This window comes from Miscanthus floridulus, chromosome 10, assembly GCF_019320115.1.
Source record: "Miscanthus floridulus cultivar M001 chromosome 10, ASM1932011v1, whole genome shotgun sequence".
Taxonomy (NCBI): domain Eukaryota; kingdom Viridiplantae; phylum Streptophyta; class Magnoliopsida; order Poales; family Poaceae; genus Miscanthus; species Miscanthus floridulus.
This window is the reverse complement of record NC_089589.1, coordinates 12617568-12683183: the sequence shown is the minus strand read 5'-3', so window position 1 is coordinate 12683183 and position 65616 is coordinate 12617568. Positions and strand designations below refer to the sequence as shown.

The following is a 65616-nucleotide window of genomic DNA, read 5'->3' as shown; positions in this document are numbered from 1 at the left end:
GTCGGCACCGCCGGTGAGGTCGCGGGCCGTGGCGGCGGCGGCTGCTGCCTTGCGGTGACCTTCCCACTCCCGGCAGTGGTGGATCCGGCCGCCTCTATGGACTGCGGCGGAAGGCACGCCCTAGCGTCGTCTCCCGCAAGCCGGGAGGCCACGGCAGCGACGGCGCCAGTCCCTGGCGGCTTAGGAGGGGGAGCGCACGGGGGAAGGAGGGGTGGAGGCGGTCGTCGTGGCTGGGTCGGCGGCCCGCGCCGGCGCGTCACCGGTGAGGACGGGGAGGAGTTGCATGCCTAGGAGATGGTGGCTCGCGGGGGGGGGGGGGGGGGGGAGGGAAGAGGAGGGGATGGAGGATGGGAGGGGAGGCGGGGGAGGGGGAGGGGGAGGCGGCGCCGCCAGGAGCTTTAGGGTTTGCAGGGTGTGGGGAGTATTTTATTTAGTTTCCTTCTAGCTTAGCCCAGGAGTTTTAAAAGTCTCAAAAAAGTATGGATAAAGTACTAGGATTGTTCCACATCTTTAGCGTGCATCATTGCAGTTGGTTTACTCTGAATGGCACCAATTTCAGATGGCAATAAGGGTTATGGCTTTATCGAATACTACAACCAGGCATGCGTAGAGTATGCTGAACAGAAGATGTCTACGTTTCAATAAGTTTTTCTACTTTTTGAACCTTTTTGGCTGTGAATACCTTCCTCCTGTATCTCCATTTGTTGAATCAAATCAATTGGGTCGGTAACAAGAACATTTGCGATGGCAAAAAAAAATCCATAAATCTATGTGCATGCAAATAACGATTGGATATAATTTGTCACTACTACAAAAAGTGTTTATAGCAATAGAATAAATTTTTTATAGGGACGGCTGGTAATATAGCCGTCCCTACAACCCACCACAGCAAGCCTAGCCATAATTTAGGCACAACCAATCAATGCATCGGCATAAATTTTTGTTCGTGTCAGAGCTAAGCATCTTTGAGTGTTTGTGTTATCCGCACATGCCCGCATGTGGCCTCCGGTGACGAAGGGTCTGTTTGGCCAAATGGGGCCGACTCGAGGCCCGCACATGCCCGCATGTGGCCCGCATATGCCCGCCCGTGCCCGCAAGCCTAACCATAATTTAGGCACAACCAATCAATGCTTCTTGACAGCGCTGCAGCTGCTGAAAAGCACTGTATTAACCATAATTTAGCTACAGTGTTTTTTATCTCAACTTGGCGGCATCAACAGCCCAAATGGCTGGCTTCAAGTTCAGCTGAACAGGCCCTGTAGTATTGAGTGGTCCGACCGAGACTCGAGAGACATTGACTTGATAAATAATACGGCAGTCAAGGAACGCTCGCCTTTTCAAATTAAGAAAGCACAAGCAACGAAGACATCAGGTAAAAGACGCACTAACGCTGCTATACAAATTGAACAAAGTACCAACTAGTCCATTTTATTCATAAATTGAAGACTACATATACGGCCGAAGACTCAACAACTCCAGCAAATTCTGAGTTGGATTGACGTAATTTATTTGTCCCTGAAGTCTAAAACATGGGAGTTCTATTATTGACCCACCAAACGCTGAGTCGGATTGATGAGCTAAGTGTTTAGCTATAAGTTAAGTAGCAAGAGCCAAGTTATTCAATAGCTGTTTCTTATTTTTCTACAAAAATGTTTTTTAATTATTATATATACTACTTTTAATCCATGCATCTGTATTCTCTTTCCTATTTCTTCTCACGTTCATTTGCTATCTAGCTCACCACTTCATAGGCTCCCGTACCCAATTAGCTTGTTGCTTGCAAGAGAGCCAATCTATCATCTCTCTTCTCTTCACCACTACAGAATATACAATCACTCCTGGCTCAACAATGCTGGTTGTTTTGGAACCGGTCGTCATAATATATCACTGCCAGTTCGTGGCTTCAACTGGCAATGATAATATATCACTCTCAGATATTGCCACCAATCAGCAATGGTAGTGTCACTACCTGTTCGTAACTGGCAGTATTGTTCCTCCTAGACCCAAATTTTGTTTGAATATAGTTAAGTCTAGCAGCTTTGGCATCTGCTCCCCCTCTATCACCCTTAGCCTGTTCGCTTGATCGTTTCTGTGGCTTATAAGTCGGCTGATGTTGTTTTGTTGTGAGATAAAACTATTGTATCATGGCTGATAAGCATGGCTGATACGATCAAACGAACAGGGTGTTATCTTCTCTCTATCCCCTCTCTCTCTCCCTCTCACTTTCCCTCCCGGTCTCCATGTCGTCCCTAGATGCAGTGCCGTCTCATCCTTCCCTCCTCTCTCTCCTCTTCCCCTTCCTAACTCCGGTGTGGGGGTCTACTAGCATGGGGCCTCCTCGGTAGGCACACAGGGGGTACGTGGGTGGCCTCCCCGGCAAGCTCATGGGGGGATCGGACGGCCCTCTCGGCAGGCACACGGGGACGTGGCCGGCGTAGCATCAGAGCTCCTCGGTTGGTGGCTTGGCCGGCGCACAGGAGGCATAGACCCGAGGCCTCCTTAGTAGGCGCAACGAGGGGCACTGGCCCAGGGCCTCCTTGGCAGGACCGCAGGGGGGCGTCAGCAGCCTCTGCGGGGGGGGGGGGGGGGGGGCTTCCCTGTAGGTTCATGGGGATGACATGGAGACCAGGAGGGAAAGTGAGAGGGAGAGAGATGGGATAGAGAGAAGATAACACCCTGTTCGTTTGATCGTATCAGCCATGATACAGTGTTTTTCTCTCATAACAAAACAGCATCAGCCGACTTATAAGCCACAGAAACGATCAAGCGAACAGGCTAAGGGTGACAGAGGGGTAGCGGATGCCAAAGCTGCTAGACTTAACTATATTGAAACAAAATTTGGGTCTAGGAGCAAGAATGCTGCCGGTTACAAACATGTAGTGATACTACCATTGCTGATTGGTGGCAATATCCGGGAGTGATATATTATCATTGCCGGTTGAAGCCACGAACTGGCAGTGATATATTATGATGGCCGGTTCCAAAACAACCAGCAGTGTTGAACCAGGAGTGATTGTATATTCTGTAGTGGTGAAGAGAGAAGAGAGATGAGAGATTGGCTCTCTTGCAAGCAACAAGCTAATTGGGTACGGGAGCCTATGAAGTGGTGAGCTAGATAGCAAATGAACGTGAGAAGAAATAGGAAAGAGAATACAGATGCATGGTGTCGGTGCAAAAAGTGACCAACTAGTAAATATTTATAGTTTTGCTGTACGTTGTGATCGGAGGTGGCCTAGCACTCAATGACACAGGATTTATACTGGTTCAGGCAACGTGCCCTACATCCAGTCGGGGTCGGTCGGTGACTTTATTCCTGAGCCCAGGTGCTCGAAGTCTATAGTGGGGTTACAAACGAGAAGGAGAAAGGAGGGGGTGCACAAGAGGTTCGGTTGGCTCCGACCGGAAGGGTTGCGGTCGGAACTTGGTGGTCCTACGGTTGTGAGGTATTGATGTCGATCTAGTGAGTCTAAGCTTGAAGAAGTTGACCTCTTTTGTAGGAGGGAGCGCATCCCCTTTTATAGATGAAGGGGATGGCTTTACAGGTGGGAGGGAGAGAGTACGGATGTTTCTAAGCCTTGTTGCCTACGCTGATGAAGACCGGATAATGGTAGGTGCCCCCCAACACTGTCGATGTCGCTATAGAATATCAGATGCGCATGGGAGGTCGAGCTATCTTCTTCAGGAAGGATGGACGCCAGTACCTATAAATACTTCTTGATGCCTAGTGGCATATGAGGAGTCATGCTATGTTCACCCGGTTTGGCAAATCTTGGAGCCCATACTGCGATCGATGTCTAGAGACACACGGGGGGGGGGCTTACCGTATGGGAGTTTTTAGCGGCCCCTACAATACTTTGTGTCAGGGTGGCTGCAGAGCACTGTTTTGTGCAAGGTATGGTCCCTGGTACAGTGGTTTTGACTTGTGAGCCATGCCTTGCCTTTCTCTGCACGTCTTCTAGTTCCTTCCGAACGGGGTGCCCCCGGTCGGATGGCTCCAGTCGGCTCTTAGTGCGCCGGTCGGAGAAGAGCGGTGAGTAGGGTTCCCATGAGCCCCGGTCGCGGGGTCGGAGTCGCGGGGTCAGAGTAGGAAGGTGCATTTTGGGCCAGGCCTTCTGATTAGAGGGACCACTTAGAGGCGGCTGGTGCCTGAAGCGAGTGCTCCGGTCGGAGAGGTGGGCTGAAGAAGCTAACGAACGGGCACTTGTTCTTTTGGGTAGACCTTCCGGTCGGCGACCGGACTGCCTTTCCGGCCCGTTGTGTTTTAGACTCTTGGGCCGGCCCATGAACTATATGTTGTTTTCCTGGGCCAAGCCCGGGCATGGAGGCCGGTCCTTGAGGGACCCCGGGTTTATGAACCCGACAGGAGCCCTCAAGCCCCCAGGCAATTTGAGTCGAATCATCCAGGGGATTTTTTTGTCTTGCTAGCGGGTGCGCGTGAGCGCACCCGCGGGTGTAGCCCCCAAGCCCCTGGGTGGTTCGGGCGGAACTGGCTGGGGGTTTTGTGTTGTGTCGGTGGGTGCGCGCGAGCGCACCCATGGGTGTGCGTGTTTTTAGTTTCGAGACGGAATTTTGTTTAACCATGGCATCGTTGTGCAGCCGAGGTGTTTTTAAGCGCGAGGATTGGATTGAGACAGAACTTACTGATCCCGGCGTTGGTGCGCGCCGGGGATCGGGCGAGGAAGTTTAGTTTGAGACAAACCCTGGCATCGGTGCATGCCATGAACGGAGCTAGCTTAGTTTGGATGCAACAGAGTTTGATCTTTGGCGTCGATGCGCGCCGTGGGATTGGGCAAGGTGGAGTCGCAAGTAGACCCAGGCGTCGGTGCACGCCGTGGATCGAAAGTTAGTTGTAGTTAGTGAAGCCGTTACGCGAGTTCGGAGTCGCGGTCCCAAGAGTCGTAGCCGGATGTTGCCAATCCTGTCGACGCGAGTTTGGAGTCACGGTCCCAAGAGCCGTAGCTGAATGTCGCCTATCCTATCGACATGAGTTCGAAGTCGCGGTCCCAAGGGCCATAGCCGGATGTCGCCGATCCTATCGACGCGAGTTTGGAGTCGCGGTCCCTTGGCATTTGAGCCCCTGAGCCTTGTCGGGCCATCGTGGGGGTTGGTGTGAGTCATTTTGCGCTACCCCATCTGGTTCCTCACAATCGGAGGGGCTGAGTTTCGTCGCCTGTCCCGATCGCTCGGGCTCGAAGACTAGCTCGGTGAGCTCGCTAACGGGTGTGATCGAGCGGAATCTGGGTCCGTCATTCGTGACGGGGTCGGCATAGCCCTCTTGTGGCATTCCACTACTCCTTTACCTGTAGCCCGGCAGATGCCTAGGTCATTCTGGAGACCGACCCGGGTGGCCAAATGGCCTCCCCTCGATGGAGATTCTGTGGGCTTGGCGAGAGGTTCAGGATCGAACGAGAAGGTTGAGATGACCCGGTTTGCTAGACCAGGCGAAGGCCACACGGTGCTCATCTATAGTTTTCTCCCCTGGCTTTGTTTGGTTGCTCATGTAGAATGAGGCAAGCCACCGCTTCGTGGTGCAACACGGAGCATTTTGGTGCATTTCGCTGCACGTGCGATGCTTAGTTCCTGAGCCCCCGGGCGGTTCATGCCCTAACCGTCCGGGGGGTTCAGACATATGAGATGAATGCACGGATGGATGTATGAATGATTTGTAATGAAATAGAGGGGGTTTTGGTAATGTTTACCTTGATGACTGGAGTGACGGGGCTTGGAGGGCTTCAGTCAGAAATGTCCGACGGGGACCCATGCTCGTCGTTCGAGATGGAGTTGGCATGGCCTGCATGAGGTGTCCCTTTGCTCCTTACCAATCGCCTGGTGTCCCTCTTGGGTGATTCGATCGACTCAGGGAGGTCTGGTGGTCTCTTCTGGCAGAGATTCCTCGCTCTCTCTTCCTTCTTCTTTCTCACCGAGAGTGCCTATATGCTGCGGCGGTTCCTAAGTGAGAGGAAGAGTGAGCGAGGGGGAGGACTTACGGATCCTTTTGTGAACCCAGAGCGTGATGTCGGATTGGAGGTGATGCTGGATCTGGTCTACGAGGCCTCCTTTGGTATGGAGCCGTGTGTAGACTTTTTGGTGGATCTTTATCAGGCAAGCCTCGTCGGAGGGGAGGTTACTCATGACTGTGCCGGTGGAGGGTTCCATGCCTGCAACTGCTCAAGTTGGCCAGTTCATAAAGTTTGATGAGATTTCTTCCAGCCATGGCGACCTTACCTCGGTAGTGGTGCCCCCACTCAGGAGCTACCTTGAGTGCATAAGAAGGTCAGGAGCTCCATGTTCTTCTGCTGAGCATCCATAGGTGCGACGCCGTTGAGGTACCTGTTGTGTTTTGCCAAAGTTTTGAAGGAATTGAACCGAGCGATTTCTGGCGTTCAGGTGAATTTATCGAGTGGCCGCAGTAGTTTTTGTAATAGTAGAAAATGTAATGGTTAAGTTCGTGGGGGGGGGGAAGCCCTATGTAAAACGTTCGCGTGTGTTTTAATGACTGCAATTGGTTTTTGCTTTTGTGATGGAGTTGCCCTGTTCAGGGAAGCTTGTTCCCTTTCGTTCCTTAGTTCTCCATTAGCATAATTTTGTTTTAAATTTCTTTCCCTCTCGTACCTACGCATTTGTTCTGTGGGCTGCAACTTTGCGAGCCCAGGGCGTGGCCCACGAGGTTTGGCCGGTCGTAGCCGTAGGAAAAGGCAGTGTGCGATCAGTCGAAATGTTCTAAAGCAAAGTTATGTAAGGTAAATCAAAGGAATGAACTGCCCTTTTGTTCAGGTAGGAAGGAGTTTCTCCATATGAAAGTAAAGAGAAAGAGAGGCAATACTCAATATTTGTATATTTATGGAGCCCTCGAGCGACCTGGGTTGAAAGTGTTCGGGCAGGGGCGCTCTTACAGGAGCACGTGCTTTGACCGAAGGTGTTTAGACCAATTCTAAGGAAAAAAAATGACATAGCTGTTCAATGTTCTAAGTGTTGTTGAGAACATTACTATTGTTGTCCTCCAGTCAGTAGGTGCCCGGTCGGATTACTTCGGTTACCGTATAGGGTCCTTCCCAGGGTGGAGAGAGCTTGTGTTTTTCCTTCGTCGATTGGGTCCTTCAAACCATGAGATCACCGACTTCGAGAATCCTTCCTCTGATCTTTCTTTCATGGTACCTGCGGAGGGTTTGTTGATAGCGAGCGGAGCGGATGACGGTTGTCTCATGGGCCTCTTCGAGCAGGTCGACTATGTCTTGTTGAGCCACCGCAGCTCGGTCGCGGTCGAAAGCTTTTACTCTTGGTGCGCCGTGGTCAAGGTCGGATGGCAACACAGCTTCCGCTCCGTAGGCCAGGAAGAAAGGTGTGAATCCTATGGATCGGTTTGGGGTCATTCTTAGGCTCTAGAGGATCGCTGGGACCTCTGCAACCCACCGCCCAGCGTGTTTGTTGAGTCGGTCGAAGATGCGCGACTTGAGTCCTTGGAGGACCATGCCGTTGGCGCATTCGACCTGACCGTTTGTTCGTGGATGTCTGACCGAAGCCTAATCGATTCTGATGCCATATTCAATGCTAAAGTCTTGGAACTTCTTTCCGGTGAAGTTAGTCCCATGGTCAGAGATAGTGCAGTTAGGAACGCCAAATCGATAGATGATGTCGAGGAAGAATTTGACTGCCTCTTCCGAGAGGAGATTGGTGATGGGCTTGGCCTCTATCCATTTGGTAAACTTGTCGACTGCTACGAGTAGGTGAGTAAAACCATCTGGGCCTTTCTTGAGGGGTACTACCATGTCAAGGCCCTAGACCATGAATGGCCAGGTGATTGGGATGGTTTGGAGCTCTTACGCCGGTAAATGGGTTTGCCGAGCGTAGAACTGGCATCCTTTGCACCTGCGGATGACCTCCTCTGCATCTCGTAGCGCGGTGGGCCAGTAAAAACCTTGGTGAAAGGTTTTTCCAACTAGGGACCTTGGGGCCGCATGATGCCCGCAGATCCCGAAATGGACCTCGAGGAGGGTCTGTTTTCCCTGGCTGGCGGGAACTCACTTCATGAGCACTCCTGACGGACTCCGTTTGTAGAGTTCATTACCGAGCATGACGAAGGTCTTGGCGCGTCGAGCAATTCGTTGGGCTTTAGTTCTTTTAGGTGGGAGAACCTCCTCGAGGAGGTAGGCGAGTAGTGGTACTCGCCAATCGGTTTGATCGAGTGCCAATACGGCGACGTCCGCGGGTGACGCCATTATAGAGGTACTGGGATCAGAGCCCCCAAGCGTCGGCTGGCCATCGGGGTGTGTCTGGGTTGGACCTTCCAGGATGCGGGCGGACGGCTCATGGACGTCGTTGATGAAGACTCCGCTCGGGGATGGATCCCGCCTGGCGGCCAATTTTGTGAGGAAATCGGCGACATCGTTGTCCCTTCGAGGGACGTAATGCAGTTCGATTCATGTCGATGTTTGACCACCGATAGCCTGCCATGGGGGTCCCCGGGGCAGTATGTTTAGGCTTCAGCGTATGCAGAACTCGACGGTAAACGCAAGAGACAGTCGATTTATCCTGGTTCGGACCCTCGATCTTTGATCGAGTAATAGCCCTACGTCCAGTCGGCGTTAGCCTTTATGTTGGATTGATTGTAAAGTTTTGGGTTGCATTGTGTTCTTTCACCTTAGGATCCCTGCCCTCCTTTATATAGTCAGGAGGTCAGAATCCTAGTCGGTTTACAATAAGGGTTCCTAGTAGGATTATAGAATAATACTACTACTAAGATTACAGGGGAAGAATCCTAGTTAGACTAGATCTTCTCCCTTCCTTGCGGGGTATTCCATGGGTCCCGCACCGACAAGCCCCCGAGCACTTCATGGTTGAGTTCTGGAAGCCTCGTCTTGTTCCTTCAAGTCTTGTCGAGCAGGAACAAGCGTCGTTCGAGTGTTTTCTTGAGCGAAACCGTGTAGCGCTTCATGAGATCTTCGTGTGGTGTGTACCTTTTTGAAGAAAAAAGTACTCCCATTTGGATGTAGCCCGTGAGCCTCTTGCTGTTTAGCACAAGGAGCTTGAGGGTCTTTTCTTGAAATCACCCTGATTCTTCGTCGAAGGGCTCCCGAGCATATACTCGAGTTCTTTGTCGAAAAGAGCTCGGATATAGCTTTGTCCGGGTTCTTTTTGTCGTGTGGCCTTGAAGTCGTCTGTCTTGAAGAAGTCTTCTGAGTGATGTGCGCTTTTTGAAGGAAAAAGTGCACTCACTGAGTGTAGCCCCTGAGCCTCTTGCTATTTAGAACAAAAAGTTGGAGGGTCTTGAATCTTATGTTGTTTGAAAGACTGTTGTCTTGAAGTAGTCCTCTTGGTGATGTGTGTTTTTTTGAAGGAAAAAGTGCACTCACTGTTTGAAGGAAAAAGTGCACTCACTGAGTATAGCCCCCGAGCCTCTTGCTATTTGAAACAAGGAGCTGGAGGGTCTTGTCTTGAAATTGCTCTGATTTATATTTAGGCTTAGTTTCAGTCGTTTTGCTTTTTGGTTCGGGTGTTAGTTTATTAGCTACCCTCATCGGCGGGCTCAAGCATCTTTTCAGCTCTTTTGCTCTCGGCCGGTATGCTCAGGCATCTTTTCAGCCATTTTGCTTTTTGGTTCGGCTCATTGGAAACAACTTGGGGAAAGCCATAATAAGACATATGTTGTCTAGAAAGAACCATCTTTATTGATCATGAACATTGATAAGTCATAATAGTACATATGTTGTCGATGAGCATCATCTTTATTGATCATGAACATTGATCTCTTGTAGCTTGTATATATATTCTCCCTTGAGTTGTTTTCATGCGTAGAATCTTCGTAGCTGGCTGATGTGCCATGTATTGTTGACTTCTTTTCCGTCTTCAGTTATCAACTTGTGTGTGCCCGGTCCGGTGACTTTTATGATAATAAAAGGACCTTCCCATGGACTGAGTAGTTTATGGCGTCCGTCGGTTTTTTATATTCTTCTTAGTACTAGGTCTCTGATTTGTAATGATCGAGACTGGGTATTCTTGTTGTAGTGGCGTCTTAGTCCTTGGAGGTATCTTGTTGATTGAAGGGTAGCATTTACTCTGACTTCTTCTGTACTGTCGAGTTCTAATCTTCGGGTGTCACTAGCTCTTCTGGGCTCATTTCTGCTGCAGTGGAAAAGATGCTAGGTTTTTTAGCCGGTATCACTAGCTCTTCTGGGCTCATTTCTGCTGCAACAGTGGCTATTTCTTTTCTTCCATCTGCGGCATGTGCTTTTGCTGCAATTTGGATTGCTTGAACATCACAGTCAAAAGCGCGCTTCAAATCACTCCGAAGAGAAAGGACACCGTTAGGCCCTGGCATCTTAAGCAACAGGTACGGATAATGTGGTATTGCCATGAATTTTGCTAGTGCTGGGCGCCTGAGGATTGCGTGATACGATGAATCGAAGTCCGCAACTTCAAACTTGATGAACTCTGTACGATAGTTCGAGGGAGTCCCAAAAGTAACCGGTAGAGTGATTTGTCCAAGTGGCATTGCTGCCTTGCCGGGTACTATGCCATAAAAAGGCGTGCTTATTGGTGTAATCATCCTGGCGAGTTGTAGTCCCATCTTCCTTAGAGTTTCTAAAAAAATGATGTTGAGTCCGGCTCCTCCATCGATTAGTACTTTTATAACAGTCATACCGGCAATAGTTGGATCTAGAACCAGTGGGTAATGGCCTGCGTTTCCTACGCTGGTCCATTGGTATTCTCTTGAAAATTGGATTGGATACTCTGACCAATTGAGATATCTTGGTGTAGCAGGTTCTGCTGCCATGATGGTTCATAACGCTAGCTTTTCTTGATGTTTGCTTCTAGAATCTGGAACCCCGGCAAAGATTACTGCTATTGTCCCCCTGGATTTTTGGAATCCCTTGTCTTCATGGTTGTCTTCTTCTTTTTTCTAATTGCCTTCTTTGGTATTCTCCTTACTATCTTTCCTCGTGTATCGATCTTTGAAGGTGTAGCAATCTTTGATGGTGTGATTTCCTTTGGGGTGCAAGGGGCAACGCATGTTTTCAATGTCGTCATACCTTCTGAGCTTGGAAAACTTCCTTGATTTGTCAGTCACTGCTATGGTGTTGTCTGGTCCACGTTTTCTTTCCTGATGTCTGTTGTTTTGAAGATTTTGCCTGTCCGGGTTGTCTCGGTTATTTCTATCCAGGAATCTTTCTCGTGTCTTTTCCTCTACAGTAATCATCTTTTCCACTGTTCGTCTGAATTCTTCATTGTTTCTTGGGTTTTCTTTGCAGAAGTCTTGAAATTGCCACCTAGCCATGATTCCGTGGGAGAAAGCTTTGATTACTTCTCGTTGGGTGATGTCATGTACTTGAGCTCATAGCTTGCCAAATCGTCGATAGTAATTTCTGAGACTTTCGCCTCCTTTCTGCTTGAGTCCTTTTAACTCTACGTGGGTGATTGGGTGTGTAATGATACCCACGAAATTTTCACATAAATTCCTTTGCAAGTCCTCCCAATTTCTGATTAATCCTGGATTCAATTTGTCAAACCATTGAAGAGGCATGGTTTCGAGGGCCATGGGAAAGAACAAGGTCTTGATCTCATCGTCTCCTCTGGCCAATTCAATCGATTATGAGTAAATTCTGAGCCACTGTCTTGGTTCGGTCTTGTCATCATACTTGGAGTGGTTGGACGGCTTGAACTTGTGAGGTAGTCGTATTGAAGCAAGTCTGTTTGCAAAATAGGAGAATCTATCATGCGTTCTGGCTTCTGTATATTCTGATTCAGCGCCCCCTTCTTGCCAATTGTTGTCTTGGTGAGAGTAGCTTTGCATGGCTGTCCGAGTAGGTGCTTTGCTTCTGGCCTTTCTTGGTTGTTCGACTCGGTCGTTTTGACTATGATTTCTTCTACTTTCTCTGTTGTGACTTCCACTTGGTCCAAGTCTCTCGAAGGCAGACTTCCTTTGATTTTGATCTTCCTGCTCATGAGATGTTGACCTGTCAGGTAGTCTTGAGCGGGCCCTTCCATCGTGCGTCCTTAGGACTGTTGATCAGAGGAAGTCCCAAAGCTGTTCTTGTTTTTCATTAGGATGTGAAGTCGCCCTGAGTTCTTCTAGTGCTTCTTGGATCTTATCGTAGGGTGTATTCGTTGCTCGTCCTTCTTCGACCTCTCGCTCTGATTTTCTTCCATTGTACTCAGCTAGGTCTGACTCATATTTGATCCAAGTTTTCTTTCGCTGCTTAGCACGGCGTTGACGTCCTTGCTTCAATTTGTTCTTTCTTTCTCTGGCTTGCCTCTGACACTCAGTCTCTCCATCGTGCCCCTAGATAAATGGTGATATGTTGGACTCAGATTCATCTAAAGACCTAACGTCGAGCGCCTCTGGGGGGACCAATGGTGATCGAAGACGGCGAATCATGAATACTTCTCGAGCGTGAGTTGTTCCGTCATTGGCCTTTGTTTCCATACTATCAGAGTTGTTGATAATTTCAGTAGTGGCTTCAAGGTCATAGATCGAGTCTCCTTCTTGGTAGGGTAGAGCTGTTGTTGTCGCGTTGTCGACTAGTTGAGTGCCGCTATCCTCAGGAACGGAACCTGGCCAATGGACGATGCAGTCTTAAGATGTTATAGTTAAGACGAGACCTTCCTGGGCTCCTTTCAGTGGCATTCTAAGCACCGGATTGGTGGATCCTTTGGGCCATGTCTGATAAGACGTTGCCATGTTGTGGAGTCCGAATGGAAGAGGACCCGACTTCTTTTTAGCACTCTGAGTGTACTCTGAGTAGTATTCTTGATAGGTTGATGTCGTATTCCAGAGCCTTGTCGGAAAAGAACTTGGTTTTCTGAAAGAACTCGGATAAGACCTCGTCTCAGAAGTGGAACCTGAGTTTGAATCGGATGCGTGAAGTCACGAAATCTGAGTTGGATTGGACATCACGAGCTGCGCGAATCTTCCGGCAAACTGATCTGTCATTGTCATCGAGATAGAAAAGTCCTGATGATGATCTGAATCTTCGAGGAGACGACCTTGGAGCTTGCCATCGTCGCCTGCCTCGTAGATCCACGAACCGAAGATGAAGGTTGATCCCTTTAAGAAGATCATGTTGTCGAGGTCCATCGAGCTCTCGGATGCAAAGTCACCGAAAACCCCTACCTAGCGCGCCAGCTGTCGATGTTTGACCACTAATAGCCTACCACAGGGGTCCCCGGGGCAGTATGTTCGGGCTTCAGCGTATGCAAAACTCGACGATAAATGCAAGAGACGATCGATTTATCCTGGTTCGGACCCTCGATCTTTGATCGAGTAATAGCCCTATGTCTAGTCGGCGTTAGCCTTTGCGTTGGATTGATTGTAAAGTGTTGTGTTGCGTTGTGTTCTTTCACCTTAGGATCCCTGCCCTCCTTTATATAGTCAGGAGGTCAGAATCCTAGTCGGTTTACAATGAGGGTTCCTAGTAGGATTACAGAATAATACTACTACTAAGATTACAGGGGAAGAATCCTAGTTAGACTAGATCTTCTCCCTTCCTTGCGGGGTATTCCGTGGGTCCCGCATCGACAATTCCCTGGAATTTGTCCTCAAGCATACGCACCTCTTGGCAGTATGCTATCATGAGGGGACTTTTGTAGGACTCCTTCATGACCTGATCAACGACTAGTTCCGAGTCGCCGCGGATGTAGAGTCGCGTAGCACCGAGCTCGATGTCGATGCGTAGTCCGTTGATAAGGGCCTTGTATTCCGTGGCATTGTTTAAAGCCGAAAAGTGGAGGCGGATGGCGTAGCGGAGCCTACTCTCGTCTAGGGAGATTAGAACCACTCCAGCCCTCGAGCCGGGCGCCATTACGAACCCATCGAAGTACATTGTCCAGTACTCATGGGAGACGTCCTAGGCCGATAGCTGGACCTCCGTCCATTTAGCGATAAAATCCGCAAGAGCCTAAGACTTAATTGCGGTGCGGGGGCGTACCTGATGTCATGGCCCATGAGTTCAAGGGCCCACTTAGAGATTCGTCCCACGGTGTCATGGTTGTGGATGATGTCTCCGAGTGGGTATGAAGTGACGACTGTGACTTCGTAGTCGGTGAAGTAGTGTAGGAGCTTCCTGGTGGCCATTAGCATGGCGTATAGGAGTTTCTGCGCCTAGGGGTATCGGACCTTGGGGTCGATAAGTACTTCTCCGACGAAGTACACTGGTCGTTGTACCTTGAGCTGGTGTCCCGGTTCCTCCCTTTCGACGACCAGGGCGGCACTCACCACATGGTTACTTGTCGCAACGTAAAGGAGGAGGGGTTCTCCCCGTTCAGAAGCGACGAGGATCGGGGTTGACATCAGGGATGTTTTGAGTCTTTCGAGAGCCTGCTAGGCTTCCTCAGTCCAGACGAAGGTGTCTGTCTTTTTGAGGAGCTTATAAAGTGGCAGCCCCCGTTCGCCGAGCCGGGAGATGAAGCGACTAAGGGCGGCCAGGCAGCTGGTGAGCCTTTGTATGCCTTTTACGTTGCGTATGGGGCCCATGTTGGAGATGGCTGCGATCTTTTTGGGGTTGGCTTCGATGCCACGCTCGGATACGATGTATCCAAGTAGCTTTCCCCTTGGAACCCCGAAAACACATTTTTTGGGATTTAGCTTGATGTTGAACCTTCGGAGGTTCACGAACATTGCGGCCAAGTTTGCGATCAGGTCTCAAGCTTGAGCCGTTTTGACCACTATGTCATCAACATAGACGGCGATCGTTGGTTTCAACCATTCAGCCTGATCAGGCTGATTAGGTGGGTCGATTTGGTCGGCGAAGCATTGCTGCATGCACCTTTGGTAGGTGGCGCCAGCATTCTTCAGACCAAAAGGCATGGTCACGTAGCAGTATGAACCATACGGGGTGATAAATGAGGTCGCGAGCTAATCGGAGTCTTTCATCACGATCTGGTGATAGCCTGAGTAGGCATCCAAAAAGGAGAGGATCTCGCAACCCGAGGTGGAGTCAATTATCTGGTCTATGCGTGGTAAAGGAAAGTGATCCTTCGGACATGCTTTATTAAGTCCGGTGTAATCGACGCACATTCTCCACTTCCCGGTCTTCTTTTTGATAAGGATGGGATTAGCGAGTCAGTCGGAGTGGAAAACCTCCCTGATGAATCTGGTTGCTAGGAGCTTGGCGATCTCTTTGCCTATGGCCCTGCGCCTCTGGATCCACGCGCTTGGGCCCATTCCTCCACTCTGAATCTGGCTGCCAGGAGCTTAGCGATCTCTTTGACATCGAGAGGCGTAGGGCCATAGGTGAAGAGATCGCCAAGCTCCTGGCAGCCGGATTCATCAGGGAGGTTTTCCACTCCGATTGGCTCGCCAATCCCGTCCTTGTCAAAAAGAAGACCGGGAAGTGGAGAATGTGCGTCGATTACACCAGACTTAATAAAGCGTGTCCGAAGGATCACTTTCCTTTACCACGCATAGACCAGATAATTGACTCCACCTCGGGTTGCGAGATCCTCTCCTTTCTGGATGCCTACTCAGGCTATCACCAGATCACGATGAAAGACTCTGATCAGCTCGTGACCTCATTTATCACCCCGTATGGTTCGTACTGCTATGTGACCATGCCTTTCGGTCTGAAGAACGCTGGCGCCACCTACCAAAGGTGCATGCAGCAATGCTTCGCCGACCAAATCGACCCACCTAATCAGGCTGAACGGTTGAAACCAATAATTGTCGTCTATGTTGATGACATAGTGGTCAAAATGGCTTGAGCTTGCGACCTGATCGCAAACTTGGCCGCAACGTTCGTGAACCTCCGAAGGTTCAACATCAAGCTAAATCCCAAAAAATGTGTTTTTGGGGTTCCAAGGGGAAAGTTGCTTGGATACATCGTATCCGAGCGCGGCATCGAAGCCAACCTCGAAAAGATCATAGCCATCTCCAACATGGGCCCCATACGCAACGTAAAAGGTGTACAAAGGCTCACCGGCTGCCTGGCCGCCCTTAGTCGCTTCATCTCCTGGCTCGGCGAATGGGGGCTGCCACTTTATAAGCTCCTCAAAAAGACGGACACCTTCATCTGGACTGAGGAAGCCCAGTAGGCTCTCGAAAGCCTCAAAACATCCCTAACGTCAACCCTGATCCTTGTCGCTCCCGAACGGGGAGAACCCCTCCTCCTTTACGTTGCAGCAAGTAACCACGTGGTGAGTGCCGCCCTGGTCGTCAAAAGGGAGGAACCGGGACACCAGCTCAAGGTACAACAACCAATGTACTTCGTCAGAGAAGTACTTACCGACCCCAAGGTCTGGTACCCCTAGGTGTAGAAACTCCTATACGCCGTGCTAATGGCCACCAGGAAGCTCCTACACTACTTCACCGACCACGAAGTCACATTCGTCACTTCATACCCACTCGGAGACATCATCCACAACCATGACACCATGGGATGAATCTCTAAGTGGGCCCTTGAACTCATGGGCCATGACATCAGGTACACCCCCCGCACTGCAATTAAGTCTCAGGCTCTCGCGGATTTTGTCGCCAAATGGACAAAGGTCCAGCTACCGGCCCAGGACATCTCCCATGAGTACTGGACAATGTACTTCGACGGGTCCGTAATGGCGCCCGGCTAGGGGGCTGGAGTGGTTCTAATCTCCCTAGATGGGAGTAGGCTCCGCTACGCCATCCGCCTCCACTTTTTGGCTTCAAACAATGCCGTGGAATACGAGGCCCTTATCAATGGACTACGCATCACCATCGAGCTCGGTGCTACGCGACTCTACGTCCACGACGACTCAGAACTAGTCGTTGATCAGGTCATGAAGGAGTCCTCCTGCAAAAGTCCCCTCATGATAGCATACTGCCAAGAGGTGTGTAAGCTTGAGGACAAATTCTAGGGAATCAAACTGCATCACGTCCCTCAAAGGGACAATGACGCCGCTGATTTCCTCGCAAAATTGGCAGCCAGGCGGGAGCCGTCCCCGAGCAGAGTCTTCATCAACGACATCCATGAGCCATCCGCCCGCATCCTGGAAGGTCCAACCTAGACACACCCCGATGGCCAGCCGACGCTCGGGGGCTCTGATCCCAGTACCTCTATAACGATGTCACCCGCTGACGTCACCGTATTGGCACTCAATCAAACCGATTGGCAAGTACCACTACTCGCCTACCTCCTCGAGGAGGTTCTCCCACCTAAAAGAACTAAAGCTCGATGAATTGCTCAACGCGCCAAGACCTTCGTCGTGCTCGGTAACAAACTCTATAAATAGAGTCCGTCAGGAGTGCTCATGAAGTGCGTTCCCGCCAGCCAGGGAAAACAGATCCTCCTCGAGGTCCATTTCAGGATCTGCGGGCATCATGCGGCCCTAAGGTCCCTGGTTGGAAAAACCTTTTGCCAAGGTTTTTACTGGGCCACCGTGCTACGAGATGCAGAGGAGGTCGTCCGCAGGTGTGAAGGATGCCAGTTCTATGCTCGGTAAACCCATTTACCGGCACAAGAGCTCCAAACCATCCCAATCACCTGGCCATTCGTGGTCTGGGGACTCGACATGGTAGGACCCCTCAAGAAAGGCCCAGGTGGTTTTACTCACCTACTCGTAGCAGTCGACAAGTTTACCAAATGGATAGAGGCCAAGCCCATCACCAATCTCCGCTCGAAAGAGGCGGTCAAATTCTTCCTCAACATCATCTATCGATTTGGCGTTCCTAACTGCATTATCACTGACCATGGGACTAACTTCATCAGGAAGAAGTTCCAAGACTTTAGTAATGGATACGGCATCAGAATCGATTGGGCTTTGGTCAGACATCCATGAACTAACGGTCAGGTCGAACGCGCCAACGGCATGGTCCTCCAAGGACTCAAGTCGCGCATCTTCGACCTACTCAACAAACACGCCGAGTGGTGGGTTGCAGAGGTCCCAGTGATCCTCTCGAGCCTAAGAATGACCCCAAACCAATCCACAGGATTCACACCTTTCTTCCTGGCCTGCGGAGCGGAAGCTGTGTTGCCATCTGACCTCAACCACGGCGCACCAAGAGTAAAAGCTTTCGACCGCGACCGAGCTGCGGTGGCTCAACAAGACGTAGTCGACCTGCTCGAAGAGGCCCATGAGACAATCGTCATCCGCTCCGCTCACTATCAACAAACCCTCCATAGGTACCATGAAAGGAAGATCAGAGGAAGGATTCTCAAAGTTGGTGATCTCATGCTCCGAAGGACCCAATCAACAAAGGAAAAACACAAGCTCTCTCCACCCTAGGAAGGACCCTATACGGTAACCAAAGTAATCTGACTAGGCACCTACTGACTGGAGGACAACAACGGCAATGTTCTCAACAACACTTGGAACATTGAACAGCTACGTCATTTTTTTCCTTAGAATTGGTCTAAACACCTTCGGTCAAAGCATGTGCTCCTGTAAGAGCGCCCCTGCCCGAACACTTTCAACCCGGGTCGCTCGGGGGCTCCATAAATATACAAATATTGAGTATTGCCTCTCTTTCTCTTTACTTTCATATGGAGAAACTCCTTCCTACCTGAACAAAAGGGCAGTTCGTTCCTTTGATTTACCTTACATAACTTTGCTTTAGAACATTCTGACTGATCGCACCCCGCCTTTTCTTACGGCTACGACTGGCCAAACCTCGCGGGCCACGCCCCGGGCTTGCAAAGTTGTAGCCCATGGAACAAACGGGCAGGTACGAGAGGGAAAGAAATTTAAAACAAAATTATGCTAAGGGAGAACTAAGGAACGAAAGGGAACAAGCTTCCCCGAACAGGGCAACTCCATCATAAAAGCAAAAACCAATTACAGTCATTAAAACACACGCGAACGTTTTACACAGGGGTTCCCCCCCCCCACAAACTTAACCATTACATTTTCTACTATTACAAAAACTACTGTGGCCATTCGATAAATTCACCTGAATGCCAGAAATCGCTTGGTTCCATTCCTTCAAAACTTTGGCAAAACGCAACAGGTACCTCAAGGGCGTCGCACCTATAGATGCTCAACAGAAGAACATGGAGCTCCTGACCTTCTTATGCAGTCAAGGCAGCTCCTGACTGGGGGCATAGCTACCGAGGTAAGGTCGCCATGGCTGGAAGAAATCTCATCAAACTTTATGAACTGGCCAACTTGAGCAGTTGTAGGCACGGAACCCTCCACCGGCACAGTCATGAGTAACCTCCCCTCCGACAAGGCTCGCCCGATAAAGATCCACCAGAAAGTCTACACACGGCTCCATCCCAAAGGAGGCCTCGCAGACCAGATCTATCGTCACCTCCAATCCGACATCACGCTCCGGGTTCGCAAAAGGATCCATAAGTCCTCCCCCTCGCTCACTCTTCCTCTCACTTAGGAACCGCCGCAGCGTACAGGCACTCTTGGTGAGAAAGAAGAAGGAAGAGAGAACGAGGAATCTCTGCCAGAAGAGACCACTAGACCTCCCTGAGTCGATCGAATCACCCAGGAGGGACACCAGGCGATAGGTAAGGAGCAAAGGGACGCCTCATGCAGGCCATGCCGACTCCATCTCGAACGACGAGCATGGGTCCCAGTAGGACATTTCTGACTGAAGCCCTCCAAGCCCCGTCACTCTAGTCGTCAAGGTAAACGTTACCAAAACCCCCCTCTATTTCATTACAAATTATTCATACATCCAGACGCGCATTCATCTCATACGCCTGAACCCCTGGACGGTTAGGGCATGAACCGCCCGGGGGCTCGGGAACTAAGCATCGCACGTGCAGTGAAATGCACCAAAATGCTCCGTGTTGTGCCACGAAGCGGTGGCTTGCCTCATTCGACATGAGCAACCAAACAGAGCTAGGGGAGAAAACCGTAGATGAACACCATGCAACCTTCACCCAGTCTGGCAAACTGGGTCATCTCAACCTTCTCGTTCGATCCTGAACCTATCGCCAAGCCCACAGAATCTCCATTGAGGGGAGGCCATTAGGCCACCCGGGTCAGTCTCCGGAATGACCTAGGCATCTGCTAGGCTGCAGGTAAAGGAGTAGTGGAATGCCACAAGAGGGCTATGCCGACCCCGTCATGAACGACGGACCCAGATTCTGCTTGATCACACCCATTAGCGAGCTCACCGAGCTAGTCTTCGAGCCCGAGCAATCGGGACAGGCGACGAAACTTAGTTCCTCCGATTGTGAGGAACCAGATGGGGTAGCGCAAAATGACTCACACCAACCCCCATGAAGGCCCGACAAGGCTCAGGGGCTCAAATGCCAAGGGACCGCGACTTCGAACTCGCGTCGACAGGATCAGCGACATTCGGCTATGGCCCTTGGGACCGCAACTCCAAACTCGCATCGACAGGATAGGCGACATTCGGCTACGGCTCTTGGGACCGCGACTCCGAACTCGCGTCGACAGGATCGGCAACATCTGGCTACGGCTCTTGGGATCACGACTCCGAACTCGCGTAATGGCTTCACTAACTAAAACTAACTTTCGATCCACGGCGCGCACCGACGCCTGGGTCTACTTGCGACTCCACCTTGCCCGATCCCACGGCGCGCATTGACGCCAAAGATTAAACTCTGTTGCATCCAAACTAAACTATCTCCATTCATGGCGTGCACCGACGCCAGGGTTTGTCTCAAACTAAACTTCCTCGCCCGATCCCCGGCGCGCACCGACGCCGGGATCAGTAAGTTCTGTCTCAATCCAATCCTCGCGCTTAAAAACACCTCGGCTGCACAACGACGCCATGGTTAAACAAAATTCCGTCTCGAAACTAAAAACATGCACACCCACAGGTGCGCTCGCTCGCACCCACCGATACAACACAAAACCCCCCAGCCGGTTCCGCCCGAACCACCCGGGGGCTCGGGGGCTACACCCGCGAGTGCGCTCGCTCGCACCCGCCAGCAAGACAAAAAAATCCCCTGGATGATTCGGCTCAAATTGCCCGAGGGCTTGGGGGCTCCTGTCGGGTTCATAAACCCGGGGTCCCTCGAAAACCAGCCTCCATGCCCGGGCTCGGCCCAGGAAAACAATATATAGTTCATGGGCCGGCCCAAGAGTCTAAAACACAACGGGCCGGAAAGGCAGTCCGGTCGCCGACCGGAAGGTCTACCCAAAAGAAGAAGTGCCCATTCATCAGCTTCTTCGGCCCACCTCTCCGACCGGAGCACTCGCTTCAGGCACCAGCCGCCTCCAAGCGGTCCCTCCAAGCGGAAGGCCTGGCCCAAAATGCTCCTTCCTACTCTGACCCCATGACTCCGACCCCGCGACCGAGGCTCGTGGGAACCCTGCTCACCGCTCTTCTCCGACCGGCGCACTAAGAGCCGACTGGAGCCATCCAACCGGTGGCACCCCGTTCGGAAGGAACCAGAAGACGTGCAGAGAAAGGCAAGGCATGGCTCACAAGTCAAAACCACTGTACCAGGGACCATACCTTGCACGAAATAGTGCTCTGCAGCCACCCTAACACAAAGTATTGTAGGGGTCACTAAAAACTCCCATACGGTAACCCCCCCCCCCCGCGTGTCTCTAGACATCAATCGCAATATGGGCTCCAGGATTTGCCATACCGGGTGAACATAGCACGGCTCCTCACATGCCACTAGGCATCAAGAAGTATTTGCAGGTACTGGCGTCCATCCTTCCTGAAGAAGATAGCTCGACCTCCCATGCGCATCTGACATTCTACAGTGACATCGATAGTGTTGGGGGCGCCTACCATTATCCGGTCTTCATCAGCGTAGGCAACAAGGCTTAGAAACATCCGTACTCTCTCCCTCCCACCTGTAAAAGGGGATGCGCTCCCTCCTACGAAAGAGGTTGACTTCTTCAAGCTCAGACTCACTAGATCGACATCAATACCTCACAACCGTAGGACCACCAAGTTTTGACCGCAACCCTTTCGGTCGGAGCCAACCAAACCTCTTGTGCACCCCCTCCTTTCTCCTTCTCGTTTGTAACCCCACTACAGACTTCGAGCACCTGGGCTCAGGAATAAAGTCACCGACCGACCCCGACTGGATGTAGGGCACGTTGCCTGAACCAGTATAAATCCTGTGTCATTGAGTGCTAGGCCACCTCCGATCACAACGTACAGCAAAACTATAAATATTTACTAGTTGGTCACTTTTTGCACCGACACCATGCATCTGTATTCTCTTTCCTATTTCTTCTCACGTTCATTTGCTATCTAGCTCACCACTTCATAGGCTCCCGTACCCAATTAGCTTGTTGCTTGCAAGAGAGCCAATCTCTCATCTCTCTTCTCTCTTCACCACTACAGAATATACAATCACTCCTGGTTCAACACTGCTGGTTGTTTTGGAACCGGCCATCATAATATATCACTGCCAGTTCGTGGCTTCAACCGGCAATGATAATATATCACTCCCGGATATTGCCACCAATCAGCAATGGTAGTATCACTACATGTTTGTAACCGGCAGCATTCTTGCTCCTAGACCCAAATTTTGTTTCAATATAGTTAAGTCTAGCAGCTTTGGCATCCGCTACCCCTCTGTCACCCTTAGCCTGTTCGCTTGATCGTTTCTGTGGCTTATAAGTCGGCTGATGCTGTTTTGTTATGAGAGAAAAACACTGTATCATGGCTGATACGATCAAACGAACAGGGTGTTATCTTCTCTCTATCCCATCTCTCTCCCTCTCACTTTCCCTCCTGGTCTCCATGTCATCCCCATGAACCTACAGGGAAGCCCCCCCCCCCCCCCCCCCCGCAGAGGCTGCTGACGCCCCCCTGCGGTCCTGCCAAGGAGGCCCTGGGCCAGTGCCCCTCGTTGCGCCTACTAAGGAGGCCTCGGGTCTATGCCTCCTGTGCGCCGGCCAAGCCACCAACCGAGGAGCTCTGATGCTACGCCGGCCACGTCCCCGTGTGCCTGCCGAGAGGGCCGTCCGATCCCCCCATGAGCTTGCCGGGGAGGCCACCCACGTACCCCCTGTGTGCCTACCGAGGAGGCCCCATGCTAGTAGACCCCCACACCGGAGTTAGGAAGGGGAAGAGGAGAGAGAGGAGGGAAGGATGAGACGGCACTGCATCTAGGGACGACATGGAGACCGGGAGGGAAAGTGAGAGGGAGAGAGAGAGGGGATAGAGAGAAGATAACACCCTGTTCGTTTGATCGTATCAGCCATGCTTATCAGCCATGATACAATAGTTTTATCTCACAACAAAACAACATCAGCCGACTTATAAGCCACAGAAACGATCAAGCGAACAGGCTAAGGGTGATAGAGGGGGAGCAGATGCCAAAGCTGCTAGACTTAACTATATTCAAACAAAATTTGGGTCTAGGAGGAACAATACTGCCAGTTACGAACAGGTAGTGACACTACCATTGCTGATTGGTGGCAATATCTGAGAGTGATATATTATCATTGCCAGTTGAAGCCACGAACTGGCAGTGATATATTATGACGACCGGTTCCAAAACAACCAGCATTGTTGAGCCAGGAGTGATTGTATATTCTGTAGTGGTGAAGAGAAGAGAGATGATAGATTGGCTCTCTTGCAAGCAACAAGCTAATTGGGTACGGGAGCCTATGAAGTGGTGAGCTAGATAGCAAATGAACGTGAGAAGAAATAGGAAAGAGAATACAGATGCATGGATTAAAAGTAGTATATATAATAATTAAAAAACATTTTTGTAGAAAAATAAGAAACAGCTATTGAATAACTTGGCTCTTGCTACTTAACTTATAGCTAAACACTTAGCTCATCAATCCGACTCAGCGTTTGGTGGGTCAATAATAGAACTCCCATGTTTTAGACTTCAGGGACAAATAAATTACGTCAATCCAACTCAGAATTTGCTGGAGTTGTTGAGTCTTCGGCCGTATATGTAGTCTTCAATTTATGAATAAAATGGACTAGTTGGTACTTTGTTCAATTTGTATAGCAGCGTTAGTGCGTCTTTTACCTGATGTCTTCGTTGCTTGTGCTTTCTTAATTTGAAAAGGCGAGCGTTCCTTGACTGCCGTATTATTTATCAAGTCAATGTCTCTCGAGTCTCGGTCGGACCACTCAATACTACAGGGCCTGTTCAGCTGAACTTGAAGCCAGCCATTTGGGCTGTTGATGCCGCCAAGTTGAGATAAAAAACACTGTAGCTAAATTATGGTTAATACAGTGCTTTTCAGCAGCTGCAGCGCTGTCAAGAAGCATTGATTGGTTGTGCCTAAATTATGGTTAGGCTTGCGGGCACGGGCGGGCATATGCGGGCCACATGCGGGCATGTGCGGGCCTCGAGTCGGCCCCATTTGGCCAAACAGACCCTTCGTCACCGGAGGCCACATGCGGGCATGTGCGGATAACACAAACACTCAAAGATGCTTAGCTCTGACACGAACAAAAATTTATGCCGATGCATTGATTGGTTGTGCCTAAATTATGGCTAGGCTTGCCGCTGGAAAGACCCTATGAGAAAAAGAGGACATTCGTACGAAGAAACTAATACAAGAGTTCTTAAGGTTTTGGCATACATTGCTATGGGTTTTAAAAATCTTCAACAACACTCTACTATATGGCTACCATACAACTTCGAGTAAGTTCAACTCTATACTTAAAGCTTTGTTTGATATATTTTATTCGATGCAAAAGAGTTTATCTAGTTTTATGATTAAATTCATGCAGCAAACATTGTATTTGTATAGGCGTCGATGTCGGGAGGACCATGATATGGGTCTTTGATTCAATAGATAGGGACCCGGTGATATATAAAGACTTCATATCGATTCTCAAGACGTATACATATCGATAATCCTCATTAGCTTATATGTTTGTATACATACTTGTAACGTTCACTTTTGGATACTAACAAGTTGTATTTGCTAAAATAATTCGAACAGGATATTTAGGTTCTATGTCACTAAACATCACGGAAGGCATGATCCAGTAAGGAAGAAAAGGCTAGCTATAAAAATACTATGTGCGGTAAGTGTAACTTACTTCTTCAGTACTTCATTACATGACTGTCAAAAGCATTACTTAATATTTCCATATGCAAAACACACAGTGCCCCAAGCAGAAGCCTGGTAGTGTACATTGTGGATACTATGTATGTTCTATGATGAGTAACACCGGTGCCTACAAGAGACTCCCCTTAAGGGTAAGTTTGAACATCTTCACCCGTAGTATAAAAACTTCACACATGATATGAAATACTAAACTGAAACTTGTTCTCTTGTAGTGGAAAGAAGAGAAAGAATTGAAAAGAGACCCATACAAGGATGATCAACTCTTAGAGCTCGTCAGCGACCTTTGTAACTTCATATTGGACCTGATTGTACACGTCAAAGGCACCTACCATGACCGAGAGTCTAACTTAGGTAGAAATCCTCAGTACCAACGCCTTCGTGAGGCTGAAAGGCTAGCTCTAGGCCGTTGATAACAATGTGTATGGAATTTAACATTGGTCTTACCTTGTGAATTATGTCTATTTAATGATGGATTGTATATATTCTTGAGAATTGAACTTTTAATTGTAGTTTATATAATACTCTTGTGCTTGTAGTTTATATAATACTCTTGAGCGAACGTGGTTCGGAGGTTGCGTTTTGCGAATCGCGGGTCGTAGTTAAGTTTCGCGCGTTCCATGCCGCGGGCGATTCCCGGTCGCGGGGCGTTCGGCGGGATTATCTCGCTTTTCTCGCTCACTCGCAACGCGAATGCGGGAATACGCGGAAACAAACAGGGCCATATGTATGTTCTGGTCGAATTTGAATTGTAAATTTAGAAGAAAAAAATTATGAAAAATATACTGTTATAGGAGCAGCTGGTACAAATCAATTTGTAGGGGCGGCTGATAAATACCAGCCGCCTATACAAATTGATTTGTAGAGGCGGTCTGGGAATCGTCCCTACAAATACATGATTTGTAGAGACGATTTGGTAGGGGCGGCTGACCAAACCACACCTACAAATGGTCTTGAGCCGCCCCTGACCGTAGTGTGTAATCGGACCCCTTGATATTTATATATGCTGGTACATCTCTTCGTAAAAAAATTTACAGTTACAATCATGTGTTAGGCAGTGGCGTTGCTCTCGTCGTGGGTAGTTACGCACATGTGTTAGGCTGTGGCCTGTGGCGTTGCTCTCGTCGTGGAAGTTGTTTGGGCCTTTTCACGGGTTATTAAGGCCCCGTTTGGCAGGGCTTCACTTTACTAGTGAAGCTATTTTTTTGGCTTCAGCTCCACGAACAGTTCCACCGGTGGAGCTGAAGCGGTTTTGGTAAACTATTTGGCAAAATGGCTTCTCTGTGAGAGCATGTTGTTAGGGGTCTGGAGGAGGAGCCGGGAGAAGCCACTTTTTTGGCTCCATCCCACCCCAAATCACTATGAGAGCATGTTTTTAGGAGCTTCACAAGTGAAACTATTTTACTTTACCCCGTTTGGTAAAAAACGGCTTCAAACGGCTCTTGAAGCCGGTGGAGAAACCCTGCCAAACGGGGCCTAATATTTCTCGCATACGGGCAGAGGGAAGACGACGAAAGGAATCTGACCTGTTGGCGAGCCAGCATGGGTAGTTTTCTAACTTACACGTGGGAAACACAAACGGAGTATATTCTATTATTGCAGAAAAGGACTAAGGTCTGGTTTAGTTCCCAAAAATTTTTCACCCCAAACTATCACATCAAATCTTGCGGCACATGCATGGAGTATTAAATATAGACGAAAAAAAACTAATTGCACAGTTTAGTTGGAAATCGCGAGACGAATGTTTTAAGACTAATTAGTCCATGATTAGCCATAAGTGCTACAGTAACTAACATGCGATAATGATGGATTAATTAGGTTTAATAAATTCGTCTCGCAGTTTTCAGGCGAGCTATGTAATTAGTTTTTATTATTAGTATTCGAAAACCTCTTCCGACATTCCAAAATATCTGATGTGACATCCAAAAATTTTCATTTCGCGAACTAAACACACCCTAAACTAGAAAAAGAACGACGACTTGACCCTGGGGAAAAAAAATCAGAATCTCTTTTGTGAAGGAACTAGCTAGGAAGCAATGGAAAAGCACGACTTGACCCAGCAAATGAAAGAACCAACTACTCCTCTATCTAGATGGTTCACTGCGTAATTGCTTCTCAGGCCGGCTCCGAGTCAATCGAGTTCTAGCTCCTCTCGCCGATGAACAAGTGCTCAATTGCGATCGACAGGTACGTACATGTGTCTGCTTTCATTTACTACAGAACTTAATTGCATATGTGTAGGCTCTGTGACGGATTGGTTCTCATATGCCGTTCCTCTATTTTTAAGTCTACTCCATATACAGACGTTTCAATCTTTCTGTTGTGGGTACTACTGCTCCAACTGGGTGGGATTGCCGCTGGAGGCCAGATGTTGCAGAAATAATGCATCAGGATCCATTTTGTGCCCGATACTTCTTATCGAGGACCACGTGTAGGGCGTGTTGCAAGTAAAGATGCAAGGCGGGTTATCCGTAAACCCGCAAATAGATTTAATTTTTGCGCGTTTTACGAGAAACCCATCAAATTAAGCCTATTTTTAGGTTGACAGACGACCCCCGCCTTGCACCCCTAGTTGCAAGAGCGCATGGTTCCATAGCCGCCAGAGGCATTATCCTCCATGCTTCCATGCCTCAGCTCGGCACGTCGGCATGCTTTTGCCCCGTTTGGATAGTCTCGCGCTTATATATATATATTGGCTTATAAAAGCACAAGTCTTTCCAAATATGTCCATCTTATTTTCAGCTTTCATAAGCCATCTACCTATCTTGTGATAAGGCTATAAGCTACTCCACCTAGTTTATTCTATTTCATGGAGTGGAAATATTTTTAAAAGACTTTTGTCGTTTTTTTTTTGGAAATTACCCACCTTTACTTTGAACTGTACCCACCTAAGTTCATGAGCAAAATAGACATTTCTCTTAAAAAGCAATAAGCCAGCCACCCATAAACTAGGGATTCAAATAGCCCAAATAATTAGGGGCGCATGCATACCCAACTAACTAGGATTTCATTCTTTTTTGGACAAATACTCACTTTGAAAATATATTTAGTTTCAAAAAGTGAAAATCATAGATTTGTCGTGAAAAAAAATACTTCCACAGAAGTATATATTGTGATTTTTATAAATATTACATTTAAAAATAGTGGTCAAAGTTACATTTTAGAAAAACCTATTACTATACAATTGTCAAAACATCAGACTATTAATCACAGCCCTTCAATTTGAACAGGCAGACTTATAATCAATTGCACGATGCCTCCTTATATTGAAAGGATCACCCACTACGTCGACACGGAGGACTATACTGTTTTTATCCACCGACTTCGTGGCATCCTCGCCCAGCACGACGACCTCCCAAGGCAGTTTGTCCGCGACAATCGTAACAGTATCCATTATGTGCTTCCCAAACAGAAGCATCCCAGAGCACCGGAGAGGTGGATATACATCAAGCTTGTACTGCGCGACGGCGAAGAGACAACACTCGCCGTCCGGGATGACAACGTGTACCTGATTGGCTTCAAGAATAAGAGAGAAGAATTGTTCGAGTTTGGTTTCTCGGGGACGATTGACCGTAGCAAGAAAAGCAGGCCTATGCTCCGAGGGTCCAGGTTCTTGGAATGCGATGTCAACTACGGGAGCCTACTACATGGAGGGGCGCGGAACCTTGTGAAAATGTGGCTCGACCGAGGGTTCGCGCGCTGGGCCGTGCTCCGGCTATCAGGCTACGCACAAGGTCAAGGCGGCATAGTTGACGACAACACCAGACGTGCACTGGCAGGCCTCATGGTGATGGTCTGCGAGGCCACAAGGATGCGCCCGCTCCTGGAGAGGGCGGGCTGGCATGCCAATGCCAGGTGCTGCTGCATCGACAGCGAGCACGTAGACTACATTTGGGGTTGGGGCGACATGTCAGAGGCGCTGCTGCGGTGGAAAAGGGACCCGGACACCTTCCAATTCCCCGAGTGTCTGAAGGATATCGGGGTCGGAGGCGCAGGTAAGGCACTTGACATAGTTGAGCTGCTGCTTAACACGCCCATCCACCGTGATCCAACATGGCGGGGGGATCGGTGGCGCCAGCGGCCCGCGGCAGGTGACGACGACGCCAGGCGATCGGAGCAACAGCGCCGCGAGGGAGGTGACCGTGGCCGTCCGTCGGAGAAGCAGCGGCCCGCTGCAGGTGAAGATGGCAGCGGATCCGGGCAGCAGCAGTCTCCTCCTAATAAAAGAAGGAGAACCGAGCAGCAGCATGACCAGGACCAGCCGCAGGAGCAGCAGCAGCCGCCGCCGCCACCGTCTGACAAGGGCAGCGGGGAATCCCAGCATTCCCACCAGCAGGAGACACCACCGGTATCGCCTGCTGACGATTACGTGGCCTGTGGCCGACCATTGGTGGAGGTGTTCGCCGTGCGCGCCGGCTTCCATTTCGTCGGCACCATTGCCGTCTTCGACGGCATGCGCGGCCAGGTCATCTACGAGAACGAGAACAATGGCGGTGCTCCTCCTATCCACGGCTCCTCTTCGCGCTCGGTACGTCACGTCGTTAATTTTTCTACAGCTCATGTTGATAACTTGATATCATTAATTCTTTAGATGAGACGCGTCGTTACAGTATTTGCTTAATTATTGTTGCCTTGGCGGCTTGACGACGTACACGCACACGCATCCAGGCCGGTGACGACGACCAGGGCTACGCGCCGCTGCTGCTGACTGGGCCATACCGAGCGATCTCTGCGTACGGGAGCTTCACCATTGAGGTTGACATCAGGGGCGCCGAGATGGCGGCACAACAAGACCAAGGCGCAGACGGTGGTGAGCTGAATTGGGATTGCTACGACACAGACAAGGTTTACGACAGGCCAGTTACAGAGACCATCACAACGAGCCGCAGCGGCCGGATGGTAAAGGTGACCTACGCGGTGCTGAGCGACGCCGTGGATGCCGAATTGAAAGTCCACCTTCGCCTCCCCGGAGCCACTGCTGAAGGCCGCGGCGCCGTCGTCTACGGTCGCATCGCCACGCGCAGCAAGGCCTTCCATGATGAAGACCTAGCGTGGAGCGTGCTGTTCGACTCGGAGGAGGTCGAGGGGGTGTCCCTCGTCGCCGATGGCCCCGGCTCCATTGCCCGGTTGCCGCTGGCACGGTCTGTCGTGGCCATGCCACTTGGTTCGCCGCTCGTGATAATGGCAACCCTGTACGATGCACCACCAAGCCAACATGGTGTCAGCCCCGTCTTTCAGTGCCAGGATATGGAGCTCACCCTTGATGACCGCATGAGGAGACGCTCCGCCGACAACGGCGGCGAGTTTGAAGTGAGCATCACCTCGCCTGACCGCTATCCCCGGCCAAGGCGAAATGACACGGCGACCCCACGACGAACGCCTACCAGCCACTATGGTTGTTCCTAATATTAATCTAGGTTACTTTTGTAGCAGATTTGTTGTACGTATTTGCCGGCTGTCCATGCACGCAAGCATCAGACTTATGCACGGCTGTATATCCACGTTTGTCGTTTGATTGGAAGTGTTCCACCGAGTCCTTGTGTTTCAAATAAATGTTATATATGCTGAGCTGCATTTGATGGAGATTTCAGATCGTGCGTAAACTTTTATTCAAATTGCCAAACATGCGATAAACAGATCCCCTCTTATTCAATTGTCATCAACGGCATTCTTCAGCCTCAACGAAATCGCTGCAATATGGACACGTTTGTGGAATTCGCACACATCGACCTGGAGACTCTTCAAGAATTGGGATGAGATCCTCTATGCCCTGATGTCGTATCTAAAGAACTTTAGAACCACATACGGATCCTCCGAGGCTGTGCATCTTGAGAATTTTTTTTATGAAATCAATGGCGGGTGCTCTGCATTTTCATTCCGTAGTGGTAGAGTATATGTACAGAAAACAAACAACGAAAAACATGAAACCAAAAACAGTACCTACATCAATTCCTAGGATCACTCCTCCGCATCCACTGCCCCAGCCCAGTTCTTTCCTACGGCAAGAAGTATTCCCCTCGGCTGGAGAATCTCCTTCACTCCTCCGCATCCACTGCCCCAGCCCAGTTCTTCGGGATTTCTTAAGAGCGGCAATGTTCTAAGCCAGTACCCAAGGGCGGTGTTCTATACGTGCTATAAGAGCGCACAACATCTGCTAGGTTTATACATTAGGCTGCACGCTAAGCTGCAATGGTGGTTCTGACATAATTATACAGTAGTACATCCCGCGCCCTCGCGGGCGTCAGACTATTTGCGATTCAATATGATGTTTAATATGAATAAATCCATAAAGAGAGGCAAATAGTGGTATTATTAAAGATAATATAAATTCATTCGGGAGATCATGAAGGTAGAGGGATATTATACATGCATATTGTATTAGCTCAAGACAAACATAATTGATAAGTCTAACATAGCTGATGTTAATGCATGTCTAGATAGATGTGGGATCTCAATGTGTTGCCCTTCCAGTACTTCAGTTCATATCAGAGGTTGCTTCTCGTCAATTCAATGTTCTGAGCATTGGTGTAATATGTGATATAAAGTGAGCTCGATATGTTAAGCAAATAGGAATGATGTATTGCAGGTATGACATATAAGAAATTGTAGCCATGACACGTTGACAAAGAGACCAAAACCTGCTAAATAAGAACCTGGAAAAGAAGTATATATATACAGAAACAATAAGCTGGGTACAGAAGTGAGGCGTTTAATAGCACAAGACAACAAAGGTAATGAGGAAACTAAGTGACTTTATGTGAACACCAGGCTGGTCTAAGCCTGTAAGCACATGAGGACACAACACATAGACATCAAAAGTACAGTGTAAAGATGATTCAGATGCATTAAATTTACACTGTACTAGGAACATAGCCATTTTTTGGTGATTGGTATGCAAATTAATAATCTATCAAAGATCAATGATTTTCTGGTCTTTGCATTTGCATAGCACACCAAAATTAATTTCATGCATGCTCAAGAAAGGTGTGGCACTGCAATAGCGTGTTCCAAATGACATACTAAATCAATATATACAGTACTGGTTCAAAAAACACTTGTATACGAAGAATAGATGGAAAACAATCAATGAATTTCTTTACTCATTAAACAGCAGGTAAGGTTCATCAATCTTGCCTAAAATCCTTGCATAAAAATTAATTTAACCAAGCTGAAGCAAATAGACCACAGGAGAACAATCCGAAGATGTACCTAAGGCTGTTTCATCGACAAACATATAGGAGACATCTCCATGTCTGTAATCATCACTGATGACTGGTCCCTCCCTCGTAGTGATCCTGTAAAGATCTTTTATCTTAATTTGGTAGAATCTAGAGATAACATAACAGATCAAATAAAAGGATGGTCATATGATAGAGTTGTCAAACATCACATTTGAGATATATACATTAGTAGTAGAAGGGGAGCGAACAACACCTCGTAGGTGAGGGTCAGGGCTATGGAATGGAAACAAAATATGCATGGAGAATTAAAACACAAAAGGAAATCAATTTACATGGCTTATTTATTGTTTTTCTGATTAGGAAGTAAGAGAAGGAAATGCCAAGAGTCTTTTAAAAAGGTAGTAGCACAGGCATTCCTTTTTTGGGGTTCGAAAAAATAATAAGAAATGGCGACGAGAACACAGCAAATTGTGAATAGACGGACTAATACATCAATTTAGAAAATCCTGGTAAACAAAACATGCAATTTCCAGAGGCAACCGACAGAATAAGGAAAGGGAAAGGAAAGGAGGAAGGAGGTAAAAAAAGAGGTAAGCACTTTGGGGAAAAAATTTAAGGAACAAAGACAAATAAGGGAAGATCAGCCTGTTAGATACATTGTCGAACAATTTCTGTTCTTATAATAATAACTTCCAATGAAAGGGTATATTAAACAGGACAAACAATATTCTTATAGCACAAATTAAGGGTAAGCATGTGGTTGTTTCAAGTGAGCCATGCATAGGCACACAAAAGTGAACTAAGTAGCAATAAATGGAAAAAAAATGGAATGGAGTTGTAATATTTACCTGAATAAGCAAGTACCGCACATTCGGAAACTAATTTTACAGTTATAAACTGAGGCTGCAATAAATGCAGGTGCTGTTGGCGAGGAGTTGGAGGAGCGTTAGATGGACAGCGGCCTCTGGTATGCGACGTCTGTCGAGGATTGTAATCCTGTATTCATCAACCTATGCAAGGGTTAGTCGAAATCTGATGTAGATGAGTAGGGTTTGAAGTTTGCGGGGTGGAAATAGTGTCCTGGAACACCGAGTTTACCGGACGGCGCTCACGCGGGGTGTGTTTCATCTGCTACTGAAACCAAGGGCATATCTTGTTTCTTTCCAGTTCTGAGTGAAGTTTGGGTTATTCCAAAGATGATGGTCGTCCATCCACCTTGGAAGCAAAGGGAAAAAAACAAGGTAAACGGTTAATTTTCTTTGGTTGTAACACTCTGTTCTAAGAGGCACACTAAAAAAGCAGAGCCAACATGTTTCATCTGTAACAGGATAACTTTTACTACTTCTGCCTAATAAAAGGGATTCATATGTAGTTTGAAAGTTGCTCTATATCAGTGAAGATAAAAGTGCATGTTTGCGGTCAAAATTAAGGGACATAGACAAACCTACCACAACTCCTGTTGGCACCTTTTAAAATGTCCACTTAGGTGCCATGGTTTGCAGCCCCAGCCTCTCATTACGAACCTGAATCCAACACCTCCTCGCCCTCATATCGCAATGTGGTTGCTGGTGCAATGGCCCTGGAAACAAAAACTCGAGGAGTGATTTTGTTGATCAATACTGAGACAGAAAAAAAATAAGGGCATTTATAGCTGTATTTCTAAATCTCAAAACACAATAAGCACTTAGGAGTGATTTGAAGTGTAGAGCAAGAGCAAGAGTATTTGCCTTGGTAGATAAATCTATTGCTGCCTAGAGGAGATTAGCACACACGTGGCTACGAAGTCAGTATGTTTTTTGTTTGATAATCATAGAAAGAGTCTAGAGAAATCATCACACACCATGGTTTACTGTTTAGCCTGTCCAATTACCTGTAGCTGGTGTATGGATATGTCTTGCTAACCATTCTATTACTGAAAGAGCAAGTTCTAACTACATAAATTCTAGAACGACGATCACTTTGAAATTAAAACTAACAGTTTTTCCATTCAGGAGTCAGAACCTTAGTGACGGCCTGCATAATAAGGGAAAAAAACTTGGATACTAAAACTATAACCCATTGCATACCTAAGTGAGAACCTGCAGTAGGAAAAGTGTAACAGAATATTAGAAGGATCAAACTGGACTCACAAAAAAGATTAGGGGACGATATTGAAATTTGAACAAATTGTTCACAGAACATTTGGTCTTCCTTGACTCAAATCTGGTACAGAACCGCATCACCATCTTGTGCCATTCCTTCCTTTGCAGATGGAATTAAACATGGCAAATCCACGAGAATCAGATCTAAGCAAACAAACAGAAAATGGGTACCATGAGCCAAAAATTCCAATAACTCCAAACGGCTTACTTCGTCTGCATGTTTCCATTTGTTAAGTCTAGTTGTGAAATCTTAACTGGAATGTAAAAACAAAAGCTCCTCTAACTACACTGAACTGCAAGCTACATATATGAGTGCAGGAACACGTAATGATTTCTGTGACATACATGAAACCTGAAAATGCCATTGTAGAATTAGAATGTTGTACCTGCACATTGGATTGCAAAAAAAGATAAGGTTTGGGGCGATGGAAGTATTCAAAATTATTCCTTACATCATGCTGCTGGACAGTAATACCTATTTGCAATGTTTGTACGTGGCACACATGTTAGTGGGTTAAGCCTGTATCCCAGGAAGCTTGCAGTCAACACCAAATCAATCCAATGCGGCAGTGCTGATAAAAGGGACTGGACAGCGGATCGTGAATCATTTGAACATCCTGGCTCCCTGGAAAAATAACAAAAGATTGAAGCTATTTGAGTATGTTTAGGCAACCAAATGTACATATTTAGTAAATATACATAATCATAAATTGATATCGTTTTGTAATAACACTTTCTGAAGCTGTAAAACTCCTTGGATCATGTAAAGGTGCTGGTGCGATGCATATGGACTGGGGGATGTCTGGTCGTAGGTAGAACTTCAGGAAGTAAATTGATGCCCTCCCCACATTTTTTCGATTCCTAATTTAGGACGTTATCTTTGATTCACAAGGCTGAGAAAGCAGTTCCACAATTTAATAAAGGTGAGGAACAGTTGGCGATGTGAATAAAGATGCTCTTCTGAAAAATGTAAGATACCTATGCACTGGTTTAAATTAACGTCACTGAATTTGGGCGTTGTGGTTATCATTGGACCCCTATATTCATGGAGCTGTCCTTGTCATGGCATGCCGCTAGGTAACAAAGATGGAAGATTCATAATGATGCACTTAAAAATAGTGAGCACAATGGGTATCAGGAACTTTACGAAAGGTTGACGTACCATTAGAAATTCCGAATTCAAAGTTGCGGCAGAGGTGGAATGAAATCCTGACATAGGATCTTATTCTGCTAATGGTATAAATCATTACAGAACAGGAAAACATAAGTTTGTTGTGACTGTTGCTATTAGTGGCAACACATTGGACACAATATTGCGGCTAATGATCTAGAACGAATCGAAACTGAAAGAAAGATAGCAGTGTAAACTGGAACAAAGGCAGAGTGAAAGTAAAGTAGTTGTTACCAAACACAAAGCTAAAGGCAGCAACTACTACATAAAGCAAATGGCTAATCTACAACTAAAATCACCTATGAGGTCAAAAGACATCATCAGGTTAAAAGGAGAAAAACTCAATCTCAGAGTGTGCTCTGGAACATATCCTGAAAATTTGTGTAGGCACTATTATCCACAGAACGATGAATGGAACTAAGTGAGGATCTTGACCAGTAAACATAGCTATTCTACAACTGAAATCACCTATGAGGTCAAAAGACATCATCAGGTTAAAAGGAGAGAAACTCAATCTCAAAGTTTGCTCTGGAGCGTATCCTGAAAAATTGTGTGGGCACTATAATTCACAGAACGATGAATGGAACTAAGTGAGGATCTTGAACAGTAAACATAGTTCTTGCAACTGATTGTATTAAGTTGAACCATCACTTTGATTGAAGAGTTGACTGATAGCACATTGGTAAGCTAGGGAAGGTCAGTATATATTAGTCAATTTATCTGAAGAATATAATTAGAACCCGCAATATTATTAAATAATGAAAAATGTTACCAAGTGGAAAAACAACATACTGGAATTATATACCATCCCGAAGGGGAGAAATCCAACTATACTAAACCTAAGCAGGCAACAGAAATTGAATTGCGCATCAAAATGGAAATGAAAAGGCAATATTTTATCTTAGAGGAACGCAATACATGAAGCATCATTGTATAGGATGGAAATACCAAAAAGATGTGGATTCTTGTCACTAAATCTAGATGGAACCAATAATCATCATTGCCTCCTAAATCAAGTCAATCTGAAGCGTCTAATTAGATCAGTTCTTGTGATATGACAACAAAACTAAGTACCTCATCAAGATAACATGATGGAACGAAGATCTACCTGAAATATTGTGTTTAAAGGTTGCCATCTCTATAGAAGTATTGGATGCCCTTGGGCTTTCTGCAACTATAGCAAAAGATGGACCGTAATGAGCGAAAGTAAACAATGACCTGAGCAACAACGAATCAAAATCAATACTGCATCAATAAGCGATGTCCTGGGAAATAAGCACAAGAGGTGAGAGGAGCTTTGAAATTAATTAACCTCATTAGCGTATGCTCTTGTATCGCAGGACACGAAACACATACTTTGATGTAATTATTTTCTAAACAAATATAGCTCCACTGCAATGTGGCTGCAGGCAATATACATAACCAACAGCATGTAACATCACTAACTACAAAAAACATCTCAAATATCCAAGCATTAATCTTGACCAAAGCTGCAGTAGATGGATACTAAATTGCAAGAGGTAGATGGCAACTCACATCGGTGATGAACACATAAATAATTCTAAAGCAAACGATGAGGTAGATGGCACTACAGCCGTCTCACCAGGGCGTTTATTGATTTACCCCCATATCAAGTGCCGATGCAACTGGCAAAAAATAAATAAAATACATACCGATGGAATTGGTACATAGGTATACCAAATCGACAAACCAAGTATCAGATCTTACCAATAAGATGGTCGTAGGGACCGTCGGGCAGCGGCGTGAGCGAGGACGGCCAGCCCTAGGGCATGTGACGGCATCGTGGGCGAGGGCAGCCAGCTCTACGGCTCGTCGCGGCGTGGGGAGTGATGTCGGCCAACCCTAGGGCTTGGCGAGGAGGCGGCAGGGATCAGGCCTGCCAACCCTAGGGCATGGCATGGTGGCGGCGCAGGTGAGGATGGCCGTTGCGGGAGGAGAGACGGAAGAGCCGATGAGGAACCGTGGAAAGAAGGGGGCGTGGGATGGACGAGCGGGAGCGCTCGAGCTCGTAGGAAACCGGAGGCTGGCGACGGGCGAGCGGAGGACCGAGGAGGCGAGAGGAGAGGCCGGCGTTTTTTTTGGTCGGAGGAGTCGAGAAGGGGTGGAGACATATTTGTTCCCAAGCCAATGAAATGATGACACGCGGGGCCGTCTACAGTAATGAATGGTGGGGTTAACCCAGTACGTAGAAAGAAGATCAGACGGTTAAAAAAATTTTTGGTATCGTGGCCAGGCTGAGCGGCGGCCAAACTAGGCCGGCTTGATAAGAAGAAAAAAGAAATGTCATATGAGGAAATAGAAGAAAAAAAATAGTCCATCCAGGCAGCCGCCAGCCACCCAGGACGGAAAAAGCTTCCTGACCCGTCGCCCGCGCGCCGCCGCCGCTGCCGCCGCCGACCGATGTTCTAGCTCCTTCCTGCCCAGCCCTCACAAAATCAGCCACTCCATGGCGCAGCACTCGTGGCTCCGCCCGCCCAGCTCACGCGAGCAGCTCCCCTTCACCGACCCAGAGCGTCACGTGGCGCCGTCCGTGCCGTGCTTCACCGCGCTGAGCCAGTGGCCCCGCGCGCGCACGGCGCCCCGTCGGCATGTCACGCCGCGTGAGCGCCGCCCGCGACAGGTGCTTGGAGCTGGAGCGCGTCATTGCCAGCCGTGCCCGCTCGAGAAGCCTCGGCCTCGACGATGCACTCAAGCTGTTCGACGAAATGCTTCCCCACGCCAGGCCCGCCTCGGTTACCGTCTTCAACCAGCCCTTCACCGCAGTGTCTCGTGCCTCCGGCCGGCGCTCCTCCTCCACCTCAAAGTCAGAGATTGTCGTCTCCCTCTTCAACCGGATGGTACGTGACTGCTCTATCAAGGTGGCTCCTAACCTTTGCACCTACAGCATCCTCATTGGCTGCTTTTGCCGCATGGGCCGCCTAGAGCATGGCTTCAATACCTTTGGCCTCATCCCTAAGACAGGCTGGAGGGTGGATGACATAGTCATCAATAAACTGCTCAAGGGCCTCTGTGACACCAAGAGGGTGGGTGAGGCCATGGATGTATTGCTCCGACGAATGCCCGAAGTTGGATGCACACCCAGTGTAGTTTCATATACCATACTTCTCAAAGGTTTATGCGATGGAAAGAGAGCTGAGGAGGCACTTGATGGCTGATGGTCAAGGTAGTAGCCGCCCTCCAGATGTGGTGTCATACAACACCGTCATCAACAGTTTCTTTAATGAGGGTGAGGTGGATAAAACTTACAGCTTGTTCCTAGAAATGGGTGTTTCACCGAATGTTGTGACATACACTACAATCATTGATGGCCTGTGCAAAGCAGGGTCAAGGGTGTCTTTCAGCAGATGGTTGATAAAGGTGTTAAGCCAGACAATGTGACATACAATACAATCAGTGATGGCCTGTGCAAAACTCAAGCGGTTGACAGGGCCGAGGGTGTCTTTCAGCAGATGATTGATAATGGTGTTAAGCCAGACAATGTGACATACAATGTTCTCATCCATGGATACCTTTCTACAGGATAGTGGGAAGAGGTGGTTCGAAGGTTTAAAGAAATGTCTGCATGTGGTCTTGAGCCAAATGATTTTACTTATGGTTTACTTCTGGACTATCTATGCAAGAATGGAAAGTGCAGTGAGGCTCGAAAGTTTTTTGATTATATGATTAGGAAGGGCATAAAACCTAGTGTAACTACCTATGGCATTATGCTTCATGGATATGGTAACAAAGGAGCTCTTTCTGAAATGCATGATCTCCTGAATTTGATGGTAGCAAATGGTATTTCACCTGATCATTACATCTTTAACACTGTGATCTATGCATATACTAACAGGGCAATGATAGATGAGGTGATGCACATATTTATCAAAATGAAACAGCAAGGTTTGAATCCAAATGTCGTCAGTTATGGAGCATTAATAGATGCACTTTGCAAGTTGGGAAGAGTGGATGATGCTTTGCTCCAATTCAATTAGATGATCAATGAAGGAGTGACTCCTAACATTGTAGTTTTTACCTCCCTTCTTTATGGACTTTGCACTGTTGACAAATGGGAGAAGGTTGAGGAATTATTTTTCAAAATGTTGAATCAAGGGATTCGCCCTAACATTGTTTTCAACACAATATTGTGTAACTTATGCAGAGAAGGACGGGTTATGGAAGCCCGGAGGCTCATTGACTCGATGGTATGCATGGGTGTGAAGCCTGATGTTATCTCATACAACACATTAATAGATGACCACTGTTTAGCCAATAGAATTGATGAAGCGTCACAGCTACTTGATACTATGGCCTCAAATGGCTTGAAACCTGACATTTTTTCTTATGATACATTGCTTAATGGCTACTGTAAAGCTGGCAGGATAGACAATGCATATTGTCTTTTTCGAGAAATGTTCAGGAAGGGAGTTACGCCTGGAGTTGTGACTTACAATACTATACTGCATGGTTTGTTTCAGACTAGAAGATTTTCTGAAGCAAATGAATTGTACCTCAATATGATTAAAAGTGGAAAACAGTGGTCCATTCGCACATACAGCATAATTCTACATGGGCTTTGCAAAAACAATTTTGTTGATGAAGCATTCAAAATGTTTCGGAGCCTCTGTTCTAAGGATCTTGAACTTGACATTATTACTTTCAACATCATGATTGGTGCTTTGTTCAAAGGTGGTAGAAAGGAAGAGGCCATGGATTTGTTCGCTGCTGTCCCTGCTAATGGTTTGGTTCCGGTTGTTGTGACCTACCGCTTAATAGCAGAAAATCTCATAGAAGAAGGATCGCTAGAGGAGTTCGATGGTCTGTTTTCAGCAATGAAAAAGAGTGGTACTGCTCCAAACTCACATATGCTAAATGCTATAGTTAGGAAGTTGTTGCGTAGAGATGACATAATTAGGGTTGGGGCTTACCTCTCCAAATTTGATGAGAAGAGCTTCTCTCTTGAGGCTTCCACTACTTCCATGCTTATATCACTTTTTTCAAAGGAGGAATATCAGCAGCATGCAAAGTCCCTGCCTGAAAAGTAGCGTTTCTTCAATGAAGCCAACAAATGAGTGGTGAAGAAAAAATGAGTTGAGTTCAGTTTTCAACTGTGCTTATCATCTTTATCTGACATGTAAATTTGTTGGAGTGAGTATTCTGTCTTGTGCTCTAACTTTCTTGGCCATGCTCTGTGGTATTCTTCTAGAGAAATGTTATCTTGTTAGTGCACTTCAGCATGAGGTTCGTCTACAGGTAAAATAATCGTGTGTACAGTCCTAGTTAGCTTGACAGCAGTAATCAGATGCATTTATTACATAATTTGTGGAGAAACCCTGCCTTCCTGGATTCCTATAATTTAAGCATGTGTATGCGCAGGTAGCAGGGTATGATATTTGCTATGTTTTTTACCTAACACAAGCAATGTTAAGAGCAACAGTCCTATACATATTTCTACAAGACACTACTTGATTTATTTATTTTTCGTCTCATAGTATCCGCCTTTTGTATGCTTTGATCATGAGTGCATCTATGTGTATAGTGTATCTCTGCAGTTCTTCGGAAATGCTATTAGAACTTCCCCCCTTCCTTATATAGTCAGCACACCCCTAATTTTCTTGCTTTATTCGTGTTGTAACATGTAACATTTTAATTCTTCCATTGGATTGAAATGCATTAGCTAGGTTAGTTGGGGGAGATGTCTCTGTACTTAATTAAGGGTCCACTGCAAGAGGAACAGTGTGTAATTAGCAAGAGAATTCCCTGCCTGATGACCAAAATTGTTGGGTTGTAATTGAGTTGTACTCAAGTGGTTGCACTTTAAGCATTTCCCGTTAGATACTAACTGGACCCTATTATTATTGATCTTGTAACAGGGAAAGAAGATAAGAATTTCTTCCTCCCAGGCTAAGGACATGCTATTATTGCGAATGTACCCTATGATTGGACACTGGGTGATTTTAAAAATGCAGTGGAAGAAGTTGGCTCAGGAATTTAAGAGTCTCTAGAAGGTATGGATAAAATAGTAGATTGTTCAACATCTTTAGTGTGCATCATTACAGTTGGTTTAATCTGAATGGCACCAATTTCTGATGGCAGTAAGGGTTATGGCTTTATCGTATACTACAAGGAAGCATGCCTAGAGTATGCTAAGCAGAAGATGTCTACTCCAGAATTCAAAATAGATATAAATGCAGTTAGGCAGATCCTAAGAATGGTGGTGAATCTGCCTCTACTGCACAGGTTTTTTTAGCATCATATGACAGAATGGTACCTTTTATGTTTCTTCTTTCATGATATTGTATATGGATGTGCGTTTTTGTCTTTCGTGTTAAATCTCTATATGTAAAAAACTTGCCCAAGACTGTTACTCAAGAGCAGCTGAAAAGGCTGTCTGAGTGCCAAATTACAGAAGTTGTTCTTTCTCCTGCAAAATGTGGTCATGAAGATGGGTGCTGTTTTGTTTACTTTAAGGGACAATCCATGTCTAAGATCTTGATGACGAGTTTCCTTCATTCTCTGACATCTTTCTATATCCAGTCAATTTTTCTTCACATATCCAGGAGGTCCTACTTTTTTTTTCTCCAACAGGTGAGCTTCTGGATTGTTCACATGCAAAACCACCTGCTGATAATACTGTAAACTTACCTACTGCTAAAAAAGAGTCCCTTTGCTCCCTACTTATACCCTACTTGGATAGGAACTGGCAGGATCTTTTAATTACTTGCAAATGACTGGCAAACGCTTACACTAACACAGATGTTTATGGTGTGCTTCCTGGTCATGCTTCACAGGTAGATGACATTTGACATGTTATGTTTGAAACCGGCCCAAATGTGTTTTGTTTTTTTTTTCTTTTTTTGTGCAAATAAGCAGTAGAGTTGACGCAATTATATTAAGAATATATATAAAAAAAGAGCAAAATACAAAAACGAGCCCAGAAGGGCTTTAATACATTTCAGAACATGTACACCCTCACACTGAAAAACACAGCTCGCATTGGCCCAGTACAGGAGGATGATATTGTTCTTAGTCTTGTATATCTTTGGCAATTGGCACTCTTACACACTTTTTTCTTGGAGAGGACACTCTTGCACCTGTGCAGCCAATGTTGTTTGCTGCTGCTGCTGCTGCTCCACCAAGTTAACAATGATCCCAATGGTTCTACCGAATGGCCATCTAGTATATGTGTAAGTATTCTGACCTATTCTAAGTATTCTTCTAGAAAACTCATATAGGAATAGTATGCATTCCTTTCTTCGCAAACATGTCGTGGCTAGCATGTGTTTCATTAAGAGGGAAATATCGGATCCATTGATGAACTAATTAGAGTCCAGCACTAACTACATCTGGATTCCATTGTTTGTCTTGTAAACCTGTTGGTGATGAAGCAAATGGTGGTCTCTTGTTCATACATTATCTTACAGAGAAGAAATGGCTTCATTAGTGTGCCCATAACCTCCTCTATTCAGTACGTGCATGATAAAAGTAGTAACTGAGAAATATAAAAGTGTGGCACACCTGTGAAAAGTATTATCTCTGTTAAAATCATAAAATGCATGTAATTTATTTATTATTTTACGTTTCTTAAATCTGAAATCTGACAGTCCTGTTTATTTTCAATGAAAAGATCCTCTCTTTTGAAAACGAAGTTGTTTTATGAAATTTTTTATGGTCCAGTAGTGTGGTGACATGAGATCGTTATCCTTCATCACATTTGTTTTTGGTTTTCTCATCTTGAATCTTAAGAGCAGCACTTTGAGCTGTGGGCCTGTGCAGTGTCAGTTCCATTTTTTATTCATGTTTCTCCTTGGTCTTTGGCAGACCACAGCCTGCAGGGCAGCGGCCTGGGCCTGTTGCTTCGCCTCCGCCACAGCGTGGTAGTCGTCGTACAGCAGCGGTGGTGGTAGCGGCAGCTGCAGTGGAATGCGGAAGAGGGGAGATGACCGTGGTAGCAGTAGCAACAACAGCCCAAGGGTCTGACAATGTCCATATTGATGCTTTCAAATGTTGCTGTCAGTGCTTAGAAGTTACTAGAACCTTATATTTCTGTGTGCAGTATCATGCTGGGTATCAGCTAATGCTGCATCTGTAAGAAGATGCTTTAGTAACACCGATCTGATCACCCCTCTCTAATTTAACATGCGAACTGAAGTTTTTTTTTTCTTTGAAAAAAGCTGAACTGAAGATTTGTAAATTGAAAGTGAATGCCAAGCAAGTAACGATGCTTAATGCCAGGGTTGGGTTTGTGATCAACTAGCAGCAGCAAGTGAAGTTGCGATGGTAAAAGTGATCAAATGAACCGGGCTGAACTCCGAATACTGAACTGTAAATATTCAGCTCTGAATGCTAAGTCTGAATTGGTGGGAGCAGTATGCGCATCTTCCACGCGGTGTCGCCATGGATGGACGGACCTTCAATTCCTCCGATATTGCATTGGAACACAGTTCATCTGCTAAAAAGAGAACACACTTCGATGAAACTATTTTTTTTTTTGGAAACGAATCGATGAAACTATTTTCGTAGCAAATGTTTCCCTCTTTGCAGATGATGAACGGGGACAACAAAAGAGAACACATTCCAATGGAAGGCATACAAAGTCTCCTTGCCAAACATGCTGGAGCCTCAATTCTTTGAGCAACCAAGTACAACACACTGTCTATGTATATAAGTAGATAAAATAATAGAATTGCTCATGCTCTCATGTGATTCATCTTTAGCAGCAATGTTTTTAAGGCGTCGCTTTGGCGTCGCCTAATTGGCAAGGCGCTACAGGCGGGACGACTTGGCGGATGACTCGCCTCAGATTGGACGCGCAGGCGCGCGGGAAAGGACGGGGATGCACATGCTGATGCCCCCTCGATTCCGCCGCCTCCTCATCGATTCTGATGCTGGTCCTCTCTATTCCGCCGTCTCCTCATCGATTCCGCTCAGTTGTGCCGCCTCCTCACCGCTGTCTGCTCGATTCCGCCTTCTCCTCGCCACCGGCTGCTCGATCTGGAAGGGGACGGCGGCGGCTGTAGATCTGGAAGGGGCAATGTTAAAAAAGGCGCTACTAGGCGCTCGCCTACGCGCGCTTACGCGCTAGGCGGAGGGGCACCGCCTCGCCTAAGGGGGTAGGCGGAGGCTAGGCGGTGTGCCCCCGGATCCAGGGTTGCGCTGCCTGCGGGAGTGACAACGGGTGGCGGCGAGCGCGCCAGGAGGAGGCTAGCGGCGGGCGCGGGCATGGCTGGGAGGAGGGCGGGCTGCGAACGCGGCCAGGAGGCCACATGCAGGCGGAGGCTGGGGCACGGACGGGAGGAAGACGAGACGCAGCGGCGGGACGGGAGCAAGCGAGCGCCACCATGGGGGGAGGAGAATGAAGGACGAGCGGAAGAGCTGCCGCCGTCGGAGGCAGGAGAACCATCGGAAGGGACTTCGGGTGAGAAGCAGCGGGAGAGAAGAGAAGCGTCGGGGAGAAAGCGGATGAGCTACGACTGGCGACTGGCGGCTGGGATGGGAGAGAAGCGTTGTCTCTTAGGGTTACACACTATATATATATATATGAATATGTTGGACTTGGGCTGAAAATACTGCTATTGGGCTTCTTTTAGCCTGCTAACAGGCCTTTCTCTTTAATAAAGTTCACTTATCTCTTATTTCTTTTTCTTTTTCCTTTTCTTTTTTTCTTCATCATCTACTACTCTAAGCTGTTGTTTTAAGTTTTTCTTAAATTCGTAAGGCGTCGCCTCGCCTCACGCCTTAGTCGCCTAAGCGTAAGGCGGTAGTCACTCGCCACGCCTCGCCTTACCGCCTTAAAAACATTGTTTAGCAGTTGCTCAGTTATATACCTTATAAAGAAAAACGGTACACTTCGCTCTTGGTCCCTATGTTCCAAAAAGCGTTTCCTGAGAGATTAAACATTTCTAAATTTGACTTGAATATATTAAAACTTACTTTATGTTTGTGCTGTTTAATAAGTATCACTAGATTAATTATTAAATATTGTTTAAATAAAACTATTTAAAAATAATATTTGCCGTAAATTTAATCAAATTTAAAATTATATTTTTCAAGGAATTTTTTTTTGAATCAGGAATTTAAAATTATTAACTCCTTGCAAAACGGAGATTCTTCATTCTTAGACGGAGCCACGGAGGGGAAATTCCTGCAGCTAATCCGAAGAGGCCCGTGGCCAGATCCCAGCAGCACCTGCTTCCGCCACCAGCCGTCGCCCACCAGCTCATACGCTCGCACCGTCGCACGCCCCATTACACGGCACACGTGGCTCCGCCCAACTCACGTGAGTGCTCTGCTCGCTTCACAGATCCGGAGGCGGACGCAGCGCCTGCCGCCCGCCGCGTGCCTCTCCTCGCCGGGCCACTAGTCCCATCGGCCGCGCGCCGTCAGCATGCGCCGCCGCGTGGGCGCTGCGCACGACCGATGCTTGGAGCTGGAGCGCGTCATCGCCGGCCGTGCCCGCTCAGGAAGCCTCCGCCTCGACGACGTGCTCAAGTTGTTCGACGAATTGCTTCTTCACGCCAGGCCTGCCTCGGTTACCGCCTTCAACCACCTCCTCAACGCCGTGTCTCGTGCCTCGGCCTTAGAGCCGGAGCTCGTCGTCTCCCTCTTCAACCGGACGGTACGTGACTGCTCCATCAAGGTGGCTCCCAACCTTTGTACCTACAGCATCCTCATCGGCTGCTTCTGCCGCATGGGCCGCCTGGAGAATGGCTTCGCTGCCTTTGGCCTTATCCTTAAGACGGGCTGGAGGGTGAATGACATAATCATCGCTCAACTGCTCAAGGGCCTATGTGACGCCAAGATGGTGGACGAGGCCATGGATGTATTGCTCCAACGAATGCCTGAGTTTGGCTGCACGCCTGGTGTAGTTTCGTATAACGTACTTCTCAAAGGTTTCTACGATGAAAAGAGAGTCGAGGAGGCACTTGAGCTGCTCCACGTGATGGCTGATGGTAAAGGTAGTACCTGCTCACCAAATGTGGTGTCATACAACACCGTCATCCATAGTTTCTTTAGTGAGAGTCAGGTGGATAAAAGCTTACAGATTGTTCCTTGAAATGCAGGTATTTCACCGGATATTGTGACATACAATACAATCATTGGCGGCCTGTGCAAAGCTCAAGCGGTTGATAGGGCCGAGGTTGTCCTTCAGCAGATGATCCATAAAGGTGTCAAGCCAAACATTAGGACGTACACTTGTCTGATCCGTGGACATCTTTTTACAGGACAGTGGGAAGAGGTGGTTCGGAGGTTTAAAGAAATGTCTGCGCGTGGTCTTGAGCCAAATGATTTTACTTATGGTTTGCTTCTGGACTATCTATGCAAGAATGTAAATTGCAGTGTTGCTCGAATTTTTTTTAATTCTATGATTAGGAAGGGCATAAAACCAAGTGTAACTATCTATGCCATCATGCTTCATGGATATGGTAACAAAGGAGCTCGTTCTGAAATGCATGATCTCCTGAATTTGATGGTAGCAAATGGTATTTCGCCTGATCATTTCATCTTTAACACTATGATCTCTGCATATGCTAAAAGGCATTGATAGATGAGGTGATGCATATATTTATCAAAATGAAGCAGCAAGGTTTAAGACCAGATGTCGTCAGTTATGCAATATTAATAGATGCACTTTGCAAGTTGGGAAGAGTGGATGATGTTGTGCTCTAGTTCAATCAGATGATCAATGAAGGAGTGACTCCTGGCATTGTTGCTTTTAGGTCCCTTGTTTATGGACTCTGCACTGTTGACAAATGGGAGAAGGTTGAGGAATTATTTTTCAAAATGTTAAATCAACGGATTCGCCCTAACATAGTGTTCTTCAACACAATATTGTGCAACTTATGCAAAGAAGGACGGATTATGGAAACCTTGAGGCTCATTGACTCGATGGTATGCATGGGTGTGAAGCCTGATGTTATCTCATACACTACATTAATAGATGGCCACTGCTTAGCTAGTAGAATGGATGAAGCGGCGAAGTTACTTGACGATATGGTATCAGCTGGCTTGAAACCTAATATTGTTTCCTACGATACATTGCTTCATGGCTACTGTAAAGCTGGCAAGATAGACAATGTGTCGGGTTCATAAACCCGGGGTCCCTAATGGATCTGCTTCCTAGCAAAAGCTCGGCCCAGTAGACGATGTTGCGAACGACGCACAACTCCTGGGCCGGCCTAGATACCTAAACAACAGGCCGAAAGAACGATCCAGTCTCCGACCGGAAGGCCTGGGCAAGGAGGAGGCGACGCACGCTTTTTCGACTCTATGGGGGTATTAACCCCTATACCCTTATGGCTAAGCTTGGGCCGGCCCGGATCAGGGGGTTCGGTCCACTAGAAGACGACACGCGGCCCAGCCAACCTGTTCGGAATCCCGCGCGATGAATCAAGACAGATTTAGAGATCAAGCAAGATCCTGGTCGGTTAGAATAGGAGTCCTTATCCGGCCACCTATGACAATTGTAACTGGCTAGGATTAGTTTCCAGATCTGTAACCTTGCCCCCCGGACTATATAAGGCGGGCAGGGGACCCCCTCTAAAAAACATCTCTCATTGACATACAGCAATACAATCAGATGCAGGACGCAGGTATTACGCCTTCTTGGCGGCCGAACCTGGATAAAACCTCATGTCTGTCTTACGTCACTGTCTTGTTTGTGGCTTGCGCATCTGTCTGCTGACAATCTACTACCTTGGGCATACCCCTAGGTAGACTGCCGACCATATTTCATCGACAGTGGCGCGCCAGGTAGGGGGTGTGCGTACTGCTCTCTAAGCAAACAAGATGGTTATCATCTCCGGCTCCGTGGCTACGCCGAACGGCCTCACGTTCATCGTCGACCAGATCACCTGGACCACTAGCTCCGACGACTTCATCGCCATGATCACAGAGGAGGCGTGGACTCAATCCGCATCGACCACTGCTTCACCTGCATCGACTATGGCTCCGACCACGGGGGATCTGGCTCCGACCACGGTGGACCTAGCTCCGACCACGGTGGATCTGGCTCCAACCACGGTGGATCTGGCTCCGACCACGCCCGCATCGCCTTCAGCCACGCCGACAACACCGACCTGCTCGACTCCATCGATCAGGTCGACACCAAACTCGCTGAAACCCTAGCTCTGGTAAGTTCAATTCAAGTCAACCTAATGAGCAGGTAACCGCTCCCCACAATAGATCTACTCGACCAGCTTGGGCCAGTCATCCTGCACGACTTGGTACAGATCTCGTCGTCATATCTACTCCTGAAGGGCGCTCTGCTCGTCACCGGCCAGCCTCTACGATGGGTCTCCGGCTCTCCGAGTACGAAGCCTCGACGGAGAACTACCAGGCCCAGCCCTACGGCCTGCGGAACGCTGCCTCCAACTACGCTTACAATATACAACGTTGCTCGGGTCTGCGTTTTGTACTTCGACCTCGGCCAAAGCCACGCAACTTCGTCAACATGGTCCGAATTGAGGATTGTCAAGAAGGATCGGTCCACACAGTTCAAGAGGGTGGCTCAAGCTCCTCGTCCGGCACCGCATCTAATGCCTCTGTTCGCACCGAGCTCCAGAATCACGACGATGAAGGCGTCGAATACGATCTGGATATCCCAGACCACGCCTCGGGATACCCGTGATTCCTGTCCTTCCCACCAAGGCGAGGAGACTTGATCAACGTTGTTAGTAATGATGAACCACCGGCAGTCGGCGAGACAGAGCAAGAAAGGCTGGCACGCGAAGCACGCAATATTGATCGGTTTAATCGCCGACAAAACGAAGCCGAGGCAGAAGAAGAGGCATGATGCATAAGGGTCCAGCCACGTGACCTCAACAATGCCTTCGATAGGGTGGGGAACAAACAGGTCTTCATGACTCCAAGCGCCAACGTAGCCGTTGCTATGGCGACAATGCAACGGCTACCCAATACCCCGGAAACTCAGGCAGTTCGCGATGATATACAAGCTTACCTGACGGCTGCTATGGCCCAGACCGCAGAGATTGTAAATCAAGCCCGGGCTCCATCTGTTTCAGTCGAATCAAGCCACAGCCGCCAGTACTCAAGTCGCTCATAGCCACCCAACCAACGTGGCTCGCGCAACAACGACCCGTCAGACAACCGTCAAGGCAGAAACGGTGGCCATGATGGTGGTCGGGATGACAACCGCCGTCGGGAGGACAACTACCGTGACGTTCAGGACGACAACTGCCGAGACAACCATGATAATCGCCGTGATAACCACGGTCGTAGGGCTAATTTGGATGGCAACCGAGATCGCCGTGATGGCAATAACGATCTCTGCCATTACCTCGGAGGACGTGATCTACGCGATCGCATCAACTAGAGAGCCAATGATCGTGCATCCCACGAAAGCTATCGCCGTATGGAATATGATACTGCCCATGGCCCACCAGGTTTGAAGCAGTTTACTCCGCACCTTCACCAAGTCATATGGCCCAAGAACTTCAAGCTCGAAAAACTTCAGAAGTACGACGGCAAGGAGAACCCCGAATTATGGGTCATGCTCTACGAAACTGCGTGCAGATCAGCCATGGCTGATGAGCACGTCATGTCTAACTACTTCCTAGTCGCTGTTGGCCATGCAGGTCACCAATGGCTGGTCAGCTTGCCAGTGAACTACTTTGATTCTTGGCAAGAGCTCAAGCAAGCCTTCATCGACAACTTCATTGTCACTTGCGAGCAACCTGGCAACAAATATGATCTGCAGCGGATTCGAGACCGGAAAGATGGGCCACTACGCGAGTACGTCCGACATTTCTCGGAGATGCGCATCAAGGTCCCGTCAATCTCTGACAATGAGGCAATCGAGACTTTCATCACTAGTCTTCGCTTCCACGATGCCCTACAGGACAAGCTCCTCCGCAAGAGACCCGAATCAGTCACAACACTCCTGGCCACTGCTAAGAAATATGCGGATGCCAACGACGCTAAAAAGATAATCATTGAAGAAGCAGCAAGGGTTCCACGCTCCGACCACCCCCACACCGCGACGACTACCACGGCAACCGTGGTCGGAACGACAATTTTGACCACCGCAACCACTCTCGCGACCACCGCGACCAACGTAATCAGCGGCGTAACCGCCGTGACGATTACAGGGGCAAGCGCGCTCGGGAAGACGACGGCGAGGTCAACACCGTCAAGAAAGGTGGCGGACGTCGTAACTACAAAGAAGACTACGCCAAAGTATTGAAAGGGCCCTGCCAGCTCCATCCCTAAGTCAAACCATACCATGGAGAATTGCCGCGTTCTCAAGTCTATCTACACACGTCAATAGGCTCCGGATACATCTGACAAGCCTAACGACACAGGGGAACAGCGCAACGAGGATAATGACGATGAAGACGCAGATCCCCGTCACAAGTACGTTAAGCCAACCGATCGCGTGCACACCATCATTGGAGGCAAAGTGTCCATCGAGACCAAACGAGAACGCAAGCTGCTCGCCCGCGCTTGCTTGAACGTGGCCAACACCGACAACCTCATCGCCGATCCGTGGCTCCCTCCTTGGTCTCACCGTGAGATCTCCTTCAGCAGAAAGGACCAATGGGCCGCAATACCTGAGCCAGGATGTTTTCCCTCTGGTCCTCGATCCTTGTATCAACAAGGTTCAGTTCGATAGGGTGCTGATTGACGGCGGCAGCTCCATCGATATACTGTTCAAGAACAGTCTGCCAGCCCTGAAGATAACCCAGGTGGATCTCAAGCCATATGAGGCACAGTTCTAGGGTGTTCTCCTCGGACAGAGCTCTACACCTCTCAGGGCAGATCACGCTACCTAGTGCAATTTGGGACCCCGGACCACTTCCGCACCGACTACGTCAACTTCGTGGTCGCTGACTTCGACGGCACCTACCATGCTATCCTGGGTCGAACCATCGCTCACCAAGTTCATGGCCATACCTCATTACAGGTATCTGGTGCTGAAGATGCCTACCAAGAAAGGAGTTCTAACCCTCAGGGGCAACGTATACGCAGCTTATACCTATGAGGACGACAGCTTCAAAATAGCAAAGGCTCACGACCTCTCTATTCGCATGGCCGAGACCATGCTCGACGCCAAGAAGACCTCGGCCGACCACCTGGAGATCCTAGAGCTCGAGGCTCCACGCAAGAACACCAAGTCCAAGGAGCACAAGGTGATCCAGCTGGTCGACGGTGATCCCAGCAAAATGGCCCTTATCGGGGCCAACCTGGATCCCAAATAGGAAGACGTGCTCGTCAGGTTCTTGAGAAGCAACGTGGATGTGCTCGCATGGAAACCTGCTGACATGCCCGGTGTACCTCAGAACTTGATCGAGCACTCCTTGAATGTCAACGGCAAGGCCAAACCTATCAAGCAGAAGCTACGATGGTTCGCTCACGACAAGGAGGCGATTAGGGTAGAAGTTACATGGCTTTTGGCAGCCAGATTTATCAAAGAAGTGTATCATCCGGAGTGGTTAGCCAACCCGGTTCTTGTACGCAAAAAGAATAATGAATGGAGAATGTGCGTTGATTACACTGATCTCAACAAACACTACCCTAAGGATCCCCTTCGGCTTACCTCGCATAGACGAGGTCGTAGATTCAACCGCCGGTTGCGAGCTGCTTTCCTTTCTCGATTGCTACTCTGGTTATCACCAGATCGCTCTAAAAAAGGACGACCAGATCAAGACATCTTTTATCACGCCTTTCGGCGCCTACTGCTACACGACCATGTCGTTTGGGCTCAAGAACGATGGGGCTACCTACCAACGCGCTATACAGGCCTACCTCAAAGACGAGATAAAAGACGACCTCGTCGAGGCTTATGTTGATGATGTAGTTGTCAAAACCAAGGAAGCACATACCCTTGTTGACAACCTGGAACACACCTTTGCAGCCCTTAACACATTCCAATGGAAATTAAACCCAAAGAAGTGCATCTTTGGTGTTCCTTCTGGCATACTACTTGGCAACGTCATCAGTCACGACGGCATATGCCCTAACCCGGAGAAAGTCAAAGCTGTCTTGGACATGAAGCCACCCAAAAAGGTGAAGGATGTTCAGAAGCTTACCGGATGCATGGCCGCTCTCAGCCATTTCATATCAAGATTAGGCGAAAAGGGATTACCGTTCTTTAAACTGCTCAAAGCATTCGAGAAGTTTGAGTGGTCGGAGGAAGCAGACGCTGCATTCACATAGCTGAAACAATACCTTACGTCACCTTCGGTCCTCACTGCTCCCAGAGAAGACGAAACACTCCTGCTTTACATTGCGGCGACTAATTGAGTGGTCTCCACTGCCATGGTGGTCGAGCGCGATGAGCCCAGCCATGTCTACAATGTACAACGACCAATCTATTTCATCAGTGAGGTACTCAATGAATCCAAGACCAGGTACCCACAGATTCAGAAATTGATCTACGCCATACTGATAACATCCCGAAAGTTGAAACATTACTTCGACGGATATCGTGTGGTGGTCATGACTGAGTACCCTCTGCGAGACATCATTAGCAACAAGGATGCGAACGGGCGCATCATCAAATGGGCAATGGAGCTATGCCCCTTCTCCTTGGAATTCGCAAGCCGTACTACAATCAAGTCTCAGGCACTCGTCGATTTCATCGTCGAGTGGACAGACTTAAGCACGCCTGCCTCTTAGGGGCCCGACGAGTATTGGAAGATGTACTTCGACGGCTCTCTCAACATCGATGGTGCAGGAGCAGGAGTCCTTTTCGTGTTCACCATCCAAGGAGCAGCTCCGGTACGTCCTCAGGATTTATTTCCCAGCATCTAATAATGCCGCCGAGTACGAAGCATGCCTACATGGTTTGCGCATTGCGGTCGAGCTCGGTGTTAAACGTCTCTATGTCTATGGAGACTCGGCTCTAGTCATCAACCAACTCAACAAGGACTAGGACACGACCAGCGAAAAGATGGATGCATACTGCAAATAGATCAGAAAGCTGGAAGGCAGGTTTTATGGCATCGAGTACACACACGTGGTCTGGGACAAAAATCAAGCAGCAGATGCGCTGTCAAAGTTAGGATCACCCCGAGCCAAAGTCCCACATGGCGTATTCGTCCAAGACCTGCTCACGCCTTCCATCGAAGAGGAAGATCCCACGGTTGACAAGCCTCTAGACAAGCAATTGGTGGCTACGGTTCCGGCGTCGGGCACCAACGAGCCACCTCCGACCACTCATGAGCCCGACTGGAGAGTACCTTTCATCAAGTACCTGACAGATGGCAGCGGTTACACTGATCGGACAGAAAACGAGCACCTGATGCGTCGCAGTAAGCAGTATCTGCTCGTCGATGGCAAGTTATGGCGCAAGAACGCAAAGGAGGAAATCTTGATGAAGTGTATAACCCAGGAGGATGGCGAACATCTCCTGGACCAAATCCACTCTAGCTCCTGCGGCAACCACGCGGCCTTGAGAACGCTGGTCGGCAAGGCTTTTCGAGCAGGGTTCTATTGGCCGTCAACGGTAGCCGATGTAGAGAAGCTAGTCCGCCACTGTGAGGGTTGTCAGTTCTTCGCCAAGAGAATCCACGTACCAGCACATGAGATCCCGACAATACCTGCCTCTTGGCCCTTCGCATGCTGGGGACTGGATATGATCGGGCCCTTCAAACCGGCTCCTAGGAAATTTACATGTGTCTTTGTGCTGATCGATAAATTTTCTAAGTGGATAGAGTACATGCCTTTGGTATAGGCATCCTCAGAAAAGGCTGTCACATTCCTCGACCAGGTCATCCACCGCTTCGGCATACCCAACAGCATCATCACTAATCTGGGTACTCAGTTCACCGGGAACGCTTTTTGGGACTTCTGCGATGAAAGGAGCATAGTAGTAAAATACGTCTTGGTGGCACACCCTAGAGCTAATGGACAGGTCGAGCAAGCAAACGGTATGATTTTGGATGCATTGAAGAAGAGGATGTACAGAGAAAATGACAAAGCTCCCGGAAGATGGCTCAAAGAGTTACCAGCCGTGGTCTGGGGCCTCAGAACTCAGCCCAGTCGTAACACCGGCGTCTCACCATACTTTATGGTTTACGGCGCTGAGGCAGTCCTCCCAGTAGATATAGCTTTCAGATCAGCACGGGTCGAGAATTTTGACGAAGGCAAGGTCAATGAAGTGCGAGAGCTAGAAGTGAATAGTGCAGAAGAGAAGTGGCTCGATTCTTGCGTATGTACAGCCAAATACCTTGCTGTTTTACGTAGGTACTACAACAAGAACGTTAAAGAGCGGTTCTTCGTGGTCGGGGACCTGGTCCTAAAATGGAAGACGAATCAGGCTGGTGTCCATAAACTCGCAACTCCATGGGAAGGGCCCTTCATGATTAAGGAAGTCACATGACCAACGTCTTACAGGTTAGCTCACCTGGACGGCACGGACGTACCCAATTCGTGGCACATCGACAAGCTTAGGCGTTTCTATGCTTAACTACTGAGATATGTACTCCTCTTGTACTTTCGATTTAATTCAATAAAGCTATTATGACTTCTCCAACCACTCTGATGTGTCACTTCAAATTTTATGGTTATTCTAACTTAGCCAGTCAAAGCCGACCACCATTCCTTCCCGGGTTTTTGGAGCAAGCCCTATCTCCGGTTCCTCCCAACGCGTGCATGGGATCTACTCTCTACGCTACGGGTGATCGGCTAGTCCCCCCTGGTTTCACTTGTCTGCGTCTACGTGTGCATAGGTCACGCACCTCACACTCTGACCACATGGCAAATCAGGGCCATACAAACTTTTTAGGATGACGTGTCGAGTAAACTGGTACAACTAAACAGAACACTAACATGTTCTCACTTAGTTACACCAACACAACTTTCAAGCTTAGATATGTTTTATACAAAACAAACAAGCTTATGATGATATACAGTTACGTTATTACAAGCTTGCCTGAAGAGGTAGAAGTTTACAATAACACAACTAAATCCTTCTTCTACAGCTCTAGCCTATCCTATTGGCTGGTCGGGGCACACGGCACCTGCTGCTCACTGCTTCCGACATCCTACTCGACTCTTAGGGACTCTTGTACTGGTCGAGCTGAAGAGGATGGCCCCGCTGATGCCTGGCTGGTCGAGACCGCAGGCTTCGCCGGTTGGCTCACAACTGATGGCATTTCCAGCTGACTTGTTGATGGCGTACCCTGTACTGGTGCTGTCCCACCTCCACACAGGTTAATGTCACCAATTATCTTTGAAGACAGGTCCAGCTGGGTCATCCGAAGCTCCTCAGCCTTGTCTGGATCTACCTCCTTCGGGTACCCAGCCTCCAGGTGCTTGAGATCGATCAGGGGGTAGTGGGCACGCACCATGCTTAGCACATGTGCGCCTGTGTACTCACCTGCCTCCTTCATGAACTCTTGGAACCATCCCCATGCCTTTCAGCATCTCTCGACCAGTCTGAGCTGCGGTGTCCTTGGCACTTCCTCTATAAGCGCTGGGTCGATAAGGTTGAGGACGGGCAAAATGCCAGTTGCCACTTCCTGGCACCATTTCTTCCATGTGTCCCGATCCTCGGTGATCTCTAGGCATCGCGCCTTCCAGGCGTCACGATCTTTCATCACGGTTTCTAGATGCTTCTTGGCATTGACTTTTAAAACTGCAAACCGCACAAGACATTAAAATGTCACGCCACGACAAGATAAGGCGAGCAACAGAGTGAGCAAGGTGGTCTGGAACACTTACTTTTCAGTTCCTCCTTCATCTTGGTTGTGTGGTCCCGGAGTTGCGACTGGTCGTGCGCTAGTTTCTTGTTGTCCTCCTTCAGGCGACCACACTCTACGGCCACACGGCTATTCTCCTCTTGGAGACGGATTACTTCGGCTTCTAAGCCTGCACTACAGCTGTTACTACCAACAATGCAACAACACGTGTCATGCACTTGTTGTGATAAAGTGACAACTTACTTGTTTTTCCTGCTCTTTGTTACTGAGCTGGACAACCAGGTTCTGGTTCTGCGCCTCTTGCTCTGTCCTCTCCTGGTTGGTGGCTTCAAGTTGGTGGCGCAAGCGTTCCACCTCGGCCGCCAGTTCTTTATTGCTTGCTGTGATTCCCTCAATCTGGTCGAAGCACTTCTTTCGGTACCTAGCGGTCTTCATTAAGTCCCGCATGTAAAAAGCTAAGTCAAATAGTTTGACTGGGTAGCAGGATCAGGTGGTCAAGCAAAACATACCTGGACTTCTGTCACCAGATGTTTCGCCGCTCGTTCAACTTTCATGGTCTCTTCGACCTCTGGGATTTCTTCATGAACAACCCATTGGTCGTTCCGCCAGTGCGACACATGTACATGTTGTCGTTTGTCCTAGGGACGGCCTAGGACCTCCTCTACTTCGTCCTCTTCGGCCTCTTGTTCGGGTAGCGGCGCTGGTCCAGAGTTTGCAGCCACTGCGATCACTATGGCCTTCCCACGGGCCGTAGCATCGACAAACATGCTCTGTGCCACCTCCGGCTGCTGCTCCTCAGTTTGGTCTATTACCCTTGGCGCTGACGTGTCCCCCTCAGCAGGGTTAGTGCTTGGAGCACCTGTACTTGGCTCGGCTCTCCCCTCGACCACTTGCTCGGGGACTGTTGTCTGGCCGCTCGTCTGCTGAGGCTCTGGCGGACTTTCTGCTATGGGTTCCTCCATGGCCGGCTGCTGGGTAGTTTTCTCTGATATTGCTGGCAGAGCCATGCCACACCCGGCTAGTTGGTTGGGATTTTCGGTGGACGCCGACCTAATATACCTGAGATAAGTTCAGAAGATAACATTATTCAATTTAAATTGTAAGCTTACATCAAGGTTACAAATACTTATAGCTTGGAAGCACGGAATGATGTGGCGAAGGCGCGTCTCTTCGGCTGTGCTTGCTCCACGTGCTCTGCGGGTGCCACCTGGTTTCCCTCTATGACCAGCACCGGCGCCGGGGCTTGATGCTCGACCCCTTTGCCGCTTGTCCTCTGCACTGCAGTGGTCGGTGATGCGGGTCCCACTAGCACAAAGGAGCCACCTTGATCCATCGGCTCCAGTTGCCTCCTCCTCTTTCGAGGGACGAGTCAAAAGATGTCTGCATCCTCTGTTTCATCGTCTGACAATGTGAAGATCACCTGATGACGCTTGCTGGCCGTCGGCCGCTTACCAGCAGCTCTGGCCGCTGCCTCCTCCCCAACTCCGAGCACAGCCCAGTCGACGTCTTCGATGCCGGCGCCGGTCTGGGCGGTTGGGCCAACAACTTGCGGCCAATCTACACCAGGGGGTGGAGACACGAACACTGTTGCTCTATCTCTACCATTAATCTAGGAAACATAAAGGAGATAACACAGTAAGTTTCTGTTACAACATAAGACTACGGGTACAAGGCAGAATGATTTACCTTTGGGGGAGGTCAGGCTAGCTTGAAAGCGTTCTCAATGTCGCTCAATCTGACATAATTTGGATCAGCTAAGTTAAATAGCTCTCCAATTCTAGCTTTGACTTCGATCTTGTCAAGTGCCTCTTGCCTGGTCCTCGTTGGGTCTGCGCTACCCTAGTACTCATAGCCAGGATGTACCCTCTTCTAGCAGGGATGGATCCTTCGGCTGATGAAGTTTCCGACCACGCTCGGACCATCTAGTTTCCTCCATGGGATCATCCCAAGTAGTTCTTGGATCTGTTCCAGGTGCTCGGGCTTTTCTAACCAGCTGTTCTTCTTCTCCGAAATGAATCCCACATCGCACAGTGTGATCGTGTTCGGCTCTTTGCGGATGTAGAACCACTTCTTGTACCAGTCGTCCAGCGATGTGTTCCAAGGGCAGTGTAAGTACTAGGCCTTCATCCCGTCATGCAGATTGAGATACACACCTCCAGCTATCTTCGAGCCACCGCTTCCTTTCTTCCACAGACAGAAAAGATGGCGAAAGAAGTCAAAATAGGGCTGGAAGCCACCATATGCTTTGCAAAGATGAATAAAGGTGGAGACAAGAAGAATCGAGTTGGGATGCAGATTGCAAATCCCAATCTCGTAATACAAGCAGAGCCCCTGAAGGAAAGGGTGCACTGGAACCCCAAAACCCCGCTTGAAGAAATCTTCGAAAACCACAATCTCACCTGGTTGTGGATCGGGGTACCCTTCGCCTTCCGGTGCGCGCCATCCCGTGAGTTCCTTGTTGTGGAGTACTCCCATGATGACGAGGTCTTCGATGGTCTGCTCGTTGCTTCTTGACTTCCACCACTCCTTCGCCATGACTCCGGCTTTCTTCTAGGCGTCACTCTTTGCCATGAATCTGCCCTTGCTAATGAAGGTGGATACGGTGGAGGGGTGATTGGTGATGATTTCGGAGGTATTAGGGTTGGCAAGAGGAAGAAGAAGGCTGCGGCGGTGAATGGTAATGGGGTTTGGTAAAAAGTAACTTACCAATTCTATATTATAAATAACCAAGAGTTCCGCCATTTTGTCTGCCCAAGATTCTTGGGAGACATGCGCACGCGCCGCAGACGGTTGTTTTCACAACCTCGAGATCTATGCCAATATATGCGCCTCTTTGTTATCAGTGTATGCGCCTCTTCGTTGCCAGTGTGAGAGGGCCCATACTGATGCACCTCTATACAGGTGCCAAGTGACTGTTTGCTTGAAAGGACAAGAGGGCAGTATGACGTGCTATACCCGTCTACTTTTTTGACCCAACGTGTCAGATTGGACTTGACAGAGTAAGAAGATAAATAAATACACCAAATAATAGTACAAGTGGCATTCATTTCTTCATCGCATGTCTCGTGCTCAGGGATGGTCCAGACCACGGTTGTGCTCGAGGATTGCCCAGACCACTATCATGCTCGGGGACTGCCTAGACCACTATCGTGCTCGGGAACTGCCCAGACCACTACCGTACTCGGGGACTGTCCAGACCACTATCGTGCTCGGGGACTGCTCTGACCACTATCATGCTCGGAGGCTGTTTTGAACAATGCTCGGCGACTGCTCTCCTCGGCTACATGTGATGTGTACTCACATACATTTGAGAGGCATTTATTTGGACCTTGCTACAAGGCTTATACTTCGTCTTCCAGCAAGCTCGGGGACTACATCGGTACGATGTACCTGCCGGTGCATCTCGTATTGATTGTACGACGATTGGATTCTTAACTTTAGTATAAATTCTTTTTAGACCCTGGCACCATGTGCCTGTGTCACCTACTACCAGGCTCGGGGACTAAGTGGGCACACTTCACCTTGCGGTGAATGTGTTTATTTAATCGACCCCTATGCTTTGACTAATTGTCAGGATTACTATCGTGCTCGGGAACTGTCTCGACCACTGCTCGAAGACCGCTCTCCTCGGCTACATGTGATTTGTACTCACATATAGTTGAGAGACATTTATTTTAGACCTTGCTACAAGGCTTATACTTTGCCTTCTAGCAAGCTCAGGGACTGGATCGGTACGATGCACCTGCCGGTGCATGTCGTATCGCTTGTATTATGATTGGATTTTTGACTTGAATGGGAATTCTTTTTAGACCCTAGCACCACGTGCCTGCGTCACCTACTACTAGGCTCGGGGACTAAGTGGGCACGCTTCACCTTGTGATGAATGTGTTTATTTTATCGACCCCTACGCTCTGACTGTTGGCCATAACAACTACTGTCCAAGGGTCACTTACATTTCTTATCAGAAATACAAGTGGGCACACTTGATAAGGAAAGAAATCTTTTTCTTTTTTCTTTAAGAGCACCATGCATTCTTCGGACAACCGGAATCTTTGGCTATAATTGTGGTCTACTGCTCTCTGTTCTGATCAGAATGCTGGCGCATTTGATTGGTCAATGTTTCGATCAGTTGAAGATGACATGAAGACGGATTGCATTAGTAGAAGGAGATCAAACGGAGTGTCGCAGCATAATACATGGTGCTCGGGGACTAGCTGTGGGGGTATTAACCCCTATACCCTTACGGCTAAGCTTGGGCCGGCCCAGATCAGGGAGTTCGGTCCACTAGAAGACGACGCGCAACCCAGCCAACCAGTTCAGAATCCCACGCGATGAATCAAGACAGATTTGGAGATCAAGCAAGATCCTGGTCGGTTAGAATAGGAGTCCTTATCCGGCCACCTATGGCAATTGTAACTAGCTAGGATTAGTTTCCAGATCTGCAACCCTACCCCCCGGACTATATAAGGCGGGCAGGGGACCCCTCTAAAAAACATCTCTCATTGACATACAGCAATACAATCAGACGCAGGACGTAGGTATTACGCCTTCTTGGCGGGCGAACCTGGATAAAACCTCATGTCTGTCTTGCGTCACCATCTTGTTTGTGGCTTGCGCATCTGTTTGCCGACAATCTACTACCTTGGGCATACCCCTAGGTAGACTGTCGACCATATTTCATCGATAGACTCTGACCCGAGTCTCCGACCGGAAGGCTTGGCCAAGGAGGAGGCGACGCTCGCTTCCGACTCCGACCCGCTTCTCTGACCGGGGATACACCAAACCTTTGCTTACAGCTCTTCTCCGACTGGCATAGTTGGAGCCAACTGGGACCAACCGACCGAGGACGCCCGCTCAGTGAGGACCCAAGAAATAGGCAGAGCAAGTAAGGTAGGGCGCTCAAGTCAACCGCAATACCGAAGATCGTACCCTGCACATCTGCAGGACAGTACCGCTAGGACATGTCAGAAGGATGCTCTACAACCTTCCAGACATGTTAAAACCCAAGCAGTGTTGTGGACGCCGACATTTTCCCTATAGTGTTGTGGGTGCCATCAATTTCCATACCAGGCGAACACGGTAAAAGCCTCCCACATGCATCTAACATAAACAGTGTTGCGGGCGCCGACGACCATCTTGTACCCGACAGCGTGGGCAACAAAACTTAGTAGCATACGTGCACCCTCTTTCTCTCACTCTCTCACACTTGTAAGGCCATCCCCTTCATCTATAAAAGGGGATGCGCTCTCTCCCAACAAGGACGATCAACACACACACGATCGATTCAACACACGACAACAGAACCACTAGGCTCGAACCTCGAGCGCACAGTTGAGTAGCAACTGAGCTCTCAGCGTCCATTCGACCTTTCCATCAGAGACTTGGGACCTATCCCTCTCTTGCCCATTTATAACCCCATAGCAAACTTCGAGCACCTGGGCTCAAGAATAAAGTCACTGACCGACTCAAACTGGATGTAGGGCACGTTGCCTGAACCTCTATAAACCCTGTGTCATTGAGTGCTAGACCACATCCGATCACAACGTACGACAAAACGACAAATATTTACTAGTTGGTCACTTTTCGCATCGATAGTTGGCGCCGTCCGTGGGGAAGACGTTGTATGTTTGCGCTTTTGGTCATCGGATGGCCCACCTTTCCGCCATCTTCATCATGGTGGGATCAAGCGATACGACTCGCTTTGGCTCGTTGGAGTTTCCCACGCTCCCACTGTTGGGATGTGGGTTCCCCCATCTTTGAGCCATCCCAGACCTTCGTCTTTGGAAGCCTAGACTTCGTCGTCGACCGACTTGGCGTGCTTTGCCGTCGCAAGGAGGCACCTGTCCCTCTGACGGGCGCCGAGACACCCGGCGACCTCAACGACGAGACACCTACACTTTGCCCCGAGCCTACACTGGGCTCAAACCCCACTGTGAGTAACGTACATATTGTCCTTTACTCGCTATTTAATATCTTCCGCCGATTCTCCAGGGAGGGCATTGTCCCCACCGCAACCGCCATACAACCGATTCCCCTATGGCCTCGCATCCCCTGTGGACGTGTACGCACGGGGGCTCCAAAAGATGCTAACACCGCCCCCTCTCACATCTGAATTCATGGGAATGGCGGGCTACATGCCCACCTCTTTCCACGACCTCATGGAGGACGAGGTTGAAAGCGACAACTCCAGTATCAGCGACGACATGGCACCTAGCCACCCTCTATCCCAGGAGTGCGCTATGGCGGGTGCTCTGGGACAGCTGCCAGCGGTAGTGGAGACTCTATAGACTCACACCCCTCCGGACCCTCGTGTGAAGGCCCTTGCGTGTGCGTAGGAGCACGGCGAGGAGCTAAGACAAAGGCGGCAGAACCAGCCGCCACCTGCGCCTACGCGCTCGGCATAGCACGCTGCGCCACGCGTGCGTAACTCGGCGAGCGGTGCCTGGGGTCACGCCCATCAGGTCCAGCGCAACATCATGGATGGGGAATGATCCCCCACAGTTCGCTCGGGCTAGCCAGAACATCATCGCTACGACGATGCTCCTGCGCGGCCTTCCTGAGCCTGTTGACCATAGGAACAGGCGATCCACCGGAACCTCCGGGAGCTGGTGGAGACCGCCGCCATTAAATAGGCGGAGAGCTCCGCGTCGCGACACCGACTCACGGCCTCTTTCCCCACTGGGGGAATGGGGGTGCACCAGTCTAGTCGCTCCATCTGCTCACCGCTACAGCCACCGAGTGTGGCACAGGAGGCCGCAGCCACACCACGGCCTGACCCGGCGCCCACTCCACACCGACCCCCTATGCGCGAATGGCTCAGGCTGAACCGCGACGCTTGCAGTGTCATCAACAACCGGCATCAAGTTCGACGTGATGATGACGTCCATCATGGGGCGGTGAGAGCAGGCAGCATGGGCCCCGATCAAACCATCGAGGGGAGCGAGGAAACGCGCCCTAGGCATGGTCGCCGACCAGATGACCGGAGTCCCAGCCCAGACAGTCTAGGACCGTGGGCCTTCGGCCGCCGCATCTAGAGAGCATCGTTCCCACAACGCTTCTGACCACGCACCAACATCGCCAAGTATACTAGGGAGACGAATCCCGGTATATGGCTCGAGGACTTTCGGCTCGCCTCCCGAGCTGGGGGAGTGGATGATGACCACTTCATCATTCAATACCTCCCCATCTGCGTGGGGGAACATGTTTGAGCATGGCTCGAATTCCTCTTGCCTGGCAGCATCCACGACTGGGTGGAACTCAAGAGGATCTTCATCAGGAACTTCTAGGGGACGTACATCTGTCCTAGGAATTCCTGAGACCTCAAGAGCTGCCAGCAGGAGCCCAATGAGTCCCTATAGGATTACATCCATAGGTTCTCAAAATGATGCAACTCCCTTCCTGATGTCGTTGACGTAGACATCATCAGCGCATTCCTCTCTGGGATGACCTGCGAGTCCTTGATCCATAAGCTCGGCTGTCTGAAACCCCGTACCACCCGTGACCTGCTCGACGTCGCCATGAACCATGCCTTCGACGAGGAGGCGGTTGGAGTGGTCTTTAGTGGAGGCCAGGACAAGGGCAAGGCCAAGCGCGAGGACCAAGACGAGGGCCCCTCCACATAGAGGGGCAAGAAGAACAAGAAGGATCGGTGCCGAACGGCCAACTCTACTCTGGTCGCTACGGCCAATCGTGTGGGCAAGCAGCCCTAGCAGGGCTAGCTAGACCACTTCGACAAGCTCATGGAGAGCCCGTGCACCAACCACGCCTACCCCGTCAAGCATCTCTACAAGGACTATGAACTCCTCAAGCACTTTCTACGATAGGTCGGTGGGCCAATAGAAGGAAAGGGCAAGGAGGGTAGCAACCAAGAAAGAAGGCGTGGCGGGCAATGATGGGGGTGGCTTTCCTGACCCTGAGGAGTGCCTCATGATCTTCGAGGGATCCGATGCCATCTACTGCAAGCGCCAGCACAAAGTGCGCTACAGAGAGGCATGCGTCGCCGAAACAGCCATCCCCTCCTTCCTTAGCTGGTTAGGATCTCTGATCACTTTTGATCAGAGGGACCATCCTTCCCACGTCACTAGACCAGGGCGCTACCCGCTCGACATCAACCCCATTGTCCATAAGAAGCACCTCACCAAGGTGTTGATGGACGGAGGCAACGGCCTCAACATTCTCTACATCGACACCCTCGACGCCATGCACATCCCCTAGTCGGAGCTCCGCCCAGTGAGCTCTCCCTTCCACGGCGTGATCCCAGGGACGCAGGCGTACCTGCCTGGGTAGATCGACCTGCCCGTCACGTTTGGTGACCGAGCCAACTTCCGCTCGGAGGTCCTCACCTTCGAGGTGGTGGACTTCCTAGGGTCCTACCACGCCGTCTTGGGGCGGCCATGCTACGACAAGTTCATGGCAATCCCCAACTACACCTACCTCAAATTGAAGATGCCAAGACCGAACGACATCATCACTGTGGGTAGCACCTTTTCGCATGCCTTCACGTGCGACCACGAGTATTTCGAGCTCGCCACTATCGTCATCAACTCAGCTGAGCTCCCTTAGCTCAGAAGTTCATCGGCTCCAGCAGTCCTAGATAGCAACAAACCAACCTCCTCGACTACCTTCCACCCAATCAAGGAAGCTAAGGTGGTGGGGATCGACCCCACCGACCCAACCAAGATGGTGCGGATCGGGGCCCATCTCCCAGCCAAATAGGAATGCGAGCTCGTCGACTTCCTATGCGCTAATCGTGATGTCTTCGCATGGAAACCTTCTGACATGCCGGGCATATCATGGGAGGTCGCCGAGCACGCACTGCGCCTCATCCCAGGCTCGAAGCCCACCAAGCAATGCCTGCATCGCTTTGACGATGAGAGGCGCAGGGCCATAGGAGAGGAGGTCACCAAACTCCTGGTGGCTGGATTCATCAAAGAGGTATACCACTCCGACTAGCTTGTCAATCCTGTTCTTGTTAAAAAGAAGACCGAGAAATGGAGAATGTGCGTTGATTACACTGGCCTCAACAAAGCGTGTCCGAAGGACCACTTTCCTTTGCCGCGCATAGACCAGATAGTCGACTCCACCTCGCGATGCGAAATCCTCTCCTTTCTGAATGCCTACTCAGGCTATCACCAGATCACGATGAAAGAGTCCGACCAGCTCATAGCTTCATTTATCACCTCGTATGGTTCGTACTGCTATGTAACCATGCCTTTCGGTCTAAAGAACGCTGGCGCCACCTATCAACGGTGCATGCAGCAATGCTTCGCCGACCAAATCAACCCGCTTGACTAGCCAAAACCAACAATCGTCGTCTATATTGATGACATAGTGGTCAAAACGGCTCAAGCTTACGACCTGATCGTGAACTTGGCCGCAACGTTCGTGAACCTCCGAAGGTTCAACTACAAATTGAATCCTGAAAAATGTGTTTTTAGGGTTCTAAAGGGAAAGCTGTCTGGATACATCATGTCCGAACGCGGTATCGAGGCCAACCCCAAAAAAATTACGGCTATCTCCAACGTGGGCCCTATACGCAACGTCAAGGGCGTACAAAG

At 48.8% G+C, this 65616-nt stretch overlaps 2 protein-coding genes, 1 long non-coding RNA gene and 2 pseudogenes across 18 annotated transcripts; 4 read left to right on the top strand and 1 right to left on the bottom strand.

The window, feature by feature from the left end:
* Positions 1-26944: 26944 nt before the first annotated feature.
* LOC136486269 (60 kDa jasmonate-induced protein-like) lies at positions 26945-30414 on the top strand. The gene is made up of 3 exons (XM_066483145.1): positions 26945-27087; positions 28131-29428; positions 29569-30414. The coding sequence occupies exons 2-3, from the start codon at positions 28154-28156 to the stop codon at positions 30304-30306; spliced, it is 2013 nt and encodes a 670-aa protein (XP_066339242.1). The 5' UTR covers positions 26945-27087; positions 28131-28153; the 3' UTR covers positions 30307-30414.
* A 114-nt stretch (positions 30415-30528) lies between these two features.
* On the bottom strand, positions 30529-37487 carry LOC136486270 (uncharacterized). 16 transcript variants are annotated; one of them, XR_010766745.1, is made up of 12 exons: positions 37122-37487; positions 36502-37039; positions 35385-35449; positions 34956-35295; positions 34698-34847; positions 34568-34608; positions 34211-34366; positions 33530-33660; positions 33180-33296; positions 32930-33091; positions 32110-32195; positions 30529-31553 (listed from the first exon to the last, which is right to left on the bottom strand). It is a non-coding gene; the product is annotated as an uncharacterized lncRNA (long non-coding RNA). The 16 variants fall into 16 exon arrangements; XR_010766741.1 differs by having other exon boundaries at positions 34698-35115; positions 35201-35295; XR_010766743.1 differs by having other exon boundaries at positions 34698-35295; positions 36502-36611; positions 36706-37039.
* Positions 37488-37750: 263 nt separating this feature from the next.
* LOC136487673 (protein Rf1, mitochondrial-like) lies at positions 37751-40465 on the top strand (annotated as a pseudogene).
* A 112-nt stretch (positions 40466-40577) lies between these two features.
* On the top strand, positions 40578-43407 carry LOC136488026 (heterogeneous nuclear ribonucleoprotein Q-like; annotated as a pseudogene).
* A 2196-nt stretch (positions 43408-45603) lies between these two features.
* Positions 45604-46784, top strand: LOC136485030 (protein Rf1, mitochondrial-like). Its single transcript, XM_066481979.1, has 3 exons — positions 45604-46351; positions 46457-46533; positions 46619-46784. The coding sequence occupies exons 1-3, from the start codon at positions 45781-45783 to the stop codon at positions 46724-46726; spliced, it is 756 nt and encodes a 251-aa protein (XP_066338076.1). The 5' UTR covers positions 45604-45780; the 3' UTR covers positions 46727-46784.
* The last annotated feature ends 18832 nt before the right edge of the window (positions 46785-65616 follow it).

Excerpts from the sequence above, each read along its gene's own strand:
- LOC136485030 (XM_066481979.1), top strand. The coding sequence starts at position 45,781 with ATGCGCCGCCGCGTGGGCGCTGCGCACGACCGATGCTTGGAGCTGGAG. Across the intron at positions 46,352-46,456 it reads CGTGATGGCTGATGGTAAAG|GTATTTCACCGGATATTGTG; the intron begins GTAGTACCTGCT and ends CTTGAAATGCAG. Across the intron at positions 46,534-46,618 it reads AAGCGGTTGATAGGGCCGAG|GACAGTGGGAAGAGGTGGTT; the intron begins GTTGTCCTTCAG and ends ATCTTTTTACAG.
- LOC136486269 (XM_066483145.1), top strand. The coding sequence starts at position 28,154 with ATGCCTCCTTATATTGAAAGGATCACCCACTACGTCGACACGGAGGAC. Across the intron at positions 29,429-29,568 it reads ACGGCTCCTCTTCGCGCTCG|GCCGGTGACGACGACCAGGG; the intron begins GTACGTCACGTC and ends ACACGCATCCAG.